This window comes from Dermacentor variabilis, unplaced genomic scaffold, assembly GCF_050947875.1.
Source record: "Dermacentor variabilis isolate Ectoservices unplaced genomic scaffold, ASM5094787v1 scaffold_13, whole genome shotgun sequence".
NCBI lineage: Eukaryota > Metazoa > Arthropoda > Arachnida > Ixodida > Ixodidae > Dermacentor > Dermacentor variabilis.
This window is the reverse complement of record NW_027460291.1, coordinates 31,055,325-31,127,413: the sequence shown is the minus strand read 5'-3', so window position 1 is coordinate 31,127,413 and position 72,089 is coordinate 31,055,325.

The following is a 72,089-nucleotide window of genomic DNA, read 5'->3' as shown; positions in this document are numbered from 1 at the left end:
GAGCTCCGCAATGGACGTCGCACCACCGTCCGCACCATGAATGACGGTGAGCACGCGGGATCAACGTCGTTGCCGCCTCCAACGTCACCATCGCCAGGTACATCGCTTTAACCTTCGGTTGTGGTTGTGCAACCCAAGGATCCTTGAACTTTCTGCGGGACCGATGGCGCCGACGTCGAAAAGTGGGTGGCTATGTACGAACGCGTGAATGGAATCAACAGATGGGACCCAACGCTAATGCTAGCTAACCTGTTGTTCTACCTAAGAGGCACGGCAAAGGTGTGGTACGAATACCACGAAGAGGAGCTAACCAGCTGGGACCAATGCAAAGCAAAGTTTGCAGAGTTGTTTGGCAAACCAGTCGGCCGTAATATTGCCGCAAAGCAGGAACTGGCCTCCCGTGCCCAGTCCGCCACGGAGCCCTATGTCTCGTACATCCAGGACGTGCTGGCACTTTGGCGCAAAGCTGATGACGACATGACAGAAGCTGAGAAGGTCGGGCACGTGCTTAAGGGCATTGCTGACGACGCCTTTAATCTGCTCATGTGCAAGAGCTGCTCTAAAGTTGATGCTATCATTAAAGAGTGCCGACCATTCGAGCAGGCCAAAAGCCGACGCGTCGCCAGAATTCCCAATAGTGCCGCAACGTCGACGTGTGAAGATCAACCCTTACAGCAGCATGCATTGCCATCAGAGGACGTGGTGCGAATCGTTCTACGTGAACTGGATGCGATGGCGCCCGCAGCTTTCTGTGCGCGTAGCCCTGACGCTACCACGTTTTCCGTTCGATCCTCTCGTACAAGCCATCGTTCGCCAGGAAATTGAAAACATTGGTTTACATTCTGTATGTGCTGTCGCCAATCCCAGAGCTAACGAACGCCCTTCTACTATTTTCGCTACACCCCGACGCTTCTCTCCGCGTTATCGCAACCCGATTGAGTGAAGGACTGTGGACGACCAGCCGATATATTTCACCTGTCGCCGCATTGGTCATGTCGCCCGATACTGTCGCAACTCGTGGCGCTGAACACCTCGCACGCCGACCAAGCTAAGCCGTTTTTATGCATATGCCCGCAATGCTTCACCCATCACCGAGTCTAACAGCGCCAACTCTGCTCGGAACACGTGGTACAGCCGCTCACCATCGCCGCGCGGACACCAGTCCCGTTCGCCGCAGCCACGTTGCCTTTCGTCGCCTGTGGCGTTTGACTGCCCCGTTTCGGAAAATTAATAAATGTAGCCCGCGGAGGTGGCGCTGCATTGCCTACTACCGCAGCAAATCCTCTGTGTGTGCCCACAAGAAGTGTATTAGACTTTAAAATGGACGGTGTATTCAAGCACTCGTCGACACTGGAGCCCACTTTTCTGTGATGAGTTCTAGCCTATATGTAAACGTTTAATGAAGGTCCTCATCCCAGCAGTTGCCCGAGTGCTTTGTGTGGCCAGCGACGGCGTGCTAGTTGTTCTTGGAGTGTGTACTGCGTGTCTAATTATAGCCGGTCGCCCTACTTCTGTTCTCTTTGCTGTGATCGACAACTGCCCTCACGACGTTATCCTTGGCTTGGACTTTTTATCCACTCATTCTGCTCTCATCGACTGCGCGGCCGGCGTTCTTCAGTTGGAACTGCCTCAACTCGCCGATGCTCCGAGTACCGCTCCACCGCACTTGTGCTCGCTTCACGATGTGCGTCTGTCACCCGAGGCAGTTACTTAACGTCACTTTGACCGTCCAGCCACAGGTTCCTGACGGTGAATATGTGCTTCGCCTCATCATCGACGTGCTTTTGAACCGGAGCGTTGCTATTCCGCATACGTTGGTCACGGTTACTAATAACGACGTCGTTCTACCGCTTTTCAATTTCAGCCTGTGATTCCGGCCGGCGTGTTCTTGGCCAGCATTTCTATGGTTCTGAATTTGACATTGAGAGTCTGAATGCCGAGAGGGGCTTAATAGCGCCAATTGCAGCTCACAGCTTTGGTTCCTTAACGGATGACTGCGCGAAAATGATTACACCTGACCTCACCTCTGCACAGGCCACGGACATACGTATCCTGCTTGAATCGTACAATGCCATCTTTGATTTCGGCGACAGGCTTTAGGCCAAATATCTGTTGTTCACCACCGTACGAACACTGGAGACACGAATCCTATTCGTCGGCGTCCCTATCAGGTATCGCATGCTGAACGTCGATTCAACCAATCCGAAGTGGACAAAATGATCCGCAAAGGGGTCATCGAGCCACCAGCCAGCCCTGGACTTCGCCTGTCGTCCATGTGAAAAATAAATATGGTACCTGGTGTTTTTGCGCCGATTATCGCCACTTAAACAAGATCATGCCAAAAGACGTCTACCCACTACCACACATCGATGACGCCTTGGACTGCTTGAACGGAGCTAAATACTTCTCATCCATTGATCGCCGATCCGGCTACTGGCAGATTTCAGTTGATGAAATGTACCGCGAGAAGACGGTCTTCATCACGCCGGATGGCTTACATCAGTTCAAAGTCATGCCCTTTGGCCTATGCAATGCTCAGGCGACATTTGAACGTATGATGGACTCTCTTCTGCGAGGCTACAAATGTACCACCTGTCTTTGTTACCTTGACGACGTTATTGTTTTTTCTCCCACGTTCGGCAGCCACCTTACCCAACTCGCTGCAATTCTTGCGGTCTTCTGAAAAGCCGGCATTCAACTGAACTCCACGAAGTGTCAATTCGGGCGCCGTCAGATTACCGTGTTGGGACACCTCGTTGACGCATCCGGTGTCCAACCAGATCCGGAAAAAGTTCGCGCCATACGCAGTTTCCCTGTGCCACGTTCTGCTTCTGACGTGCGCTGCTTCGTCGGCCTGTGTTCTTACTTTCGCCGTTTCGTTAAAAACTTCGCCGACATTGCCCGGCCTTTGACAGATCTTCTAAAGAAGAACACGCCATTATCATGGGGCCCGGAGGAGGCTCACGCGTTCGCCGCTCTCATCGGGTTTCTGACCACCCCTCCGATACTTGCCCACTTTGGTCTATCTACACCGACCGAAGTCCACACTGACGCAAGTGGACATGGCATCGGCGCTGTTCTCGCCCCACAACAGAATGGTACCGAGTGCGTGATAGCTTACTCCAGCCGCCTGCTGTCTCCTGCCGAGAGATAGTACTCCATCACCAAGCGGAAGTGCTTGGCTTTAGTTTGGGCGTTGGTCAAGTTTCGGCCATATTTGTACGATGGCACGTTTTCGGTCGTCGCAGACCATCACGCACTCTGTTGGCTGTCTTCCCTTCGGGACCCGACTGAACGGCTTGGTCGCTGGGCTTTGCGGCTCCAGGAATTTTCATTTAATGTCCACTACAAGACTAGACGCCTCCACAAGGACGCTGACTGCCCTTCGAGTCACTCCGTGGATCCTCCCGATCCTGTTGCGCATGATCCGGTGACCTGCGTGATGGCTTTGACTGACATGACCGACATGCGCGCTGAACAACAACGCGACGCATCCTTACAGTCCATCATCGCCGGAGTGCAATTTCGCCGCGCCGATGGCACGTGCCGCATGTTTGTGCTGCATGACGGCATCCTCTACCGCCGCGATATCAACCCTGACGGCCCTTAGTTGCTCCTTGTCCTTCCTCGTCATCTGCGATTCGTCGTTCTCGAAAAACTTCACGATGCACCGACGGCGGGACAGCTTGGAGTTTTGCGTAAGTACGACTGCGCACGACGCCGGTTCTTCTGGCCGAGTCTCTACCGCTCTGTGCGTCGTTATGTCGCAACTTGCGAATTGTGTCAGTGCCGGAAGACACATCGCCTGGCGCCTGCCGGACGACTCCATCCTATTGACGTTCCCTCTGAACCGTTCTTTCGCGTAGGCCTTGACCTGCTTGGCGCTTTTCCGACGACGATTAGAGGGTATAAGTGGATCACCGTCGCTACTGATTACGCGGCACACTATATACGCGATAACAAAGGCGTTCCCGACTAGTTGCGCAACAAACGTCGCCGATTTTCTCCTCCACGCTGTCATTCTCCACCACGGTGCACCTCGACAGTTACTTACAGACCGCGGCCGCTCGCTCTTATCTCGAGTTGTCGACGACCTCCTCCGCTCTTGTGCCACTGAGTACAAGCTGTCCACCGCCTACCAACCACAAACGAACGGTTTCACGGAACGTCTCAACCGAACAATCAAAGAGATGCTGTCGATGTACGTCTCCAACGATGAGCGCGACTGAGACGCCACGCTAGCTTACGTGAAGTTCGCGTATAACTCGTCCCAACATGACACCGCAGGATATTCGCCATTTTATCTCTTGTATGGTCGCAACCACACCTTGCCGTTTGACACCATCCTCCTCTTTGTGCCGCGTGTTGCAACTGAGTACGCTCGTGAAGTCATCGATCGCGCTCACATGGCACGTCAAGTCGCCCCATCTCGTTCATTAGCCTCACAGCATATACAAAAACAGCGTCACGACCACTGCTATCGCGATGTTAAGTTAGCGCAAAGTGCTTGGGTGCTCCTCTGGTCACCATGTCGTCGGGTTGGCCTCTCCCAGAAGCTTCTCTCTCGCTACAAAGGGCCTTATGAAGTCCTACGCCAAGTTAACGACGTAAATTACGAGATTTCGCCGCTACACTTTGATGCATCCTCAAGTCAGATGCCTGTGGACGTCGTGCATGTTTCGCGGCTGAAGCCATACTTCGCTCGCAATTCTTCACCTACCATGCGCCGATAAGGCGCTTCGCCACCCGGGGGTCCTGTTGCGGAAGGATGACAGAAGAGAGAGAGGAAGAAGACCATCGGAGACGCTGGCTGGCTGTGTGTTGTTGGTCAGCCATGTTAACTACTCTGACTCATCCTGTATATATATTGTAAATGTAATCTTTCTATACTCGCAACATCCCCGTAACAATATATATACGTGACATATACGTGACACTTGTTTACCCATTATCTTGTCACACTGCGGTATCCATCGCACGCTGCAGCTGCCTCCATATGACGGCGCACTTTTGAAGCAACTTTCAGCTGATTAAGACGCCGTGCAACCATGCGCATTTTTTACACCCCATTGGAGGCTGTGTGCGGGTGGCACTTTCGAGATGCAAAAAACCATGTACACCTTAAAAAAAGAATACTGCGCTCTTACGGGCCAACGCCACGATCTAAGTATGAGGCACGCCCTAATGGGGGACTCTGGATAAATTTCGATCACCCGGGATTCATTAACCTGCACCCAATGCACGGTGCACGAGCGTTTCTTTTTTTTTGCATTTTGCCCCCATTCGGAATGTGGCCGCCGGGTTGGGGATCGAAGGCACGGCCTCGTGCTGAGCAGTGCAACACTTTGACCGCGGCTCAGTGAACCTGGCGCTGTGTACCGTGTGCACTATCATAGTTAAACCGGTGCGGCTTGATCGGGTTTCGGCTTATTGTGGTTCAGGTCAGGTTGTGTTCTGTTGGTTGGTTAAACTTGGTGATTACGTGGCAAAGTTACTCAGTGGCTATGGCGCCCCACAAGCTCAGGGGGGTTGCAGACCAGGCCCTCGCACCTATGTTTCCACGGGGGGGGGGGGATGCGAAAGCGCTCGTGTACCGAGATTTGAGTGCACATTACAAATCTCCAGGCAGTCGGAAGTAATCCAGCTCTTCTCACTACAATGTTCATCACATCGCGCCTGCTGCTATATAAGGTTAAACCTCATTTTTAATTAACTTGTGTTTCGGAACTCCGTGTGGATTGCGGTATTTAATTTGCTGCTTCTTTCAATATGAAACGCCCGGACAGAGAAATTACTGGTAACACATTCAGAGGGATCTCGTCTACGATGATTATCCAAGCGTGCGAACAAGCGAAACGCGTCATGTACGAGGCGTGTACTGCAGCCGGACTCCTCCATCGCGCTTCCCTCTGGGCATGCTGCGCCTTCTGGCGGCGCCGCCGTTAACTCCGCGTATACACCAAGTGGCACATACACAGTTACCCGTGTTGGCGTCAAAGATGATCATGGAAGAACGGCACATAACCAGTGGCCGATACCTACGTGAATGACCCACGCTTTACATACTAGATTGCACTACTCTCGGGGATCGGCCCACCTTTTTGGTGGGACAGCTAGATAGCCGGGAAGAAAATATGACTCACGATGCCAAAAAAGTGCTATTCGCATTAACATTCGCAAGGCTAGATCCAACAGTAAACTCCACCACCTGCCCGTCAATCTCTGCGATCGCTGGCAGCTACAGTTCGCCGCAAGTGCTTATAGGTAGGAAATAAGGGGAAAAATACTAAAAAAGAAGAACGCGCGGGTAGCGACAGCGATATGGTGTTTAGATAATATATAAGAGAGAGAGATAGGATGTGACAGCAAGGCACGCGGGTTTATTAACTAATAATAATATACCTCGGTTACCCACTTGAAGGCCCGCAGCCGTTCAAGAAACCAGCTTTTCTCCAATTTGAGCGCGGTGCGTTTGCGGTTACGATGGCAAAATTACGTTAAAATTCGGGCACCTTCACCGTCATAGCACATTCTCCTCACGAAGCCGTTCTTCCTCTCGATTTCTATTCACCCACTCTGCTCTCATCGACTGTTCGGCCGGCTATCCTCTCCTCGCCTTGCCATTTCTGTCTGACCCCAATGACCCGCATTAGGCGTGCGATATCTTACCAATTGAGCTACAGCGGCTCTGTTGTTTTCGCGTACACTTTCTTGGGTGTTATGCGTGTGCTAGATCTAGCCATGGGAGTGCTAGCCAGCGCCACAGCGCACGGCTATGGCTGTGGACGCAGGACATTCTTTCTACTGTGTCAATAGTATGTCAACGTAGGAGTAGGCAACTGGCCGATAAACCCTCGTATGGTACCTCAAGACATCAAAGCTACCGAAGTAGAGACCCTCGCTATGTAATAAACGAGCATAAGGCAAACCGAGGTGCCCAATTTTTTGCTACTCACTATTACATGAAGCCAATAACAGACAATGAAACTAAGGAAAGCATATATGGCATTGTCTGTTGGAGTCCCATGATTGTGACTAGCAAAAATCGGGCTCGTCATTCTGGCTTCTCGTTCGCAACAAAATATTGCACTTTCGAGGGTTTATTTTATTCGACGCACAAAAATCCGACGATGCCTAAGATACTTCTTACGAGTTGTGAATGCGAAATCATTAATCTCCAATTGAACGGCGCTGAGCGGTCCTTCAAGTATTGCGCTGTGAGCAATACACCACAGCGGTACGTGTTGCCCGAGCCAGCAAGCAGCAGAACCTTGCGTTGCCAACGCCGCATGCTACCGACGCATCGACGCCCTCTCCCCTCACGCAACACCTGGCGCTCTATCACGGCAGTATGCGTTCCCTTTCGCGCGCATTGCCAACGCCTCCGAGATAGCACAATGTCTGTACGCTTCGATGCATGACGTCATGCGACCTTGCGCGATTGCCACAGAATCTAATGGCGATGCTCCCGAGTAAGCCGCGGTGATTTTGACGTCACCGCTTCCATCACGCCGGGTCTGAATGGGAGATTTCGGTCCAAGCAGCATGACGTCATAGAGCGCACAGCCCTCTTATCTAGGAGGCGTTGGCTCAGCCCGTCGAGGAGCGCTCGTGCCAAGAGCCGAGAGTGTCCAACACCCTCTAGAGAACTTTGTTGGAGTGTCGCAGCGTCGCGCGACGCCCTCTCCCCTCACGCAACACCTGGAGCCCTACAGCGCCAGTAGGTGTCCCCTTTCGCCCGCTCTGTTCCGTCGAGGCGCAGCTCGTAATGGTGGCGTCGTAGCCAATGGCATGCGAGTTTAGGCGTCGTTTCACTGCTACAGACGACAGGCGCCCGTATTTTCGCTCAATGAGCCATTTGACTCTTTCGCATCAATAAATATAAAACTTAGGAGCCTCTACATCTGAAAGATAAATTACAGGACGGACCTATGATATTATAGAGTTCACTGAAGATGACAGAATAGAAACCTCAAGCATGCTGTAATTAACCCACTAATGGCCACACGCTTGCGGCAGTGCGAAGGTGCGCAGAAGGTGTGCAGCCCTGTTGTGATCGGCCGTTGACCCCGCGACAACCTCCGGTCACGGCTAACGCGATTATGGGGAACGGGCCGGCGGTCTCGTCAAAATGGTTCTCAAAACGGATCACTTATTACCAACACGGGAGTACCTCGGTCAGGAGAGGTTTGGGCAATTAGCAAGGATACGGCCATCACTTGTCAGCCGCACAAATTGGCACGCCCACGCCGGGGTCGGAGTCAGCGTACGATCGCAGACAGGGTACGATCAGAGACAATGGACAAGCGGAGTAGTGGACAAAGCGGAGTAGTGGACAAAGCGGAGTAGTGGGCAAAGCAGAAACAATGGACAAGCGAAGTCACTGTGCGATCCCCTTCCCCGGTTTGTGTCTATAGGGATGTGCATGCGTTTCCCACAAAGCTCCCTTCGGAGGAAAATGGCAACAGACCTCCATTGGTGGGGCCTGATGTCATTGGTCTTCCAACGGCGGATTGGGGGAAATCACAGAACAGTGACCACGCACGGCATAGAAAGAGCAACGGACGGCGGGAGTGATCGGCTGCTACAACTTCATCCTGGACTTTTTCTATATTACTTTGAATTCTCTTTTAAGTATGTAAATACAAACATGTTGAATATAAGCGTCCTGAATATCGGGCCCAGCCTCACGTTCCCTTGCTCCTCCACGAGCAAAGTGAATTCCACATCTTCGGTCCCCCCGTCGCAACAGCCCGTTCTTCTACATCGAGCCTGGAACCTCTCTGATCATAACGAGTCAGTGTGCCCCATTAAGGCCTAGATTTCTTAAGCCAAGCAGGGGAGGCGTTTTGTAAATTCTCTCTTCATTTTCTGTTTTCTTTGTCCTACTTTAATGGATCTTACGAAAACGGGTGCCCGCTGTCGCAGCAACAGAAAAAGCCGAATGGCACCCTGGCAAAGAACGGGCCCGGATTTTTTCGCAGCTCATCTTCGTGCAAAGATCAACGCCCAATTTCTTGTATTAGTGATCTAGGTGCGAGAAAAGGTCAATCCACTGGCGGCCCACTTAGGCGCTCGTAACTCTCCGTGCGTCTAGGTGGTAGCATTTTGCTTGCAACACCCTTCGTCCTTCCTAACTTTAGCCGGAAGCTCTGCCCTTCCAAACTCCAGCACCGGTGTTCTTGCACTACTAGACATTACTTGCAATAGCAGTCATGGCACGGCTTTGCGGCGTACACGCGCGAACACAAACTTCTGTTCAAATACCGGCTGCGATCGCCGTTCGTAACATCGACCGTGCAGTCACCGATGCCTCGAGGGCTTGCTTGAATCGTTGCCCTGGCATATTGCGGTATACGTCACTTGGCTACCTCACGCAACGCGCCGAGGCGCTGGAAATATATATACGTCCTTTGATTTCTGCGAAAAAATAATGCAGTGTGAACAGAGTAGAGGGCGTAGAGCTTGGTGAACACGGATATTGCGCCGACAGGCGAGCTTTGAGTTTGCCGTTAAGCTTTAGTTGATAGTTCAGCGCGTACGTGGCCTGTGGTTCTTCGCTCTCAGTCATTGTGCCAACAATAGGACTAAGTTCACAGAGTCAGAAGGGATTATATGATTGACCATTAGCCTCGAGAATCACCGCGCTACTTGGCCAGTCGCCTGCTCGTACCAGTGTACCTTCACTGTTACGTTGGATCATCATCATCATCATCATCATCATCATCATCATCATCATCATCATTATTATTATTATTATTATTATTATTATTATTATTATTATTATTTAGTGGTGTTTAGTTTCATTTGTGATGAGCAATTCTGTGTTACGGGAGACTTGAATATTGGCATTTTGTGTTGAACTAGTGGCCCAGTATCTGATTACTTATCAAATATCTCGGTGTGCGGCTTGGAAAACACGATAAGCACAGCAGCGCGTGAAGTAATCTTGAATGGTCGTATTACGTGCTCATGTCTAGATCATATAAAGGCACGCGCGCCTTATCACATTTTTAGTTCCTGTGTAATCTTAAAACGTGTAGCAGATCACTATTTCTCCGTATGCCGTCTTTCGCTGCTGAGCTCTTCTTGTGAGCCTGCCTGCTCGAAGCTATGTGCAACAAATAACGAAAAATGCATGGCTATCGCGGATCGAAGCGGACTGAACGGTCTTATATCAAAAATATTTAATTCGTCTTCATTAACAATCTCTGGAACGCTAGATTTAGTGAACGCAAGGTTTCGTGAACAAATAGAAGAGTCTGAAAAGGTGTGTACGCAAGTTATAAATAAAAGGACAAAGCTATACTTATAAGGTTGACACCTGCACTCTTATCTGCAATTGCTTACCGAGAATATTTATGGAAACGCATCAAACGAGCCTCAAAAAAACTCTCAACTTCTTCTACCAAACACAGTTTCAGTTATTTTCAAGAAACCCAGCCAAGACATGGTCTCTGATAAACAAGTTTCGCGGCACGAAGGCCAACGATCCTTCTTAGATAGCCACACCTCACACTCATAATGTTCTTACCGCTGACGTCTTCAATCAGCACTTCGCGCGTGTTTCTAGCGGATCTAAGTCGGCGTACCGTTTTGCATTAAACTGAGTGGTGCCACCTTCAGCTTTTTTGCCGATGTTTATAACTAATGTGCTTCCCAGAATCGTCTTTAGATCTTAAGCGGAGTAAGCCGGCAGGTATAGACAGACTCGCGGTATCTAGATGTTGCAACGAAATTTTGACGTGCTCACTGCAATTCTTTTTTTTCATACGCAATGAATTCTTAGAAAGGGGGTCACTACTACTGGACTTGAAGACCGCAATCATCAAGCCACTACATAAAGGAGCAAAGGAATATAGAGTAGAACATTACAGACCTATATCTATAAAACCAATCGTGTTACATACCCTAGAAAAATTTATGCTGGAATGTACGATCTCATTTTTAAGAAAAACTTTCAATGATTTCCAGTCAACCGTTTGACTTTGTTTCTGGTCGGGGAACCATAGCCCTTCTTGAAGCGTTCTAGCTTTTTTATGCTTTGGAGCATAATACGCTTGCATGTACTGTGTTTCTTGATGTAGCCAAAGCGCTTGACACGGTTAAGACCAATATCCTTCTTCGGAAGTCATATCTACTCGGCTGCGGTGGTCCTGTCTATGAATAGTTAAAAGGCTACCTTTATGGCCGTTTGCGAGTGGTATCGTGAGAAAATAGTTGCCTTTATAAGCCACAGGGTATGGTTAAAAACTGGGGTTCCGCAATGTTCTCTTTTACCCCCTTTACTATTCAACTCATTTGCGAATGATTGGCGACAGTGCGACATTGCGACATTGCGACATTGCGACATTGCGACATTGGTGACATTGCGAATGATAAGGCGACATCACTCCCGGAAACGAAAGTCTACGAAATCCTCTTCCGGTTCAAGGGAAATATCTCGTCCGGCAGCGCCGCCTCCTATTCCATCTGTCCCCAGTAAGAGCACCAATTTCAACGATAAAAGCGGCCATGCTATTCATGCTTCATCAAGTGAGGTGTGGCCAGCACTGTCGAAGACATGCCACGCACCAGAGCCACAGCACATGACCCGCCACTTAACATCAAATGTCACTTCAGTTGACCAAATGCGAAACAAGGATTCACAAGTGATTGCTACGCTCAAATCGCTCACGAATGTGATGCGTCTACTACTGACAAACATGGACACTCCGTCTGCTCGTAGCGCACTGCAAGTACAGGACGCTCTGACTCCAGTACTTGAAAGCATCGCATAGCACCATGGCCCGCCCCTCGCTGCCCTTCCACAAAGAAGTCAAGAAAGCATCTCTATTGCAGTGGAATGCCCATGGTCTGAAATCGAGCATTTCATATTTTAGACACTTTGTCTTCGAAAACCGTTTTCACATCCTAGTAATTTGCGAACCGAACGTGCAGAATGTTATACACATTTTTGGCTATGAGGCATTCATGTCCTCTACCTGTAGTGATTGTATATATTAGATGTGATCTGACATATACGTGATGCACCCCGTCCCACCTCAGGACAACAATCAGTATGTTTGTTTAATTGGGAAAACGAATAAGCTTACGTTCACACTCGTCGCTGGTTACATTGCTGCTTCAAGTGGCTTCGACTCTAAACGACTGCACGACGTGCTATCAGCGACACCCGACCTTACGATTCTCACCGGAGATTTTAATGCTCACCATCCGCTTTGGGGGTTCGAAGATGGACTCCAGGGGAAGGAGACTAGCATCCTTTGGCACACAGCACGACCTTTATTGCCTCAACGATGGTAATCCGACATATTTACGCGGGCTTACATACAACCGCTGCCTAGACTTGACCCTGGTTTATCGGCGTCTTGAAACAAACGTGCAATTGTTTCCAGACATCGAATCACATGGAAGCGACCATATTCTGACGTACCTGAAGATCAAGGGACTATAAATGCTCATCCACGACCCTCCGGCAAATTGACTGGTCGGCGTTTCGGTCGCACATGAAGGAAGTATGTCAGCAAGGGAATCATTCAAGTCTAGAACACGAAATTTAAAAAAAAACATGCAAGAGGCTACGCGTGGTTTTCAACCTTTCATGAAATATGTAGAATTTCAAGCCGAACTGCAGCCACTACGAGCAATTCGCTGGCGGGCTGAAAGAAGATACAGGAGAACTATATCCATCCATGATCTCAGAGGGGCAAGGCGGATGCAAAAGAAGATTCAACGCCGCATTGATGCACTACAATCGCAAAGATGAAAAAGTTTCTGTGAGCCATTCCATCCACGTCAGCGATTATCTTAGATATGGAGAACCGTGCGTGCACTTCACGTACCACCGCAACAGCGTGTTCCTTTCACATCCCTTTGCACCAAGGTCGCTGCGAAATTGGCATTGCTGAAGAATTTTGCTCAAGACTTGCCAGCTTGCAGCTCCAACGCGCATTTACACCATGTGCCACTCCTGTGCCACGGGATTCCCGCATGGATGTAATGTTCTCGGTGGAGGAGTTTAAAGCGGCACTGGCGACTTGCAGGCGCTCTTCGTCACCTGGACCGGACGACGTTACCTATTCGGCGCTCGCCAATCTTGGGCAGAAAGCACGACTCAAGCTGCTAAACCATTACAACGAGTCTTGGCGCAACGGTTTGGTTCCCCGTGAATGGAAATGCAGCCGCTTGGTTCCACTTCTCAAACCTGGTAAATCACCGTTAGATTTGTCATCGTACCTCCCCATCGTTCTGGCCAGTTGCATAGGGAAAATAATTTAAATAATGATTTTGACGTGCCTGGAATGGTACCTGAAAAATTACAACTTGTACCCAGATACTATGGCTGGCTTCCGGTGTGGGCGCTCATCCATAGATAATGTCATCGATTTGGTCACGTTTGTTCAATATCAAAAACATCTGAAACGACTCACTGCGGCATTATTCATTGACATAAAAGGCGCCTATGAAAATATAGCACCTTATGCCATTATAGAGGCTCTGATTGAAGCCGGAATCGGTGGCCGCACTTTTCAGTGACTGTGCAGTTGTGACCGACAGGCATTCCTTCGTGATGACCGAGGATGGCGCCAAGACTCAACACCAACCGTTCCGTGGAGTACCACAAGGCGGAGTATTGGGAGCCCGACGCTATTCAACCTAGTGCTCGTTGGCCTAGTTAGATGCTTGCCTAACACAGTTCCAGTGTCAATCTATGCCGACAACATCGACATTTGGGCGTCTGCTGTAACACGACTGCAGGTACGATCACGGCTACAAAAGGGAGCTACCGTAACATCACTGTACTTTCGAAAACAAAACTTAGAGCTGTCTTCAGAGAAATGCTGTCTTGTTACATTCACTCGGAAGGCAATGAAGCGTTACTCTGTAAGTGTCAATGGACAAGCAGTTGCAAATGCACAGAAAGACCACTTTTTAGGGGTAATTATCGACCGTGACCTATCATGGAGCCCGCACGTTTCATACCTCAAGAAGAGGTTAATGACAATAATACATCACCTCAAATTTCTTGCCGGAAAGTAATGGGGCACATCGGTGCGTTCAATGCTGCAGCTTTATAACGCCTTGTTCCTCGGTTTCTCAAGATACAGGCTCCGTGTGCTTGGTAACACCTGCAAAATAAACCTGCGTGTACTCCAGGGACTACGAGCTTAAGCCCTAAGGACGTGTCTCGGTCTGCCGAGGTGTGCGTCTACAGCGGCAACGATTGTCATAGCTCGAGATCACCCAATATCAGCGTACTTGGCAACCGACGCTCTCAGGGCGCATATTGGGCCCATTGCCCGACTACTTTCTCACCATCTTGCCGCTCTACCCGCAGAAAGGCCACACGCAACTTTCAATCGTATAAATTGTTGCCAATCGTGCCTCATTGCCATCGAACTACATGCCTGCAGTAAGACCATCATCACCTTTATGATGCCTGCACAGACCTGAAATATGCCTCACCCTCCCAGGAATCACGAAAAGGCTAACATTTCGTCATTTGCCCTGAAGCAGGCTACATCAGAACTTATAAATGAGGTGCACAGTGGCCGCGTACACGTTTACATCGATGGCTCAGTCACATCTGCAAGTTCAGCTGCTGCCGTGGTGATACCAACAAGATCCATCAAAATACAACTAAAAACGTCACATGCATCATCAATGACAGCTGCCGAACTGGTAGCCCTGTGTGCGGCTCTTCAGTTCATTCAGGAGGAACCACCCCATGCATGGCCAGTCTTCTGTGATTCCAAGGCAGCCCTACAGAGTGTACTCTCAGCACTGCGCCATGGATCACATGAGCAGCTCGCTGCAGAGATCAGAGAAGTCCACCATCGCGTAGTTGACGAAGAACACGATATAATATAGCAGTGGTTGCCTAGTCACTGTGGCATACATGACAATGATCGAGCAGACGCAGCTGCCCAATCTGCCCATGACGGCATCTACTGCGTTGTCATTCCTCTTTTGAGAGCCGATGCAGCGAAAAAACTTTCCGTACTTGCACATGACCTGACATTGGCTCAATGGAATTCATCGGATTGCACAAGTGCAGGCCTGCAAATCCTGGTCCCTAATTTACAGCTCCGTATTCAGCCCGAGATTCCATGACGTGACTGCACCCGTCTAGTCCGTCTATGGCTTGGAGTAGCATTTTCAAATGCGTACTCTTTTCTTATCGGAATGGACAACAGCCCACTTTGTTACTTCTGCGGGTGCAATGAAACGATCGCGCACCTTCTTTGTCAGTGCTCTCGTTTCAACCCACAAAGTGAAGTCCCCTCAGCCACCCTAGACAAACTGGACAAGCGCCCAATGACAGAAAACGAGATCCTTGGAAACTGGCCTACGTGAACATCAGCGTGATTCGCTATGAAGGCGCTGTTGTGGTACTTAAAAGACACGGGACTTTCTGACAAATTATGACTGTACACTGTGTGACGTAGGATTGTACGGTGACACTGCGTAACACTAGGAACGCCTTTGCGGGCTGCGTGACAGTGCTTACAAAACAGTTTGTGTGTACGTGCGTGTGTGTAGGTTTTTTTAAATTTTTTTTATCCTCTCTCTCACCTATCGCCTCCCCTTGCCCCTCCCCCAGTACAGGGTAGCCAACCGGAGATAATCTCTGGTTAACCTCCCTGTCTTTTCTTCGCCTTTCTCTCTGTCTCTTGCGAATGATTTTTTTTGTCCCGTTCATCATATTGTCCTTTTCATCAATATGCAGATGCAGTAATCTTGACTAAACATTATTGTTGCACTCAAGTTGTCGCTATACTGCAAGATAATGTGGAAGTTGCAATGGGTTGATTTGCAAACAATTGCTTGTACGTAAATAAGCCTAAAACCAAAATGATTTGCTTAAGAAATCCGCTAAAGTGACTCCTATAGTAGCACCCCTGTATTTAAATTCTCGTGACTGTCGCTCCTATCAATGCATGCTGGTGGAATATGCAAACTCTATAAAATACCTTCGTGTTTTTTTATAGTGATCTTGCCTGGGACAATCATTTAGCTTACGTGTGCGGCAAACTTGGAGCAGTTGCGTGGTGGCTCTTTAATACTAAAACTTTTGTTCCGGTTCCTGTAAAAGGAAACAAGAATCATGCACGCCTTTGAATACAGTGTTAAAGACACACTATTACTGTATTTTGATTTCCGCTCGTTGGCAGAGCCGTGCTGAGCGTATCCTGAAGAGTGTGCTGAAGAGTGTCGTTTACGACACAACTGCCTCCAACAGTACGGACTTGTTTGGTCCTTAGGTGTACCCACTTTTAGTGCTTTGCTTTTGGAAACTGTTGTCACACGTCATTCTTCGGAACAGTGATTTCAAACATGATTATGTGGCTCAGCGGTCATTGCGCAAGGTGCCCCGCTTCGTAGCACACCGTAATACGACGAGATTCGGCAGGGCTAGAAGATGTGCTTATGTGCCAAAAATATTCAATGAACTTCCAGAAGAAGTTTACAGTGTATTACATCAAAGCGCAGCTTGAAAAACATTCTGAAATCATTGTAAATCCCAAAATATTTATCTTATTGTGCAGTTCTGTTTCATATTGCTTGAATACAATGCAAAGTGCGTTAACACCATGTAGTACTGGTTGCTAAAAATATTTTTGCCGATATTTTTTGCCATTTTCTGTTTATTTTCTTACCGCTGCGGCCAGGCGTAGTCGCGCAAGCCTCTTAATTGGCTTTGACAGGGCGGAATTGTTATGTAATAGCCTTGAAGATGGCAATAATAATAATAATAATAATAATAATAATAATAATAATAATAATAATAATAATAATAATAATAATAATAATAATAATAATAATAATAATAATAATAATAATAATAATAATAATAATAATAATAATAATAATAATAATAAATTTATTATTATTATTATTATTATTATTATTATTATTATTATTATTATTATTATTATTATTATTATTATTATTATTAGTGCCACTTTGTAGAGGATACAGAGAGGTTCAGGCCCGTCAAAGCCAACAGGAGGCTTGAAGGACTGGGCCCGGCAGTGTACGGCAGAGGTAACAAAATGGCAACAACAAACAGAATATTGATGGGAAGGAACAATGGGTTCAGCTGAAGAAATAGAAAAACCAGGCAATCACAAAATCAGTACCAAGGACATCACTGCTAACTCCAAGGAAACAAAACTTAAAATACCTAATATCATACTTCTAAGCACAACTGTAAAAGAATACAACAGTCAACACAATGTTCTCAAAAGCGTTTTTAGGTTCCGCATAGAGGTTACAGCAAGAAGTTCTTTATTAATCCTTTAAAAATGTCCGGCAAATAAGCACACCGCCTTGCCTTTCCATACCTTGTTACGCTCTGTGGTACATAACATCGAATGGTTTTTCGCAACTTCTGTTTAGGATCATATTTAATTAAAAGTCTGAATTCCAAAAGTGGCGATGAACAACAGTTTGTACGAAAAGAGAATGGAATGAAGGAAGACGTAAGAAGCAGAAAATGTCCGCCCCAGATGGGATATGACAATTATACGCAATGCTCTTTAACATGTTTTCAAAGATGCTATCAATTCGGCAATGCCAACGGGAAGGACATGACACAAATAAGGTGATACCGTATCTAAGAACACAATACGCAAGTGCATAAATTATAGTTTTCTTCATATACGTTGGAGCCAAAGACCTGATATTAAAGAGTAAGCATGAAACCTTCCGTAGCCTGGTACAAACGTAAGCCAAGTGATCATGCCATGATAAACTGCTATCGAAAACCACCCCGAGATATTTATACGAATTTACATATTCAACGGGGTTCGCAACGACAAGAGAGAGAATCATGATCATGTAAAAATACTTCTTTGTCTATAAGGGCTGTCTTTAGCGGATTTCTAAAACCTATTTTGGTTTTCTGTGTGTTCACTGAAATTCCGTTCTCAGCGAACCATGTCATTACATGATTCACATTTTCCTGCAGCATATTAACTGCCGTCTTGTAGTTTATATTTCTTGTGAGCAAGACACTGTCGTCCGCTTACTGAAATATTAAACACTTGGAAGTTATTAAGCTCAAGTCATTTGTAAATATATTAAAGAGTAGTGAGGATAGAATGGACCCCTGTGGTACACCAGCCTTCACAGGCAGCTTGCTACTATATTCTGATTGGTTGTTTAAACTAACAATTTGAGAAGGACCACTAAAAAAATTATTGAGAATGGCATAAAAGGGACCTCGAAAGCCTAGTAAGTACAGTTTTTTTAAAAGAATACTATGGTTAACCGTATCAAAAGCTTTCTTAACGTCTAGAAAGAGAGTGCAGCTAAACGAGTTTTCCTGAAATGCTGCGTAAAACTGGTCTGCAAATTCCTCCAGAAGATGTATGGTGCCCCTTCCTGGAATAAAACCATATTGACGGTTTGAAAGGACAGCAAATTTGTTTAAGAAGGACATCAAGCATTCAGATAGAAATTTCTCCAGTATTTGGGAAAAGATCGGCAAAACAGAGTTCGGTCGATAGTTTTCAACAGCGTTCTTCTGAGCTCCCTTGAACAGTGGTCTTACATAGCGGTCTTCAACTTTTCTGGCAAGACGGCATGTTCTAAGAAATCGTTAATCAGAAAGAGCATAATGTCTGAAAGAGCGTCAAAATTCCGTTGCAACAGTGCCGCCGATAAGCCATCTATTCCAGCGGCCTTACTACGCTTGAAGCTAAACACTAGTCTGGCAAGACCTTCCTTTGATAAATTAGGAAGATATGCGGAAGCTGACAAAGATTCTTTTGAGGTGCATTTTACGCCTTGTCGAGCTGCTGCCATTTCTGATGCGAGCGTGAACTGCTTATTGAAACTATCAGCTTTTGAAACTGGCTCTTCTAGTAAAACATCACAACTAGGCACATTGCCGTCTTGTCCACAAAGATGGTTAGTCAGTGACCACATCATTGCAGGATTTTTAAACGCTCGTTTGAACTCCTCCTGAAAGTACAGCCGTCGAGCTGATTGAATAAGTGCTACAACTTTGTTTCTGGCGGCTGTGTAATCTGAGCGAAGGTCTGCGTTTTTAGGAGCATGCTTGGAACGTCTTTAAAGCCAGTCTCTGTTCGCGATTGCCCATAATATTTCAAGACTAAGCCAGTCATGATTCCGCCTTTTTTTACGCGTAATTTTTCGCGTACAAGTTTTTTTGAGCTCGTAAAGTTTACGGCACATCTTTGAGTAAACTACCTCTGCTGGATCGTCCGCAATTAAACTTGCCCAGTGAAAAGATGCCACTAATGCATCCAACTTTCTTTCATCTGTTATTGGCACGGGTATCTTATTAACATCACTGAAACTTGATGAACCAGTTCCAGACTAAGGAGAAAAACGACAGGCGGTTAAATAATCATCAGCTTGCCGCTGAGAAATGATACATGAAGTCAAAGTGTGATTCGGCGCACGAACAGCGATGTGGTCAAGACATGACTTAACTTGTCGACCGTTCAAAAAATCTTCACGTGTGGGGGCAGTGCTCGTGTTTTCAATTCCATAAACTGAAAGCGAGGATAGGTAATCTGAAATAGAAATTTTGTTTGTGCTGAAGATATCAATGTCCAAAATCACCTGTTAGGCAGAACAACTCAGCATCTTTTTATCTGAGAAGTATTTCCTCCAGTTCAATTACAAAGCTTGTCATGCTACCAGATGGTGGTCTGTATACCGGGACTAGTGTAAAAGCCGCGTGTAATAAATTCACGTTTAGAGGCAAACATTCCGCATGCATAAATGTAATGTCAACAGCTGAAACATCGTATTTTTCACTCACAAAGACAGCGATCCCTCCTCCACCGCGTACCGAGGGTACAATAAAACTGGCACGATAACCGTTCACTGTGAACGTATCTGAACAGGACTCTGGTGCATGTATCTCGGTGAGAACAAATATATCCACAAAACCTATAGATTCTTCTGCAAAAATCTTGAATTGTTCCCAATATTTATGGAGACTACGAACATTCAAGTTTATCAACGTGAATTCATGATCTTCGTTTCGACCAAAGTTTGCCTTAAACGTGGCAAAGTCTGGAAATTATACCTCTTACCCATATTAATTTGTAGCCTGCTTTTTTTCCTGTGGGCCTTGCTAACTAAAATAACCTCCTGTTGAAGTGCGACAGGTTTTCATTGAAATACAGCTGGTCCAATGATTCTGATTCACAAAGGCTCTGCAGCTTGCCTCGCGCTGCGTACCAGCGTTCCCGAACAGCAATTGAAGCGAATCGTACCAATATCGGCGGAGATGGTTTCTTGCTTGGAAGACGGTGTATAGCCACCACTTCCCCATTACGAGGCTTCTCTAGCTTGAGTTTCTCGGCCGGCTCATCAAGGAACTCAGTCAGGTTTTCATCTGTTCTCGATTTCAAGCCACGAATTTCCATGTTGGCGTTCCTGCTATGTTGTTCGGAATCATTTAGGCCTTGCTGCAATTGATGAATCAATGATTATTGGGCAGCACCTTTTATTGTAGTTGCTGCACTTCTTTCCTGCAAGCCGAGACTTCCTCTTTATCAGCTTTAAGTTGTTCGACCGCATCATCGTATTGTGCAGATAGGAACTTCACGCATTCCTCTACGTCATTAACCACTGTACGAAGCCTTGTGAATTCTGCCTTTAACAGAAGCAGGGAATCCACCTTCGCGTGGAGCTCTGGCAGAGATTCTACATTTCGCTTGATGTCCTTTACCTCCGCTAAAAGTGCTGCTAGCGTGTCAGAGCTGTCCGTAGGTTGTGGCACCTGTTGTGAACTGGAGCCAGTACCTTTTTTGTTAGTACTGCAGGTTTTGCACACCCAGACTTCTCGTTTTTGGGGTCCCATCGTATTGAAGGTGTTTGGAGCAATGCCAGAGCAGTTCTGCCCAAAGTGACACGGCTCTTTGTAATCCGTACATCTAGTATAACGGCCATCATCGGGCAACGCCTTCTGACACACAATAAATTCATCACAGTCACCCATAACAGCGCAACAATACACACTAACACTCGTCAGTCAGCAATCGGCGGCAAAAAAAAAACAACAACAACTAGGAAACTAAAAACAAAGTACAGTAAAGAACTCTACCTGTGCAGAGAATAAACATCAGGCTATGGCAAAAATCTGCCGCCGACTGCAGAAGGCCGGGAATTAGTCCAGGCTTTCCAGCACTTGAGCACCAAGATAAAGCGCCAAGACAAAGTTTCAATGACGATACGCGCACCCCGATGGACATCGCACGGCGGTGAATTACAGAAACGGTCGTGGAACCTCGACAGGCCAACCATATCACTGAGCCATTTCAATAGCACGCTTGTATGACCAAGAATAAATGTACAGAGAGGCCAACGTCAGTCACACGCATTTGATGTTCTATGCGTGTATACAGCGGCTCCTCTATCGACTCTGGTGTTTCGCGAAACATCTGGGTTGCCGATCAAGGACCTATATATGGGACCCAGTGTGAGGCTTTATCCCACCAAGAGGCTAATGAGCCATGACAACGGAATGGTCTGGCGCGCGGTTTTTCAGGGTCCCTCATCACGTGAAGCGGCCGGGTAGATGATGTCCCTTGCAGCGGAGCCCAAACACACGGATGAAGGCGGGAGCCGACCAACGTTTACACAACGTGGATCTCGGCCGGCTGTTTCTTAAGGCGAAAGCCTTTCTGGGCTTATGGTGAAGTTTGTCGACAGACCTGACCGGCGGAGTGTCCGTCGAAGCGTCATCACGCCATATGAAGACATTAAAGAAGGAAAAAAAGATTTATAGTGACAGTTGGTGAATGATAACGTTATAATAGAGATTGGTAGAGGTTAATAATGACTACTAATGACTAATAATCACTACTAATGACTTGTAATGGCTACTAATGACTACGAAAGGACCAATATGTCTAACCACGGCTCGTAATGACCACAATTGATTAGAAATGGCTAGAAATGTCTCGTAATGAGTAGTAATGACTTGTACTGACTACTACTGACTTGTAATGACGACTAATGACTAAGAAATGACCAATATCTCAAACGACGGATTGCAGTGACCACAATTGATTACAAAGCACTAAAAATACTTACTAGTGAGCAGTAATGACTGAAATGACTTGTAATGATTAGTAATGGCTATGAAATGACCCATATGTCTAAGGACAACTTGTAAAGACTAAAATTGATTAGAAATGACTAAAGATGCTTAGTAATGACCAGTAATGACTAATACTGACTGAAATGACTTGTAATGACTACTAATGACTACGATATTACCAATATGTCTAACGATAAATTGTAACGATCACAATTGATTAGAAATGTCTAAAGATGCTTAGTAATGACCAGTAATGACTAATAATGACTGAAATGACTTGTAATTACTAGTGATGACTATGATATTGACACGCGTACTTATCATTATCGGGTGACCACATTTCGCCGCCCAACAAATGTAATCGCACAGCGCGGGACGCGCCTGCATGTATCCGAAGTTTCTGGAAAGTTATCGATGCTTCTACTCGGCTGTCTGTTGTCGCCGAACCTTGTGTTATCTGATTTCATCGCGTGACGCGAATGGTGTAGAACTTTGTGGAAGACACGCGGGTCCGAACGATTAGTCTGGAACATTCGACGACTGATGTATAAAAGCCGACGCGCTTGACCCGCTGATCAGATTTTCGACGATCGCCGTCTGTGTTCGCCGCTCTCGTTGCGCTTTAAGTGTAGCCTGTTTTGTGGGCACAGGTTCACCCAATAAAAGCTAGTTTTTGCCTTTCACAGTATTGCTACTGTGTTATTCAACGTCACCACCACGTCACAATATGACAACCATGTCTAACGACGGCTTGTAATGACTACGTCATTATTATCATCATCATCATCATCATCATCATCAGCCTGGTTATGCCCGCTGCAGGGCAAAGGCCTCTCCCATACTTCTCCAACTACCCCGATCATGTACTAATTGTGGCCATGTTGTCCCTGCCAACTTCTTAATCTCTTCCGCCCACCTAACTTTCTGCCGACCCCTGCTACGCTTCCCTTCCCATGGAATCCAGTCAGTAACCCTTATTGACCATCGGTTATCTTCCCTCCTCATTACACGTCCTGCCCATGCCCATTTCTTTTCTTGATTTCAACTAAGATGTCATTAACTCGCGTTTATATCCTCACCCAATCTGCTCTTTTCTTATCCCTTAACGTTACACCCACCATTCTTCTTTCCATAGCTCGTTGCGTCGTCCTCAATTTAAGTAGAACCCTTTTAGTAGGCCTCCAGGTTTCTGCCCCGCAGGTGAGTACTGGTAAGACACAGCTGTTATACAGTTTTCTCTTGAGGGATAGTGGCAGCCTGCTGTTCATGATCTCAGAATGCCTGCCAAATACCCCAGCCCCCATTCTTATTCTTCTGATTATTTCAGTCTCATGATCCGGATCCGCGGTCACTACCTGCCCTAAGTAGATGTATTCCCATAACACTTCCAGTGCCTCGCTACCTATTGTAAACTGCTGTTCTCTTCCGAGACTGTTAAACATTACTTTAGTTTTCTGCAGATTAATTTTTACGCCCACCCTTCTGCTTTGTCTGTCCAGGTCAGTGAGCATGCATTGAAATTGGTCCTCTGAGTTACTAAGCAAGGCAATATCATCAACGAATCCCAAGTTACTAAGGAATTTTTCATTAACTCTTATCCACAATTGTTCCCAATCCAGGTCTCTGAATACCTCCTGTAAACACGCTGTGAATAGCATTGAAGAGATCGTATCTCCCTGCCTGACGCCCTTCTTTATTGGGATTTTGTTGCTTCATTTATGGAGGACTACGGTGGCTGTGGAGCCGCTATAGACATCTTTCAATATTTTTACATGCGGCTCGCCTACACCCTGATTCCGTATTGCCTCCATGACTGCTGAGGTTTGGACTGAATCAAACGCTTTCTCGTAATCAATGAAAGCTATATATAAGGATTGGTTATATTGCGCACATTTCTCTATCACCTGATTGATAGTGTGAATATGGTCTATTGTTTAGTAGCCTTTACGAAATCCTGCATGGTCCTTTGTTTGACAGAAGTCTAAGGTGTTTCTGATTCTATTTGCGATTACCTTAGTAAATATTTTGTAGGCAACGGACAGTAAGCTGACCGGTCTATAATTTTTCAAGTCTTTGGCGTCCCTTTTCTTATGGATTAGGATTATGTTGGCGTTCTTCCAGGATTCCAGTACGCTCGAGTTCATGAGGCATTGCGTATAAGGGTGGCCAGTTTTTCTAGAACAATCTGCCCACCATCCTTCAGCAAATCTGCTCTTACCTGATCCTCCCCAACCTTCCCCCTTTGCATAGCTCCCAAGGCTTTCTTTACTTCTTTCGGCGTTACTTGTGGGATGTCGAATTCCTATAGACTATTCTTTCATCCATTATCGTCGTGGGTGCCACTGGTATTGTATAAATTTCTATAGAACTCTTCAGGCACTTGAACTATCTCATCCATGTTAGTAATGATATCGCGGGCTTTGTCGCTTAACGCATACATCTGATTCTTGCCTATTCCTAGTTTCTTCTTCACTGCTTTTAGGTTTCCTACATTCCTGAGAGCATATATATATATATATATATATATATATATATATATAGTGAGAGTGAGAGAGAGAGCAATAATTATTGCACTTCTGCTTTATCTGTAGATTCCCACAGTGAAAACGCTTCGTCCGTAGGACATCCAAATCACGCCCCAATGTATGTGCCCCATTTCGGAAAGAAACTGGACATCGAGTTTCGCATATCCTACCACGGAGATCCCAAGGATATCGCATATGGAAGTTTATCGGCTTACAAGGGAATATTTGTCCTCCAAGAGGGTTTGTCTTTGTGTTTACTCGAAAGAAAATTATGTTTTCTCTCAGATTGGAATTACAATCCGATGCTATCATGTCGGCAGCTCGTGTGTAGTCGTACTTTGCGAATTTTTTGATATAGTTTACATTGAAAACTTCTAAAAGAACACAGAAAGTGCGGCCAAGCAATCTTGTGAGGGACGCCCGCAGGACGTATGTGACATATCCCTAAATTATCCATATCCTTTCAGTGGATGTCCATTCAATATCCCTAGGATCTCACTGCTGTCCCTTGGAAGGCATCAGCTGTATGTCTTTCCTTGTAATCAGCTGTATGTGTGACCAGCATCATCGTGGGTTACTCGATGTCTTCGCCGAGCGTCTCGGTCCGAATTGAGGGCTGTACGAACTACTGCTCCGATATACAAATACTGAAGTAGGACTAGCTATATGGGGTTAATTAACGTGAAAGCATCGACTAGTTGGTTATTTATATTAACGTGGAAACAGCGCTCAATACATGAACACAGGTGCAGGCACATGAAAAACGACGCGTTGCGCTATCAACTAATTTATTATTGCAACAGACAAACATCTAAATACGCTAGAACGCATCGTTAAAGGCATAAAAACATAATATTAAAAAATGGTAAGTGACCATAATCTTTGATTTAGGTGTCTCTCAGCGGCACTCGCACCTCGGCGTTGGTGTTGTTTAGGCTAACTTTATAGGCGAACGCAACGCACGACCCGAACTCGGAAGCCACTGTTTTCCATTAATAAGCAGGTTAAATGCCATGTCACCTTCTTGTGTGTGACGTAGTTACTCCCGCTTTCCACTGTCGGGTTTCCAGGAATTTTGCCAAAATCGGGCTCACGTGGCGGGTCTCTAGAATTTACGATTCTATGCTTTGGTGTGCGGTAATCAGTCATTTATAATTAATTCTAATTATTCTAGACACTTCAATAGCTCAACTCGTAACTGAACTTATGCTCTGATATCATATCTATAATAAAATTTATGAATTTGGTACTGCACTATTTTTCTATTTTTTCTGATTTATTTTGAATTTCCTCCCCGGTCGTCTCAGTGATTTCTAATTAATTCTAGTTATTCCAGACACTTAAGTAACTCAACTCCTAACTAAAACTATGCTCTGATATTATATCTATAATGAAATTCATAAATTTTGTACTGCACTATTGTTTTTCTGTTTTTTTCTGATTTATTTTGAATTTCTCCCCGGTCATCTCAGCAGGGGAGCCGGAAGTGCTGCTGAAGAATCAAGTGTGTCACTCAATGCTCGTGCCACTAAAAGTCGCAGTTTCTCCCGAATGGCGAAGCATCGATTGCGACAGCAAATTAGTAGGTAGCCATACGAAGTAAGGATAGCTTTATCGGCAGTATAAACATTCGCTTACTAACTAAATTAACAAGCATGGTGTCACGCGCGCACAAGAAAATGCGTCGGCATATTCATGAAGTCCGACTTACACATAAAACCTACAGACACCATAGCGTCGGATTGTAATTTGAATATACGAGAAATTAATTTGAACATATAAGAAAAACATGATTTTATTACTCGGAAACTCAAGCAGAAATTCATTTTTCCTTGCTTACAGGGGTATAAATCATTGATGAGTCACTGCTTGTAGCCTCTGCCTGAGTGGGTTTGAGCCCTTGCTCTGCCCTGAACAGCCGCCCAGATCGGCCCACCATTGTTCTTCTATCGGGCCCCGTGTCGCAGAATATCCGGTGTCGGCGTCAGCGGGGCCCAATAACGCTATCACGTTCCTCTCTTAAAGGCGAAGCTTAAGCGTCCTTGAAGTTTGTTTTCTGAGCTCAGCTCTTAACGGCCCGCTCCTGCGGCGAGCGTCGGCGTCGGCAGCGTAACTGAGCGAACGAGCACAACGGCGAAATATGAAAGAGCGAACACGCAGCGCCCGATGAAAGACGCGAGCCGCGAACGGCGGATACCAATGAGAGCGGCCACTTCAGAGACGCGCCCGCGGAAAAGTGGTTTCATGCGGACACGCCCGACCGCACGATGCGCACTCGTATCTCGCCTCAGCCGCACCGCTAGTTTCGTACTATCGTGCGCTCGCCTCAGCTCTCGTTCGCGCTTGTTTGGTTTGCTTGGTTTGGTCTCGTTCGCGCTTGTTTCGATTCTCGTGGTTCGCGATTTTTTTTAAATCTGATTGTATGCTTGACGCGAATTGTGTAATACTTCTGGAAGCCGAGCGACACCAGCGATTACACTGGAACCTTCGACGAGTCATGTATAAAAAACCGGCGCTCATGACCCGCAGATTAGAATTTCTCTCTCAAATTATTTGCTTCAATATATCGCGAAATGAAAACATGTATAGAACTGCGTTCAAATTTCTTATTAGGTATAGTATCGTAATCGTCAGAGAATTTTTTGTCCTTATGTATGTCCCCAAATTCTCCGCATTTGGGCAATATCTCTTGCACAAGAGAAAGCAAGGGGGTATTTAGGGATTTTCTTTCGGAGGGTTCCTGCTGGGGGGTGTTAGGGGGGGGGGCTGCATAAACCACTGAATGCGAAGGTCAGCGACGACGGTGGTTGGGCGACTGCCGGGAGCAGAATAAGTGCAATAAAACTTCGTCCTTGTGTTTGTCACCTGCTCTTGGGGATTTGAATTCCACTGCGGAGCGTCTATAGCGGTTCATAGCGCTGACTGGAGCCGCATTCGTGTGACGGCGCTCTGCTGCTGCACGTTAGCAGCGTGCACGCTCTCGGTGACCACGAGAGCAACTCCTTACTGCGTTCAACGCTTGTGTGACCACTTGTTGACTAATGCAGCTTAGTTGGCTAAACATAGATGTCCCCTTCCTTGCTATTTAAAGCAACCACTGTGCTATATCCAGTAGTAACTTTGCCTACTGTACATCATGTAACGAGCACAAGCCACGCATTGGCCGTCGTGTAGCGCCCGCACAAGCTTTGGTGCTGAAATATTTGAGACTAAAGTGTCGTCCTGCTTGAGTCGTACGATGGCGGTGGGAACACGATTCGTAGCCATGCATTTATTGACTTCATTGCGTGCGTGCTTTAGTCACAGTGCAACTGCCTCGCCTAAGCACGCATATTAATCCGAAAGCATAATATGGCTCATGAGACGCAAAATCCGGCGTAGTTGTCGGCGTTAGCGTGACCAAAGTTATCGAACCCTTGACCATTGGTGGGAGTCGAACCCACGACTATTGATGGGAGTTAAAGCCACGAACTTTGGTGTTAATTGAGGTTAAGGTAATTAAGGCACAGTTAATTAAGACATCGTTGATTAGGGTACATCGTTGATTAGGGCACTCGAACTCACGACTTTTGGTGTTCATTAAGGGAAGTTACTCAATGTAGAGTTAATTGAGATAGAGTTTAATGAATGTTTGATGTTTAATGGCACAAGGGCCAAGTATGACCAAAGAGCGCCATGTCTGTGGTAATGAGTTTGCCGTGTAATTATGATTTCTATGAAGTTGGTGTGACGTGGCTGTAAAGGGGCGTTAAAAACAGTCGCTCTAAAGTGCGTAAAATCAGTATAAGAATATGGCGATGACGTATGGCGTGTACTATGAACATTAAGATCCACTTCGGAAGAATGATGCGATGTGTAAAATATATCAGGTTGTAAGAAATGCTAGAGCACTACTGCCTCCTTAGAACCCTTAAAACACAAGGGCCCGGAGGCACGTGCTATGCAAAACATTTATCGCAGTGGCATCCTCTGGAGTGAGGATGCTTTACGAATTTAATGGGCTTATAACATGTAGAACGACATCATTTAGGAAGTTGAGGACTGCCTTGGTGTTAAAAAGCGGTTCCTTACCAAGAAACATAGCCGGGTGTAGAGGGATGTAATAATGGTATCCAGGCGGAAAATGTTTCTTTCTCTCCGTTTCGGTTTCCCGATACTCCAGTAGCACATGGAGGATGGTCAGCTTCTCACCGCATCTACTACAGGTTGGAGGTTCACTTCCAGTAAGTAGGAAGTGATGGGTCCCTAATGTGTGTCCTATTCTGAGACGACAGAATAGGACATCTGTTCGCCGAGATTTTGTTGGGGAGGGCCAAGTACCTAACTGCGGCTTCATCACATGCAATTTGTTATTTGTTTCTGCGTTCGACATGCGTTTTCAGTGTTGTCGCAGTTTTTTTCTTAAGAAAGGCTTGATATCTGTGACAGGGACAGCAGCCGTAGAAAAAGTGGTTACTGATGTGAGTGATGTGGCCATTTTGTCAGCTAGTGCATTACCGTCGATGACTCTATGGCCAGGTACCTAGCATATTACAACATGTCTATATGATAAATAAATACCGCATAAGAATGAGTAAAGTTCAATTAAAACAGGATTTGTGAACTTTTGCAAAGAATTCAGCGCCTTTACAAGACCTAACGAGTCTGTGAATATTATTGCTCTGTCAAGTTTTAATTTCTTTATATGTTTTACTGCAGACAGTACAGCATAGGCTTCTGCAGTGAAGATACTCGTTAAGGGGTTCAATACATCAGATTTAGAAAAAGAGGGACCAACAGCAGCATAAGATACACTAGAATGTGATTTTGACGCGTCTGTGTAGAATTCGGAACAGCAGTACTTCGATTGAAGTTCACGGAAATGCATAGGAATTTAGAGGTCAGGAGCGTGCTTTGTGACCTCTACAAAGGATAGATCACAGTCTATCACCTGCCACTCCCAGGGCGGTGGTAGCTTAGCTGGAGGCATTAAGCGATGTTTGAGAATTGGGACATCCATTTCTTCGCTAAGATCTCTTGCACGCAGTGACAAAGGAAGTCTCATAGAGGGTCTATTATGAAAAGGTGTTTCACATGTCAAGTCGTTAACGGTTGTGAAATACGGATGTTCTTTATTAGAGCGCACTTTGAGAAAATAGGTGAAGCTGATGTATGTTATCTGAAGATGGAGTGACCACTCATCTGTCTCTACATATAGACTTTCGACAGGGCTTGTTCTAAATGCGCCAGTGGCCAGACGGATACAAAGATGATGAACGGGGTCTAACATCTTAAGCGCGCTCGGTGCGGCAGAGTGATAGACTACGGTACCATAATCTAACCGTGATCGGACTAGGCTCCTGTAAAGATTCAGTAAACACTTCCTATCACTACCCCATGTTGTGTGGCATAGGATTTTAAGTAAATCCATAGTTTTTAGACATTTTGCTTTAAGGCATTTTATGTGTGAAATGACAGTGAGGCTGGAGTCAAGAATAACATCTATAAATTTGTGCTCTTTGTTGAAGGGAATTTGTTGCCCACCCAGTTCTACACAAGAATCAGGGACCAGGCATCTCTTTCTTGTAAAGAGAACGCAAGAGCTTTTTTGGGGGTTGATTTTAAATCCATTTTGGTCTGCCCACTTGGACCCCTTGCTTAAGCCTTGCTGTACCTGTTTTTCGCACACTGTAAGGTTGCAAGATTTGTAACCTATTTGTATATCGTCCACGTAGACGGAATAAAAAATGGCCGGTGGTAGAGAAGCACGAAGTGTGTTCATCTTAACGATAAAGAGTGTGCAACTGAGTACGCCTCCCTGGGGTACACCAGTTTCTTGTATAAAAGGTCGCGATAATACGCTGCCGATTTTAACGCGGAAGATACGATTCGACAAATAGCTTTGAAATATTTTCAACATATTTCCACAGATGCCCATTCCCGACAAGTCTCGCAAGATACCGTATCGCCATGTTGTGTCATATGCCTTCTCCATATCGAAGAATATCGAGAGGAAATACTGTTTGTGTACAAATGCATCGCGGATATATCCTTCAATGCGCACAAGATGATCGGTTGTCGACCGCCCTTGTCTGAAGCTGCACTGATAGGGATCGAGCATATTCTTGAGTTCAAGGAAATGTATGAGTCTGCGATTAATCATTTTTTCAAAAACCTTACACAGACAATTTGTAAGAGCTATCGCACGATAACTTGCTGCCAAGGAAGGGTCTTTTGCCGGCTTCAGAACAGGAACCACAATCGCTTCTTTCCATGTGGATGCGAGGTATCCCGCAGCCCAAATAGTGTTCAATAGTGTAAGTAGTGTAACTTGTGTGTCAGCATGTAGGTTTCTGATCATGTCATGGGATAGAGTTAATTAAGGCACTCGAACCCATGACCTTTGGTGGGAGTGGAACCCTCGACGTTTCGTGAGAGTCGGACCCACGACCTTTTTTGGGAGTCGAATCCTCGACCATTGGTGGGAGTCCAATCCACGAACTTGCGTTGTGCGCACCTTGTGACGAACACCGTTGGTCACGTGACGTAGCGACGCTTCTGCTGACGTAGCGCTCGAGTCACGTGGTCGCGATGCATTCACATTCATCCACATAGAGATAACTGAGTGCCCCCCCCCCCTCTTTCTCTCCCTTGAATTTTATAATTCGTTCAAGAAACGCACAGGGCAAAGTTCAATGTCGTGAGAATGTGATTCACTTGCTCTGTTGGTTATTAAGATGTGAGATCAACAATTAGCAACATCGTCGTCAAAGAAATTTTCCGCATGTTTTTCGTTTTCCAGAGGTCATTGTGCTCAAACATAAATTATATATTTTGTAAATGCTAAGCCACATTTATTGAAATACAAGCCTATAACTTTTGCGGCTTTTAAAGTGTGCAGACATTGTTGTAAACGTCAATTCAATGCACGAATGTGGTGGCTAGGCAACCATGGCAGTAAAGTAAGTGACCATGCAAGATTAGCCTATTTTCTACTTCATGCATCGCGTTGTTACATTCGCCCACCGCGGCAGCTCAGTGGCTAGTGTGTTGCGCTCTAGGAGTGTGCGAATGCTCCCAACTTTCGAACAACGAATCCAACAGTGTTCTGCTCGAATAGGACAATATTCGATTTTTTGTTCGAAATATTTGCATCGATTGATGCGAATATTTTTCGTATACTTCTCAAGTATTTCAAAACGTCATATGCACCCACATAAACATAAAATTGGAGCAAACGTACACTAAAAACCACCCCCGCAGGCATAGTATGGACATAAAACAAGATAATTTGCGTAGGTCGGCAGGCTATGCCATTTAGGTAGCCACACTCTGCAGGCTGTACACCGATCATTCGCACCCTCTGAAGAGCCCTGTGGATGCGAAGAAGCTACTTGCTTGCTTCTAATGCTCCACCTGTGCTTTTAATAAACAACACTTCATAACGTACTAGGTATTGTCAAATGAACTGGCGCTCGCCTAAGGTTCAAAAGGAAATAAGACATAAAATGGCGTTTCGAGATCGCTACGGGTGCCTTGTTCACAATGAAGATGAGCGCAAGAGGGGGGCGACAATGTACGTGTTAGGGTGGCGCAGAGCGCGCAAGTGTATCTCATGCGAAGCCACCTGGTATTCAACAACCGCTGCAAATCTTCTGGCCTCATCCCAAAGTCTCTGCGAGGGCCGCTCCTTGTACGTACGGTCATGGGTAGGATGAAAATCGCCCAAGCAGAACACCGTCTGCTATAAGCCCGGATTTCGGAAACGAAATACACGATTAAGCGACTGGAAAATGGCATTTTCTTTGCCTAACGACGGCCTGAATATCGCCACGGAGATGTACTTGCGCACTCTGCGGCACCTAACACGTAAATAATCCCCCCCCCCCCTCTTGCGCTCCTCTTCATTGTCAATAAGGGACCCTTAGCGATCTCGAGACGTCCTTATATGCTTTATTTCCCTTTGAACCTTAGACGAGTGCCAGATTATTTGACAATGTGTCACCCTCGCCTGACGAGTTTCCGTCGAACTTTGGACTAGGCACTGTGTAATGAGAGCAACTTGCTAACACCAATGATTCTGGGTTGTGAACGTCGTTTTATATTAGGTTTTATATTAATTCTGATAATGGCTGTTTATTATTCGAAAACTATTCGAAAAGTATTCTATATTCGATACGATCTCAAAATAAAGGGGAAAAAAAGAACACTCGTGGACACTGCGTTCAGTGCCGGTTAGGGAATACCAGGTGGTCAAAATTATTTCGTAGCTCATCCCTCCCCCTGCGGCGTGCCTCCTAAGCAGATTTCAGTATTGGCACAAAAAGGCCCCAGCATTTGTTAAATTTTTTTGTACCTGTACAACCTTATTCTTACACTTTAATTGTCATTGGCTCTCGTTACGTAGTGATGCTGCTTTCTCCGCCTTAATTCTGCTGCATGCCCCTAGTAATGAGTGCTAAATAATATGTGGCAGCAAATAAAAAAACATATTACATTAATTTTAGCTTTCTTAATCGGAACCGCTTGGTATGTCCTACATGCTGCCTGTCTGCAACAAAGATTGGTAGAAACCTGTCTCCGACATCCGTTGCGCTCTTCCTGGCCGCAGCAACCGCATTTCGATTAGGGCGAAATGCAAGAACGCCCATGTAGTTAGATTCAGGCGCACGTTAACGAAACTCGGGCAGTTAATATTATTCCGGGGCCCTCCACTGCTTTGTTACCCCATGTTGCTTTGGGACTTTAGACCCCAAGACTATATTTATAAATAAATAAATAAATAAATAAATAAATAAATAAATAAATAAATAAATAAACTGCTGGTTCTTCGCCTACAGGGCTTGACGCCCTCTGCACAAAAAAATAAAGAAAAGTGACGGAGACCAATAGCCAACTATTGGCGCCGCGCACGGATCCAAGCTGCTCTACTCTTATCTGGGTTTTTCGATCCTGGGCTGACAAGCTCGCATATCGCCTTGTGTCGACAGGACAGGCAGCATTTCAAAGCCACTCTAGATAATCTTCAGAGCCGGTTTCGCTATGTGGATTCATTCATGATCAGCGGGTAAACAAGTGCGCAGTCGTGAGCTCCACCAACAACTATTGGAAGCGTGAAAAATGGGAAGACGAAACGTGCGGGCTTCAACGACCAGCTCCGGAGGGTGTTAGGTTGCGGCTACCTTACTAATGCTATCTTCGGCTGGTCGTTTCTGAGCACTCTGGAGCGCTCTCGCGAGCGGCGTTGTCTTCGGCTGGTTGAAAGAGGGTGCGCGCCCTGCGTTAGGCTGGTTCTTCTCGATTGCTCTCCTCTATCTTGGAGCGCTCTGAGGCGCTCCGAGCCCTGTCGTCGGAGCAGTCATCGAGATTGAAACGTCATCGCAGCGCCGCGTCGCTGCTGTTGGCGACGGCCCACCGTAACCTTGGCAACCTAGGCCACTGCATGCTGGCGTCTCGACGAACGTTCGTCCCGCCGGCACGTCCGCCGGTTCTTCCGGCAGCGCCGGCAGCTTTGGATAGGCGAAACATCGGACGTTATAAGTAGTCACGTGGCTTCGCATCAGCAATTTCCTCCTCCGAGAGCGAGTCGCACGTTCGGCTTGCGCGCTTGTCCCGTACCTTTGAGCTCGGGAAACGACCGATCTACCCGACTCTGCTTCGGGGCATACAGGCGACCAGTCGAAGATACCATAAGAAGATTAGCGGTGTCTTTGAATCGCTAGTACGAACAGAAAAGGATTCATGCCGACAGACAGTGCGACGCGAAATTACGTGGGCTATTCGCGCACAGTGATGTCTGGGGAAGCGCTCGCAATTCTTTTTCTTATTTTCTTTAAACGAAGCTTTCTTTGCCTATACGATTCCATCGTTTCGCCTGGGTCGGTCGGTAGGTCAGTCGGTCGCCGGTCGGGTTCTCCCCCAGTCGTTCCTGCTCCCCATGATTCGCCGTTGCCCCTACGTCATCCCTATGTTCGCACCCTCAACGCGGCATAACGGAAGGCTCAGTTCACTGTCCTCTCCTCTTCAACTTCGCCATGTGCATCATTCACCGCGCCCTCGAACCGTTAACCACCATCCGCTATATTATATATTGCAGATGATATAACCATATCGTCTTATCTAGGTTCATCGGGGTATAGTATACAAGACTGCCTACAGGACGCCCTTGCTACCACTTCGGCTGCCGCCAAAACAATCGGGCTTTCTTGCGCACCTGCTAAATCTGCTCTCCTCCATGTCCAGAATCCTCGATGGCAACCCCCTCCCTTAGCACTACTGCTGGATCGTCATGCCATTCCACTAGTAAAATCCCTAAAAATTCTCGGCCTCCTCTTACAATCTTATGTCGGAGGTGCTTCCGTGGTCCGGCACAGCAAGGAGAACAAATTTTACACCTAATGCGTTGCGTCACTACCCGGGTTAGGAGCCTAAGGGAGTCTGAACTTATTCGTCTTCGCGACGCACTCCTACACTTACCAGCTCCCATATTTATCTCTTCGCCAACAGGAGCTTAATACTGTTGACACACTCGTACGCAAAGCAACCAAAATTGCTTTGGGACTCTCAATCAGTACAGCAACGACCGCCTAGCTCAGCTGGCCGTCCACAACACTACAGAGTAGGTCATCCTGACTCACAGTCGCAACCAGGAACTTCGCCTGAGCACCACCACTCAGGGCGCTACATCCTGGCCAATGTCGGCTAATCTGTCTCCACGTCCCCTTCCGCCGCATCTACCGCAGTTTCGCCATCCTGCGCGACACTTCTAAGAATCGCGCCATTCCCTCGCAACATGAACCCTTGTGTCCACATACGCAGCCCGGCTAGAATACGCTATATTCAGCACTTCATCCACATGCATCCAAACCGTCATTTCTATTACATGGACGCTAGCGTCTTCCCACTCCGCTCTGCCATAGTGGCTCTTTCAAGCGGCTATGCTATACTTCGCAGAGATGTCCTCTCGGTTACAGATCTCACACTTGCTGAACTGCATGCCATAGTAGCAGCTTGCCGCTATCTTCCATGCGTCACCCCTCACCTGCTTATCATTTTCACAGACTCCATGGCCGCCTGTCTTCTTCTCTTACGCGAGGAACTTCCTACCCCTCTCACACACATTCTCCAAAGTAGTCTTTGCACCTGTTGAGATGTGTGGGCACCTGGGGCCCTATAACGTAAAACTATTCCAATATGTTTTTACTCTAATCTCCTAACGTCAAAGCATCGGGTGGTCATTCTCAACAGACCAATGAAACGCTCTCCTCTTTCATAGGAGGTCACTTTTTTTTTTGCCTGAAAAACGAATAACATTGCCTACATTGAGCGGCTTGTCTCATCTAATTGGCTCACGACAGGCGAGGAGCATACTCAAGTGGAGAGGGATTCGATGCGGCCGAGACAATGCACTGAAAATCGATAACTGGATGAAGAGGGTGGTGCCGGCGTCTGCAATTGGTCCGCTTTCCTTTACTTAGCTTGCGGTGGCCCGTCGACAATCGCGGCAGCATGCAACGCAAGCTTAAGAATGATGCTAAAACGGATCTTCAGCAAAGAAGAGTTGGCAGAACGAAGTCGAAAAAGTGCCGAAAGTGCTCGAAAACGTTACACGGCCAAGCAGAAAGTTTTATTACACGCAAATAAACCCATGCTCACCGGCAGATGCGAGTAGCCATTGCCTGAGCAATCGGCGGCAGCCATATTTTATTCCTTTCGGAACGGGGCAGCCTGCGGCTATTCAGAAGAAAATTCAGTTTTGTTCGGCATATTAATGCGTCTTCAACGCGTACACATCACTTTGACGCGGTGAGTTCTTGCGGTTTTGTGACGTCGAGTGACAGGCAGGTGAAGTGGGTTCAGCCCAGAAACTCTTGACCAATAGCCGAGGGCTAATGGCGGAAAGGTGTCGAATCAGAAATAACTATGTTTCTTTTGTTCGGTCAATTCATGCATAATCAGTGCGTACACGTCATATCAGATGGAGAGCTATCGCGGTTTTCGTGACGTCGCTTGACAGACAGGTAAAGTGGGGGTAGTACAAAAAAGTTTTTGACCAATCGCGGAGGGCTGATTGCAGAATTGGAATAGTTTTACGTTATAGCGCCCCTGGCCACACGGTATTGTCGGGGAACGAACGGGCTAATCGGTTGGCCGGTGACTCTCTTCGCTGCAGGCTCATGTGATTTCCGACCTCCTCCCATTTCTCTATAGTCATATCGACTTGCCCGCCGCGCGTTCCCGGATTTACAACTCGCACTAACTCTTGCACAACGGCGTCCTGATCCGTTAAGCCCAGCTCTTCTTATTCCCACACCTCTACACCTCGTTCGCGCATTCGCCGTATAACTGCCTCCGCGATGTCACAGGTGTGGCGGGCATCCCAACGGCGCTCACATACTGTGCTCCTGCGCTGGGATTCCGAGCCTCGGAGCTCCAGCGCAGCGCCCCAGTGCTCTGACCATTAATACACAATAGCTTTTCTTTTCTTACGTGATACTTATTGCATCAGGTACAATACTATATGTAAAAGAGGAGCAAGTACTAGCCAATACATCACATATTGATGAGTTAAAAGGACCTGTTTCGTCAAAATTTTATCATCATCATCATCATCATCATCATCAGCCTGGCTACGCCCACTGCAGGGCAAAAGCCTCTTCAATACTTATCCAACTACCCCGGTCATGTACTAATTGTGGCCATGTTGTCCCTGCAAACTTCTTAATCTCACCCGCCCACCTAACTTTCTGCCGCCCTCTGCTACGCTTCCCTTCCCTTGGGATCCATTCCGTAACTCTTAATGACCATCGGTTATCTTCCCTCCTCCTTACGTGTCCTGCCCATGCCCCATTTCTTTTTCTTGATTTCAACTAAGATGTCATTAACTCGCGTTTGTTCCCTCACTCAATCAGCTCTCTTCTTATTAACATTACACTCACCATTCTTCTTTCTGTAGTCGTGGCGTGGTCCTCAATTTAAGTAGAACCCTTTTCGTAAGCCTCCAGGTTTCTGCCCCGTAGGTGAGTACTGGTAAGACACAGCTGTTATACAGTTTTCTCTTGAGGGATAATGCAACCTGCCATTCATGATCTGAGAAAGCCTGCCAACCGCCCCCCTTCCCATTCTTATTCTTCTGATTATTTCACTCTCATGATCCGGATACGCGGTCACTACCTGTCCTAAGCAGATCTATTCCCTTACCACTTCCAGTGCCTCGCTACCTATCGTGAACTGCTGTTCCCTTCCGAGACTGTCAAACATTACTTTAATTTCGTGCAGATTAATTTTTAGACCCACCCCTCTGCTTTGCCTGTCCAGGTCAGTGAGCATGCATTGCCATTGGTTCCCTGAGTTACTAAGCAACGCAAAATCACCAGCGAATCGCAAGCTACTAAGATGTTCTCCATTAACTCTTATTCCTAATTCTTCCCAGTCCAGGTCTCTGAATACCTCCTGTAAACACGCTGTGAATAGTATTGGAGAGGTCGTATCTCCCTGCCTGACGCCTTTCTTTATTGGGATTTTGTTGCTTTCTTTATGCAGGACTACGGTGGCTGTGGAGCCGCTATAGATATCTTTCAGTATTTTTACATACGGTTCGTCTACACCCTGAGTCCGTAATGCCTGCATGACTGCTGAAGTTTTGAGTGAATGAAACGCTTTCTCGTAATAAATGAAAGCTATATATAATGGTTGATTATATTCCGCATATTTCTTTATCACATGATTGATAGTGTGAATATGGTCTATTGTTAAGTAGCCTTTACGAAATCCTGCCTGGTCCTTTGGTTGACAGAAGTCTACGGTACTCCTGATTCTATTTGCGATTACCTTGGTAAATACTTTGTAGGCAACGGACAGTAAGCTGATCGGTCTATAATTTTTCAAGTCTTTGGCGTCCCCTTTCTTGTGGATTAAGATTATGTTGGCGTGCTTCCAAGATTCCGGTACGCTCGAGGTCATGAGGGATTGTGTATGCAGGGTGGCCAGTTTTTCTAGAACAATCCGCCCACCATCCTTCAGCAAGTCTGGTCTTACCGGACCCTCTCCAGCTGCTTTCTCCCTTTGCATATCTTGCATTTGAGTGTGATAAAATGATTGGTCCCTCAAAGTGTCACCTAACAGACTTTGAATCGAACTGGTACCAGCTATTTATATGTTGCCTGTCGTTGCCATTCTTTTACGTGTAAATCTTCTTGTAATTTATCGGTGGTGCCTGGTACGCGAATCGTGATTTATTAGGCCACAATTGCATGATTGAAGGAAATAGGTTTGGGCATGTTGGTTATTCATCGTGATACAAGCGACATAGCCCAGTAAGGACGAGGGACAAGTCGAGACAGGACAAGCGCTAACTTTCAACAAAGATCTTATTGCGGATCCCAAGAATGTGCGTCTGCATGAGCACTACAAAAGAGAAAGTCAGCAATATTGCTACAGACGGCCAACTGGCAGCTCATTGTAAAAAAATGCCACCTTGCCGTCCTGTTTTTCGATCAGACTGTTGTCGTTTATCGCCGTCGTAACAGCTTAACTAGGGAAATCAAAGACGGTTCCGAGATCGCACGGGCGGGAGCTGACTGCGTCGGTGGGCCGTCGGTGGCTTTATCAAAGGAAGAGCTTGAATTTTTGGTTGACATAGTCTGCACGTGGCAGTGTACCTCCGTCCTTCTCGGACATGATTATGAGGCACGCCGTAGTGGGGGACTCTGGAGTAATTTGAACCACCTGAGGTTCTTCAACGTGCCCCTAAATCTAAGTACACGGGTGCTTTCGCATTTCGCCCCCATGGAAATGCGTCCGCCGTGGCCGGGATTCGATCCTTTGACCTCGTGCTTAGCAGCCCAACACCATAGCCGCTAAGCAACCGCGGCGGGTAATAAAATCTTTGTTGAAAGTTAGCGCTTGTGTTGTCTGGACGTGTCCCTTGTCCTTACTGCGCTATGTTAGTTGTATCATCCCAATTGTACGTAGGCTTCTCTCGTGCCAACCCCAGCTAGCTCTTTTAGATGATCGCCGCGTGCTGATGATAATTACGATTTCCATACTATGACACATACCTACACTTGGGAGCTGGTCAGGAAGCGGCCGCTACGTTTAAGTTAAATGCAAAAAAACAAGAAATACAATCCTATGTAATATTTACCACATTGCGTAGATCGGTACGCGAGAGCGCATGTGCTCGCCAGTTTTCTTTACGCCAAGGACGCAGGAATCGAATGAACAAATTTATAGCATTTCATTAACAAATTCACGAAACCTTCGCTTCACAACGTGTGCGCTGAACTCGCATAATTCTTCTCTTTCTTTCTCTTTTTATACTTTTAGCGCAGATTTACAGAGTCGCGCTTTACAAATGCCAGCGCAGGTCGTCACGTGTCCTATAGAGATACGCTTCAGCGTCATTCGTTTAGACGTCAAATGAAATCCAAGTCCTACACTGGGACAGCTTTGGCGTCCCTAACAAGAGTCCATGCGAAGGCGCGGATTGTGGTCGCGCCGTACTGCTGTCGCATACTGTGAAGAACACTCACACCCATTTTTAGCCGCGCATTCTAATGCCTACTCCCGAAGCTTTCATTTATAAATATTGCAATTCTTTCCGCAGAGGCCGAGGGGTGGGGCGGAGCAAAGGGTATGAACTTTGTGAACGTGTAGTCAACTTACTTAGGCATGAAAATCTCTATCGCTTTCATTAAATGACTCTCATTCTGACCTAATGAGCTAGTCAGGAAAAGCGTTGACGCATTACTGAAGCTTGTGGAACGCGAATAATTACCAAGCCTACACTCCGCTCGCAAGCATACATGCCAAATGTAGCGATTACTCCTGGAGGAGAGCACACGTCTGGAAACGCCATATCGAAATGTACACGTGCATGCGGAATCCGCATTTTTTATTACGTCGCGGAAAGGCAAACGTCGCTTTCCAGCAGTCTGCGCATTTATTTATATTTAATGGTAAACAACCGGCGTGGACGCTCATTCTGGAAAGTTTGCCTAGCAGAGCGAATGCCCTAGTGAGCGACAGCGTTTGCAAGACCTATCTCGCCAGAGGTCGCGATACATAGTTTAATAAACACTTTCAACAACACAACGAACACGCTTAAAACACGCAGACACACGCACGCCGTTGTGCACCTCGTGGAAGGGCTTTTCTCGCACAGCCAAGTGCCGCTGCTGCAGGCCGCACATTCCTGCTTTAAGCCGAGCATGGAGGTGGAACCCGGCCAGACGCTAGGTGGCGCCACTTTCCCATTATGGCGGCGCTCGAGTTGACAAAAAAGAAAGAAACTGTAGGAACGGGTCTACAGAAACGGTTCCGAACAATAGCGTAAACATTGCAGGCACTCGCTCAGCGTCCTGTGACACTGCGAAAACATGTGCCGCGTCGGCGACTTGTCCGCGTGTGGCGCGCAAACAAAGTGGTGTCACCTGCTGAGCTGTGAATACCGTGGCGAGGAGGAACGTAGCCTCGAACCAGCACGTCGCTCCGCTCTCCTCCTCGCACTGGTATGTGCGGATTCAATTTTCTCCCAGCGGCAGCTTGGCAAGGTAGCGGTTTAATTGCGAATTAGTGCGATTCTAACGTGTTCTCTCTGGGATTTCTGCGATGTCAGATGACTCAAGGTCGACGGGCTATATCACTGTGCTGTATTCGGTTGCAAAATAACTTTCGGAAGCAAGCGTGAAGTGCATCTTCAGCCGCGGTGACTTCGCAGACACCGCCGCTGCGATAGCAGAGAAGCGCCCGCTTGGTATTGCCAGCATAAACAAAAGGGACCTGATGCCATCGTGTGTATGTTCCGAAGGTTTTGTTCCCAATGAGCGCTTGGTGACGAATTCGGAAGTGGGCACCCATGTTCAAACTGGGATATGAAAGACAGGTGCGTATTCGAGACGGTCAACTATCGCGAATGGATGAAGCTATTACTTCGTGCACGCACATTAAACTTATTCTGTTTCAACGTGTTCGAAGATTAGGATGCTTGACAACCAAGTTCTGGCGGAAGTTGACCGAGGACGTATTATGAAAACAGCACGTGCCGACTAAGAAATGAAGGTGTGTTCTTTTCCTGTCTGTAACTAATGCCATGCCTACCGTGTGCCGGCCGGCCCTAGTTCATATGGGCTCTCCCGTGCTTCCGAATATCACTGGCAAGCTGTCGACGCCGCTCATCGCGCGCTGTATTACTGCGGAAAATAAAGTTGCTGTTGCAAAGAGAAGTTCGTTTTTCAGCTCTCTCGAGTAGGCGAGGTACCCTTCAAAGCACAGGCACCATTCGATACCTAAGAGTGTGCATAATTTTCAACGCGTCGCGTGCGTCTTGTTGTTCGTGCCATATTCGCAGCCACCATCATCAGCTCGTTTATTCATGTTAGCAGCCCTTTCGATCGAGTTATTTTACAGTTCTTTATTTTGTAAAGCTTGATGCCGGCTGCCAGATAAACAGTGTTTCGAAAATCGTAGAGCGAAATTTTTAGGACCACGAAAGCTGGCCAAACGTGCTTCCTCAGCGTTTCGCAGTTACCTGGGGCACGATCGGAGATATTTTGTTCGATACGCGTTCTGTTCAGTTGCTACGACGTCACAAAGTTGCAGTATGCAAAATTTGTGACAGCGGGGCGGAGAGAGCAGCCAATCAGGAAGCGGTGACCTCCCCGGAAGTTTGCTTCCGTCGCTTGTCGTCTGCTTGCAAACAGTATACTACAAAACCAAATGTTTCTCGTCTTCCAAATGAATTAAATCTTTATTTAAAAAATGTATTTTTTCTTCTCAAGCCCAAACGCGCTTTCAAATAACGTGTGACTACTGCAATTTATAACTGTTAGGTTCTTTGCGTCGTCCCTAGGTGGTGTCGCGCACAGCGAGAAGAAAAAAGAAAAAAAAAACGACGGGAAGAGTGGCGCACTTTTCAAGAGGCAGCGACAACATTCCAGTGGCTCGCTGGCACCGATGATGTTGTCGATTTCTCTGTACAACCAACGAATTATTTGTTTCAAGAAACAAAAACGACGCCTGAATTCACTTTCTGCCATTTCTTCAAACGCGTTTCGCACCGCCACCCGCTCTCCTCCTTCCTCTAGAAACGCCAGCACAACAACCTAAGTTCCCAACGGAAGCGCCATTTTCTCGAATTATGGATTGGATTCAAACATGCCATTCCGCAGCCGGAAAGGCCGCCTTTTGGATCCAATCCAATCCACCAGACGCGCCATGCGAAGCCGTATGATCGCTCCAATCTTCCCAGCTCCTGTCGGGTTCGGCGCCTAGCAGACGAAATGCTCGGTGGGAGGATGATTGACAGGACCGCGTCGTCATTTTGACGTCACCAAAAACGTGGCCGCGCCCCGCGGCTGGCGACGTCGGTGCGGAGTAGGCCAATCGCGCACGCCGGTAACCGAACGAACGCGCCGAAGAACCATCTCCGATCGCACCCCTGGATTAGGGTATACGCTGGTGCGGCGCACAGCATGACACACGGAGATGCCGCTGATTGTTGCCCCCTGAGCGATACCTTAAAGGGAAGCTGAAGAGTCTGTCGAATTCAATAAGACGCTCATATACGAATGCGGGAACCTTATAAACCATGAAGGTAAAATTTTGGGGGGGATTTTTCACTTCGGAGCGACGCAATCGTCGGTTAAAATTGCGCTGTAGCTCCGCCCCTCGTCAAGGGCCGCGCGCTGCTGCTGACGCTGACGATGCGAGCGAAGACCGGAAACCGCGGCGTAGTGACGTCAACACTGGTGTTCCGCTCCTTCGCAGTGTCCGCGACCGTGCCTGACCGGGCTTATTTCTGCGTGCGTGCCGTCTTAATCTGCTTCGCTCGACCCTACATTCCTTTGTTTGTGTGTATATAGGAGTGGTAGTTGACGTGCGCAGCATCAATTGAACTTGTAGGCCGATCATGCCGGTGTTCTGTGCAGCCTACGCTTGCACGAACACCAGTGGCCGCGACGATGCTTCGATGTTCCATTAGTTCCTGCAATACAAGAAGCTTTCAGCTAAGTGGGAGGCTGCTGTGAAGCGAAACAACTTCAAGCGCTCAAGAACAACAGTGTTGTGCTCTAACCACTTCCGTGACGATTACTACCGGAGTTTATCAATAATGCGTGCTTTGGTTTCTTATAAAAAAATAATTAGCACGCTGAACGGAAGATGCATGTTTATCTCCCACCCTTGACGCAGGTTTCATCGCCAAGCGCCGCGAATTTTCTATTCGCACGTGTGTTGTGAAACAGCCTGCATGCAGCTACCATAACGCAGTGCAAGCGTAAAGTTTGCATGTGTTGGAAAGCCTGCTCACGCCAGGACGCTGCGCTCCCCCTTCTCTCTCACACATAGAGAAACCGACCATCTGACATAGCCGACGGAAATCGCCGGTTACGAGTAGCGTGCGGATGGCGCGCTGATGAAGGTTCTATACTACACGTGCTACAACAGCCGGTAAACTTTTCCCGCGTTTAAACCGTCTGTGTAGATTGCCGACAGCTTTGGGGCAGCGCACAAATGCCGAAGATCGCATCACCGCATACGTTCTGAGAGGAGGCATGCAGGAACATAACACTACAATTGTTTGCCCGGAAACGTACTCACTGGAACGCTGAATGCAGCTTAGCAAAAAACATACTCGCCAAAGAACATTTGCAACACAAGGAGATGCTAACACTTCGCCTTCGTTCGCGTGGAAAGCAGCGCTTGCACCAGGTTTTTTTTGCTTCCTGGAGAGGCCGGCTCTTCGCAATCGGCTCGTACATGTAGGGAGTAAAGTATAAACCCCTTACAAGTGATCTTTCACGCGACAGCGCGACAAGCGAGGCGATGGCTGTCGCGTTCACTCGTCGCCTGCAAGCCGAACTCCGCGCGAGCGACGGCTTTGAGCGACGACTTCCCGGTATGAGGGCCGCAATATACGCGCCCAAACTAGCGTGACGCATGCTTTATCAATTTAAGTTGATGTATTTTACTGAAGAAGGAGCATAAAATATTTCTGAAGGTCTTGCACTAGGTTCCTATTCTCACACGTGTAAAATTCAATAGTTTGCGCGTTTCGTGCGAGAAACCCTAGTATTTGAGTTATGTACATCCAGTTTCGGCTTCGCACTATTGGCTAGTCGCTCATAGCATTTCCGGGCGACGAACGACGAGTTCTAGATTTCTAGAAACGAGCGATCGAGCGACAACACCGAGCGATTTGTTCAAGCGACGGCCCGTTTTGTCGCTCGAAGCCGTCGCCCGTCACCGTCGCGCGCAAAATCGCTCTCGTGGAGTTTGGACTTAACGCCGAACTCCTTAGAGAAACGCAAGCTCTCGAAATTTTCCATGACCGTCTCAGCAAAACACCACCAAACTACCTTGAACCGTGCTTCGTGTGTAGCAGCAGCAGTCGGTCCGGACGAACACCATTGTTGACGTCACGAGGCGCCCGACCAATCACAGGCGAAAACGACGCGCGCGAGCTGGGTGTGTCTGTTGCTGCACTTTTCGTCGAAATAAAATATGTTTGCGCTTTCTTTCGCTCAATTTCGATGCGATATTCGAATTCAGAGAGGTGAAAACCACTACGTACTGCTCTTCACTCATTTTTTCTGGAAAAGCTTTCAGCTTCCCTTTAATAGAGTTCAAGGCTAGACATACAATAATAACACGTTACATGTATACGTTACGTATCGACAATGTTCAGACTTGACTCGCCCCCTATTTCGATCGTGGGAGAACTGCGGGAGCGCCTTCTAGGCCCGTTCGATATTGCGGCTATATCGAAGCTAAAAGCTTATGCCCCTGTCAAGCGGGCAAGTTAAGTGCCTTTACGGAGAGTGCACTCAGTTTTAAGTGCACTTTCACAAATCTAAGCCCCGCAAGCGCAGTGTACTTGCAGAAGGGTGCACTCCGGTCGGAGTACGCGTTCACAGAACGCACTTTCCTGATCGAGTGCGTAGCCTCGCCGCCAGCGGTTTCAACGGTACAAATGTAATGCATAGAAAAAGGACACAGAAGTTCATTCTAGTTGCTGAACAGCTTTTAACAAAATAATCAGAACAAAAATCGCTCATATTCTGTTCTACCAGGATCAAACGCCACCTCGTCGCACGCACGAGACCATCTTGTTCTGGATTAGCTAGGCATTCGTCTTGGCCGGCCTTGACTCGTAACACTCTTATGATCAAAATGTTTTCGTTTTTGTAGAGTAAATATAGGTTAAGATTGTTTATTATTTACAATACAAGTAAAACAGTCGGTTCTTAGAAGGTTTTTCTTTATTCGAATGTACATCTTCAAAAAACATGATTTTAGCCTGTCGCCATTATTTTAGTGCGAGTGCGCTCTGTTTTCCCATTTAGCACCGCGTAGCCAAAAGTGCCACTTAAGGTCCCGACTTGCCCGCTTGACAGGGGTATTAGTGACGACAAACTAAGAAGTTTTCCAATCCAAACAACTTGCTGTCGCCTCTCGGGAAAGCGCGAAAACTTGCCACTCGTCGTCAGCAGCACGTTTGCCGTGCACCCTCCAGCGCGATCGCACAGAGCATGGCGCCGCACGAACACGGCGCTGCAATCGCAATATGGCGGCGCCCTCAATAAAACGGTTTATACAGTGCGTCCCTTATCCTCAGGGATTCGGAGCGCTCTGGGCTCCGCAGGCGCCGAAGCAGCAAATCGTGTACTAGCCGCGGCCTCGACGACGCGGTCGAGGCTGCAGTCGGCTTTCTTGGCCGTGTAACTCTTTTGACCGTCGCATGATCATGCTCATCGACGATGTGCGAACGCCATTAGAGGCTTTATATAATATATATATATATATATATATATATATATATATATATAGTGAACAAGCGCTTCTCCGCAACAACTGTTTCTCCACAATAATTTTGAACAAAGCTGACAGAACATGGAGAGAGAGAGAGAACGTGGTGGGTTGTTTAATTTAACCGGCGGTTACGGGTCCTCAAGCCGAGCGTTTCAAAGAATTCTACACGTGCGCCTTCTACTGCGATCAACCGTTATAAGCTGAGCAGATTCCGCGGGCTGTGCTTGAACGGTGCGTCGTATCATAAGGAAAGGGCTTCGGCACGGTGAGTGCGGGGCCATGAAACGCACTCCAGTCAGACGGGCAACTCACTTTGAGCGGCTTGCACTTCGCTATACAGAGTATCGTTCACAGGCTGTCACAACGAAAGGCTCAGTGACGCTCACTGTAGAACGGATTTGCCTATATGAGCGCGATCGTCGAACTCCGCTGAGTCGAAGTCCGCAGCCTCGGTGGCAGTGCTTCAAGTACAAATAAAATACTGTGGGAACGAGAGACTAATTCATAAATCCCCCCTTCTTTTCCCGTAATTTACGCGGTTACCAGACCGATCGCTTTCTGGATGAAACAAATCCACCGTGTTTAATGTCACACGGCAACTCAGTCGATGCGATGATTTGCGACTGAGATATTGTCTCTCCCTGGCCACAACCATTGCACCATTACGGAGGACAAATAAGCAAAAAAGAAAGGCAGAGTGTATTTGTTGACTGGAAACCATTCAATTGCATTAAATCAGTGTGTGAAGAAATGAGCTGTACTATCACAGTATATCGTGCAGCGCATATACCGACACAGGCAGAGAAGAAATACGAACGCAGTGCGTTTCTGCCCGGACTTCAGCAGACGACAAATATGAGTATCTCGGAGACGTCACGCGACTGGAGTTCGCAGCGCTGCCACCGGTGGCGTTCGATGCTAATAACAAGTAAAAAGAAATGAAAAAAAAGGGCAAATAATAGCCTACACCTTTCGGAAGGAGGAAGATAGCGGCAGAAACACGAGAGTGTACGGAGGGGCGTGTAGAAAATACCGCATAAGTTATGAGCCCCACACAGTGCACTACTATGCGTATACACGTGCGACTTTCGTCAAACAAAGGCATGCGTACACGCGCATATGATTTCCCCTCGTGCATAAACATCCGCGGGCCCTGTATTCGTATGCGCAAACTCAAGCCCGAATATTTCCACTTCGTATACATTCTAACCACGAATGAACGCTTGCAGTCGATAAGGATGGGTCCTGCATGCCCCGCAGCGCCACACACCATCAAACACAGCACCAGTCCTACATTCAGGATCACCACGCCCGAGCAGCGGTAGGCCATGCTGCTCTCGGAGAACCAACTATGGGCAGTCCGGCTGGCCGACGACGCCGCCAAGACTCAAGGTCTGGCCGCCGCCTGGAAAGGATGCTCCGGTGGGGCTCCCGGCCCCCCGCCTCCCTTGACCCCAGCAAGGAATAAAGTTTTCTCTCTTTCACTATATACACCGTGGTCCACCCATGTGCATATTAGCATAATGCGCACGGTAAATAGGAGCGATTGATATTTACGTAAACGCACAAAGCACACATGCAGTCGCGGGCATTTGTATGCTTACAGGGTGTGACACACAATATAAAGTTGTTTGGGTAGGGTTGCGCGTTCCTTGTTTTCTTTTGTTTCGAATATCAGATGTACTCTAGTATTTACCCGGAGGGAGCGTTTATGGCCCTCTCCAAATAAAAGGCTACCGTTTTCTTTATTACTTGTTTTTGTACACGAGAGTGCACCTGTTTTCTTCGCCGATTATTTTTACGATGGATTAGCCGTTCTTATAGAAATTTATGGGACATTTCCTTTTAAGGTAACGTGTAGTGGTGTTGAGCAAAACGTGAACAAGGTGAATGCAGGAGCCAACGTTTCGACAAGTGGACTTGTCGTCTTCAGGGCGACGTATGCTTTCCTCGCTACAGCATATATAGGTGGGGTTCTTCTAAAGGGGAGAGGGTGTGAGGCGGGAGGATGCGGAAACGAGGGAAAATGTGTTAGCGTGTCGAAGTGAGAGTAAAGGACCGCTGAGTACTGTGTAAGTGCCCATAAAAAATGGCATGACCAGTCTGAGCTGACCCACGTGCCTTTCTACCTCGCCGACGTAGCCAAACTTTGGTTCTTCAACCACCAATCCGACTTTACAAGTTGGTCCGCGTTTACAACTCTTTTTGTCGAAGTCTGTGACCGCCCAACTGTGCCTAAGCTACGGGCTGAACAGCACCTGCCCCAGCGCGCACAGCAGCCTGGAGAGACAGCTACATCGAGGATGTTCTCGATTTGTGCAAGCGAGTAAATCCCAGCGTGTCAGAAAATGACAAGATCAAACATATCCTCAAGGGCATCGAGGACGGCGCATTCCAGATGTTGCTGGCCAAAAGCCCAACTAGCATGTCCGTCCTGATTAACCTCTGCCAGAGCATTGACGAGCTGCGCCGCCAACGTTCCATCGCCCGCCAGAACATTCAGCACGCCGATTCCCGTCTCGAGCATCGCGGTTTCTGCCGAAATAACCAACTCGACCCTCTCGCAGCATATCAAAGACTTTATTCGTGAAGAGGTGGTCAGGCAGCCCTCGCTGCTGCCTCATAGCGACGCACCTACGGCAGCTTTGCCTCAAATGCTGCAGCAAGCCATCCGGACTCAGATATCCGAAGAGCTTCCTGTAGCTCCTACGACCCCCCCACCCAATCCTATGAGTGTGCCGCTGTCCCATACCGATTTTGCCACTCATCCTACGTCGCTCCCGCTCAATTATGCAGCCGTGGTTGTACGGCCATCTGCGCCGACAGCTTCTTTTTCATCGCCCGTGCATCCGGCTTCATTTGCAGTTGCCCGACCCTCACCACAGTTTTTTCGCCCCACCGAGACGTGGCGCACTCAAGACAACTGGCCTATCTACTTCGTCTGCGGCATTGCTGGTCATGTGGCGCATTTTTGTCGCCGCCGCGCCTAAACTAGGCGTACCACCTTTTACACGCCGAGCTACGTGATGCAATACGCCGCCATGCCTCCATTTTCACCGCGACGTCTTGACACTGATCGCCGGTCGAAAACTCGGCGTTCCCCTTCCCCTCGTCGGCGTTCGATTTCGCCACTGCGTCGTCGAGCTCCCACTGAAGAGGGAAACTGACTGGCGCAGTTTCCAAAGCAATAACTGCAAATGAATCGACGTTTTCAAGACCTCATTCTTCACCGCAAAATGTTATTACCGTTTTTGTAGAGGGAGTACCCGCAGTGGCACTAGTCGATACCGGAGCAGCCATTTCCGTCCTTCACGAGAACTTTTGTCGCAAATTACGAAAAGTGACTACAGCTCGCTCTGGCCTGGTGCTCGCCACTGCCAGCCCGCGCGAATTCACCCTTCAGCTGTATGCACGGCCCGTGTCGTCATCAACGACGTTCTCTACATAATCGAGTGTTTCGTGCTACCATCGTGCTGTCGCGACCTCATCCTTGGTTGTGATTTCCTGTCACGTCATCATGCTGTCATTGACAGTTCGCGTGCACAAGTGTCGCTTTTACCCCTATCTGAATCACTGTTGACCAGCTCTCATCACTTTGCCGACAAACGCGCTGTTGATGCCGACACAACCATACCCCCTGAGTCGTCGATGGCTGTTGTCCTGTCGTCTGATGCCGCATCTGACTTGGATTTTACAGGCGCCTTTGACAGTGTATGGCATGATGGCGTATTGTTTTTTCTTCGTAATCGCTGCCCAACGAACCTATATTGCCTCCTCCAGTCCTTTCTTACAGATCGGACGGTCGTCCTCCGCTGTAAGACTGGGGACATAACGGCTCGCCCTTCCATCGGCAGTCCCCAGGGTTCGCCACTTAGCCCTCTACTCTGGAATTTAATAATTCATTCATTACTCAGTCTCCCGTTACCACCGGGCGTCCATATACAGGCTTACGCTGATGACACAGTTGTATTGCTCTCTGGCTCGTCGCGCTTGCAATTGCAGGCTTTAGCGGAATCTGTCTTAACCTTGATTTACGATTGGGCCCGGCAAAACAAGGTCAAAATTAGCGAGTCAAAATCTTTCTTTGTCTTCTTCAACAACGGGCACATTGGTACATCTAAGCGCCGTCCGTCTATTCGATTGGATGGCGCTTTTCTAAAACATCAGGACCACATTAAACTCCTCGGCGTGGTCTTTGATAACAAACTAAACTTTCACGCCCACGTTGATTTTCTTAAAACAAAAGCCGAGATATTGGTTACTCGATTACTAACTTTTGTTCGCATGCATTTTATGCTGCGCCCAGTACTTTTGCATCGTTTATATAGACAGGTTCTACTGCCTGCGATTGCATACGCGTCCCCTGTATGGTGGCCGCCTTTCCCGACCACACATCTGCAGGCGCGTGTCCTGTCGGTGCAACGATCGTTGTTAATCGCATTAACCGGCGCCTACCATACCACCCGGACTTCCGCCCTCCAGATCTTAGCCCGCTGTCCGCCTCTTACGATTGACCTGGAACGCCTCCATGCGGAGTTCTCTTTATTCACGCTCCGCCAGGTCACGCACTTTGGGTGCGACACGTTTCACCCTACCGAGGTTGCCTCTTCCTTTACTCGTTGGACCCATCACCCACGCGAAACCTGCCGGTTTATGTTCACGCGGCTCTCCCCCGCAGGAGCTGCTCGCATCGCCACCCGCTCCGCTTTCCACGTCTATACTGATGGCGCGTACACGAGTACTTCGGCGGGGGCGGCATTTGTTGCATTTAACCCGGCTGGTCGCCTGTCCGCCGTCCGTAAATTCCGGGTCATCAACGCAACATGTGCGTACAGCGTCGAGGCTGTTGCCTTCGCCGAGGCGCTCGCGCACATAGTCTCGTTACCGGCCAGCGCTCCCGTCCATCTTTACACTGACTGCCTTTCCTTATTGTCCACCCTGTCGCATCTTCGAGACACTGACTCCCGGATATGGGCATTTAAGCGGACCCTCACCTTGCTTGCTAGTCAGGGCCGGCGGATTTACCTGCACCACGTCCCTGGACACCGGGGCGTCGTGGGCAACGAGTTGGCAGACACTGCTGCAACGTCTGCGGCTCGCACGGGACTCCTCCGCGTTGCGGCGGCGTCAGTTAATACGGTGCGCGCATGTTTCCGTCGCATTGCGTGGTTACAATGGAGTGGTTACTGGCAGTGCGAGGGTTCTTCCACTCACCTATACCCCTGGGTTCCGAGTGTCGACGACATCGCACGCTGGTTTCCACCTACTAAACTTCTTAGCCACTTGTTTACCGGCCATGGTCATTTTGTTTCCTATCTTTACAGATTCAACCTCCACACGTCCAACGTGTGTACGTGTGGCGCTGTGTGCGCGGACGTATCACATTACTTTACCACCTGCCCGAACACTGTGCACGTCATTCGGGCGTTGTGTGACGACGCTCACGTGCAGTCGTTGACTCCAGCCAATTACGCGAGTCTATTGCGGTCTCGCCGCTCACGAGCTTTACTTCTGCGTCTCGCGCGCCTGGCCGTCCTTTCTGTTTCCCCTTCATCTCCTCCTCCTTCTCGTACTCCTGACGGATCATAACTCGACCATATCATTTCTACGCTATCTTCATTCTTTTCACCCATGTTGCTTTTGCATGTTTGCTTCTGTCAAATGCACTGTTTCAGCCTACAATTGGCGGGGCTTCCCCGTGTCAGCTGGCTCTGGCTACATGCCTCATCATTCATTTTGCTAGTTTTTCTATCCTTCGTGGCTCCGCCTTCTCCCTTCCTACATGATGATCTCTGGCTCTTTGTGTGTACTCCGGCCTTTCTTACTCTCTTGTTAGCCACATGTGCAGGCATTGTCATCGGCTCCACGTGCCTGGCCTTCATTCCTGGCCGTCTGGGAGATGCCTCCTCTGCTGCCGGCACCTCCGATCCTCAGCCTACTCGTGCCCCGGGCGTCGGTCTTTGCACTTTTAGGCGCTTGCTGCTCCCGTCCTGCTGTATTCACCACCGACCTCCAGACGTCATCGCCGTCACCATCACATGCCCTCCCGTCTCAACCCGCGCTCCTTGGACGTACCTGGACTGCGTAGCAGCTCAAGCCGTTGGCTTCATTCCTCCCGCCCCATCGTGTGACCATCTTGCCGTGTCCTGCTGCTCACCTGCTTGCCTCTGGCCTACCCTGGACAGTGACCGGTCCGACCTGCAGGCTCACTGACCTGCCGTACCGGCCTCCCGTGTGGCAGGCTTGCGCAAGCTCATTTGCTGTCCTCAATAAAACTCGTCCGTGCTGCGGATGGCAGCCGGAGCGGTGAGTGGGTGGTTGGGGGGGGGTTTTGTTGGTTCTTGTTAGGAGCATGATTTTCATTCTGCGTTTAGCTACTTCTCTTCTTCTTCATCCTTGACAATTCTTCTCAACATCTACAGGCTTGCCTCCGTTTTTTCTTTTCCTAATTGGCTTTTCTACAACTTTTCTTTGGGATGGCATTCGCCTCCCCTATTCATTTATTTTGATTGGCTTACGCCTGCCATACCTAGCTGGTGTTGCGGGCTTCCCCACTTTATTTTTCTTTCTTTTTCTTTCTGGGGACACACAAAGCCACTGTACTATTCACGCCGTCCGATTTGTTTGCTCAGCGCAAATGCATTGTTCTTCCGTTTGCCGTGCTTACTATATCATCTGGGTCAACTGTGATTCTGGTCACCAACTACTACCAGTACCCGATCAGCCTACTGCGTGGAGAGACCGTAGGATACTTCCAGGTGGTCGACTATGTTGACGATCTCGATGTTCCTACCGACTCCCTCCGTCACGTTGACGCCATCGCTTCGGTCTCAGACTCATCACCTTCAGTGGGTTTTGACAACGCCATCGACCCTGCTCTTTCCCCTTCTCATCGCTGCCAACTTCTCGCTTTCCTTCACAAGTTTATCTCTTCTTTCGACTGTCATCAGACGTCATTGGGCCGTGCCACCGGTGTTTCTCACACCATCTACACAGGCTCCCACTCCCCCTTGCGACAGCGCCCGTATCGTGCCTCCGCTGAAGAGCGCCGAATCATCACAGAGCGAGTGGACAATATGCTCAAACGTAGAGTCATCCGTCCCTCTCAAAATCCTTGATCTTAACCTAGCTGTCCTATTGGTAAGAAAAAAAGATGGCGCCATTCGCTTCTGTGTCGACTAGAGACGCCTAAACAAGATAACAAGAAAAGACGTTTATCCACTGCCTCGGATCGATGATGATCTCGACTGTTTACGAGGCGCAGAATATTTCAATTCCTTGGATCTGCGCTCCGGGTACTGGCAAGTTCCAATGACCGAAACTGACCGTCCAAAAACCGCATTCGTTACACCCGAAGACCTCTAAGAGTTTAACGTAATGCCCTTCAGGCTGTGCAACGCGCCTGCTACTTTTGAGCGTATGATCGACACCATCCTTCGCGGCCACAAATGGAAGACCTGTTTGTTACCTCGACGACATCGCAGTCTTGTCAACCGATTTTCCGACACACCTCGCTCGCCTGCATGAGATTCTGACCTGTCTCGCATCTGCCGGCCTACAGCTTAACCTCAAAAGTGCCGTTTTGCTGCGAGCAAGCTAACCATCTTGGGTCACGTTATCTCAAAAGACGGCGTCCTCCCGGACCCAGACAAGCTCCGCGCCGTTGCAGACTTCCCAAAGCCCCCGTCAATCAAAACGCTGAGAAGTTTTATTGGCTTATGTTCCTATTTTCATCGCTTTGTACGCAATTTCGCATCCATCATGGCACTCTTGACAAGTTTACTTTCCGCCAGTAACGGCATAGCAGCGTGGTCACCTGAATGTGACGCAGCATTTCAGCAGTTGCGCCACTTGTTGACCTCACCACCGATTCTTCGCCACTATGATCCTGATGCTCCCACGGAACTTCATACTGACGCCATCGGAGTTGGCCTTGGCGCGGTTTTAGCGCAACGGAAAGCTGGCTACGATGAATACATCGTCGCTTATGCGAGCAGTACTCTAAAGAAAGCAGAGTAAATTACTCCGTCACAGAAAAGGAGTGCCTAGCGATCATCTGGGCACTAAGCAAGTTTCGCCCATACCTTTATGGCCGTTCTTTCGGCGCAGTTACTGACCACCATGCCCTTTGTTGGCTTTCTTCCTTGAAAGACCCGTCGGGACGCTTGGGACGTTGGGCGCTTCGCTTGCAAGAGCACGACATCCGCGTCATGTACCGCTCCTGTCGCAAGCACTCCGACGCTGATGCGCTCTCTCGCTCCCCACTGACGCCTGGTTTGGCTTCTTTGTCACCTTCCTCGTCCACACTGTCACCGTTGACCATCACTGACATGCTCACAGAGCAGCGCAAAGACCCAACACTTGTACTGTTACTTGAATACCTTGCCGCTCCGTCTGATGTCCCTTCGACACGAGCACTGCGAGGCCAAGCAACCCACTTTTCCGTGCGGGACAACACTCTATATCGCCGCAACTACATGCCCGACGGTCGGAAATGGCTCCTTGTTATACCTCGTCATATGCGCTCTTACATCTGCGCGTCTTTTCACGCTGATCCCCTAAGCGCTCATGCCGGCGTCCTCAAAACTTACACAAGCTTGCGTCAGTGCTGTGATTGGCGAGGCATGTACAACTTTGTGCAAAAGTACATTCAGTCTTGTACTACATGCCAACAAGGCAAGACACCTGCCCAGCGTTTAACAGGATCGTTGCAGCCGCTACCGTGCCCGTCTCATCCGTTCGACAACGTCGGCATCGACCTCTAAGGCCCGCTTCCAGGTAGCGGGTGTGGAAATCGGTGTATTATTGTCGGCGTAGATCATCTTACTCGCTACACTGAGACTGCAGCTCTGCCAGCCCCTATGAAAATGGTCATTGCCTTTATGTTTCCTTTATGTTTCCTTCTTGTGCCCTATGTGACGTTTATGATTCCTTGTCCTTTGTGTGACCTCCGGGACGCCAACTTTGTGTGTACCACATGTTTACTCATCCTAACATATACCTCGAGGAAGTGACCTTTATTATGCCTCTAGGATGTGTCCTTTATGTTTACGGCAGGATGTTAACTGGGTGTGTACTATGTGTTACCTGAGTGTACACTTGAGTGCACATGTAGGTGACATAGAGTGCACATAACAACTGTCTGTACATATAATACAGGCAGATATATCTGTACTGTGTGACAGCCATTGATACACTATGCAGAGTCATTGTAAGTACTAAATCTTGACTTATCCTTTCCTTTGCCCCAAGAAAACAACCCTTATTATAATTATTGTAGGATGTGCCCTTTGTGTTTACGGCGGGATGTTACCTAGGTGTGCACTACAGTGCACACCTAGGTAACATAGAGCAATAATCTATATATGGTGCATGCACTCTTTATATGTTACCTACATGTGCGCTTGAATGCACATGTAGGTAACAGAATGTGTGCAGTGAGCATCTTTTGCAAATAGTACAGTTAGAGCTATCTGTACTGTATGTTAGTCACTGGCAGATTCAGGGAAAAGGCACTGCTTGCACTCCTCACACTAGACATACCGACCGGCACTAATTGTGGCTATATTGTGCGGAAAATTGAGCATGCCATGAAATAGAGGATGGTGTACACAAATGATTTATGCTATGCATTCTCTTAATATATAAAGTATTTCTTACTTTTTCAACCTGCTATTCTCCAGTAGCAAGTCAGATGCAGAAATCTGCAGTATTTAACCTAATATGCAAGACTTTCATTAAAGTTTTGTGCCAGCTAGGCTATCAAATATTGTTGATTGAATGTTTTAGACGGTTCTCATAGCAGGCGTCTTGCAGATGCTCCGCTTCGCCTCCAGTTTGGGAAATAATCAACTTAATTTACATATCTGGCTTATATATATATATATATATATATATATATATATATATATATATATATATATATATATATATATATATATATATATATATATATATATCACTGGGCGCACTCTATGTTACCTGGATGTGCACTCGAGGGAGTACACAGCCAGGTAACATAGAGTGCCCACACAGGTAACATAGTGCTCATATATATATATATATATATATATATATATATATATGTTACCTGTGTGGGCACTCTATGTTACCTGGCTGTGTACTCCCTCGAGTGCACATCCAGGTAACATAGAGTGCGCCCAGTGATTATCTTTTTACACATGCTACAGATAGGTCGTCTACCTGAAAGATGTGTTAACTTTACCTACTGGCGTATCAAAGTAAAAAAAAAACAGGGGGGTGCGCCTGCCTCCCCCTCCCTATATATCATAGCCGTATTGGCCACCACGCGCCATCAACAGTACATACGTACATCAAAGCCTCATGCAGCGAATAATCCCTCACGAGAAGTAACAATTGCGCGGCGGCTAGAGACGCGGTGGCCCGACGCGCAGTGTTCGATGGGTTACTCCACATGAACCGCAAAAGAGGCGGCATGCCTCCGCGGCCAATCCGCCGCTATGCTGTGAGCGTATATGATTATACAACCATTTAAGTAGCTGTTCGCGGTGTTATATTGGTTTCATGATAGCCTCATTACACATAAATATCTAATACGTACATTACGATTGTCTCTATATTACGCTCTAAGATTTCTTTGCAGCCATGCATCAGCGGGAAATGCAAGCGCTGCCACCTCCAAAGCTCAACTGGAGCTGCCGCTAACTTTCAGAACGCCTAGTTCGAAAGAATGTAGTGAAATTGAATATCTATAACGTTTCTGATGCTCTAAGCTGAAAAAAAAAGCTCGAACATTGGGAGATACTGCCGCTGCTCCACCTCAAAACCGTGGTCTTCGAATCACTTTTTGACATGTTGCTTTTTCTACGCTATTTTTTTTCAGGCCTCGGCCTTGTCATGATACCTTTTTTCTACTACTCACGCAGATTATACACAAAAGTTTGGTCACTAACCAATGCAGAACCGGCGGTTGATGCTAAAAGTGCCTTTCTTTTCAAAACTGGGTGTGGTTGCTGTAGCGAGATAGCAAAGTGGGCGAGTTGGTTACGATTCATCGTACCTTTAGCAACAGCGCAAAAGCAACGCGGAAACAAGGAACAAACACTCCGAAGAAACAGCGCCGTGTAGTTGTGTTTCTTCCTTTTGTCCGTGTCGCTTTCGCGCTGACCACAAGTACGAGTAACTGCTGTGTCGATATTAGCACGCGTAGAAGTAGGGCAGCACGGATCCCGTAAATGCTTGCTTTGGCGTACAACTGAACAATTTATAATTGTGAGTTGGCTGAGTATGAAAGTTGTGTACGGAGTATGGCCGTATTTGATTACGCGAGCATGCAAGCAGTACGCCTGTTTCACTTTGGCCGAAGTTCTGCTGCCGCTGCAAGCCAGCCATCGCCACATTTTGTCGCCTTTATTCCTTACGCTACGAGCAAATATGGTTCCACCTATTCAAGATAAGGCCTGACATTCTCAAAAACACGCCACTGGGCGCCATAAGAAGCGTGTATATGTGTGGCGATTCCGAATTTCTGATCGGTGGGTGTCACAGCTATCGCGGCTGCCCGTACACCGTGCGCCATGGCAAGTAGACGGAGCTGCACATGATGCGCGCTGATTGGCTCGTGTCCGCCGGCAAAAGTTCGCGCATAGTTCGTCTAAAATCTCTGCATATACTTTAAAGAAACAAAGTAGCGCAGCAAGACACTTTAAAGTCAATAATTTGTGTTTAAATACCAGCCTTCCTTCCAGCAACGACTTTTTTTAAATCTCGAAGGCCGTGCTTTTCCAAAATGCACGCCCTAAAAGGAAATGTAGATCTCGGAGGCTAAATTCACTTTTTAACCGCAGTGCGGCGCTGCTGCAGTGTGACGGTTGACGGTGAGCTGGGCCACGTTGTGTTGCTGAGAGCGGTGAGAGTGCTCGTTGCAGTTACACAGTAATTTAATCATATTTTCGAAGTGCCTAAACAAACTGTGATCCGTACCGTGTGCATTAACCATCAGGAAACCTCTGGACTCGTGTGACGCCATTAGTTCGCCTTAAATTTCCTGTGATACGCCAGTGTCTTGTGTACTACAACGCCCGTCCGAGCTGCCTTTGTTCTCGCCTGTCCGCGTTCGCTCGTGGAATATCTGATACTGTGGCTTCGAATTATGGTGCGTGGAAGAATTTGTTGAAAGTTGTGCTTTCGTGCGCTGGTGTTCATCGGCAATTCGACATTGTTCGCGCCGGAAAGAGCGTCGTCGCGTGGTGCCTGCGAGACGAAGAAGCCATTTGCTGACCACATTGAAGGTAAGCAGGTCTGACGCTTGCGCGCATTCTCGCAGCTTTTGGTTCATGTAGTAAGCTTTGTGGAACGACAACAGAACTCTTTCTGAGCGTACGTTGACCATGTTGCTGTGCACATTTAGCAAAGCGTGAATTCAGTTTCCGTGAAATGTATTATTTCTTACCGCTTACTTGCTTTATGGAGTGATGTGCTACCACCGCTGATTGTTGGGACTTAATGGGCAAATATTTACGTAAACGCTGAAAGTTACTGTTTTCTCGGTAGTTTCCCGGCAAGAAATTCTTCCGTAGATATGAATTTCCGCAAGTTACGTGTGTAATGCGTGTCGATGTGTCACGGGCATCGCGAGTTGGCACGCGACTGCGATGTTTGACACTTGAACAGATATTAACTTGTGTGAAGATTACTTTATTGATAGTGTTCAGATTGAAGTCCAGGTTCGCGAGAACTCGTCTGCGTTGTTTGTGTTCTTCGACGTGCTCGTGTATTTGTCTTTTATATTGTAGGGCAAATATAGACCGACATTACAACAGCGAAATTTCTTTTTAATCGAGGCATGTCAATCAGACGCTCGTTTTCATTAATATTTTCATCCGAAGAACAGGATGTGAGTTCCTGCGATTGTTAAAGACAGTGGCTTGTAGCACTGCCTAGTAAGAGATGCGATTTTCTTGCGATGCTTTGCGCTCGATGTTTGCCACTCTTATAACCCACCTTCCACGGCTGGCTGTTCTAGTTAATAACGATAGCGGAATGTCGGTCAGATCAATGAGCAAAAGGAGTAGCATCGAAAAAGGGATCGCTACAAAATCGCGGTCTAGGTTTTAGACCCTTCGTAATCGATTGTTCATTTGACTTACTAGATATTTAAGTTTTGGTGATAATTTCCCAGGTAGTCTGATGTTTGCGGCTGGTTTTATTCCCTCCTGAATTTTACCATATAACAGTGTAACCACTTGAGATATAACTACGAGACATCTGTACAAGCAGGCACACAGATTTGTTGGCCAGTTAATTGCCTACTCCTATAGGTCATGTACTACTTAGCAGCTGCTGCAGAAATGTTTAAAAGAATTTGTGAGCAATACCTGAGTGGACTGGCAGCTCAGTCTCTTTCAAACAACAATTAGTTAAAAGCTTCTGTGTTGCCCTGTTGTTTTTATGATCTGTTTTTGACTGCTCCACGTTTCTTAGCTGTGTGCATAAACGCCAGGCTGTTCTTGCTTATATGAATATTTTTGAATAAGTGAGAAAGGTTGGCTTTTGTTTTGTTTTTCAGGTGCCTTGTGAGCTCTCACCCAAGCACCACATTCCAGAGGTCTGCTGTGAGCAGACCTGGCAAATTGAAGTAACATCCAGATAGTCCAATAAACTGTTCGTAGTTTCACACAAACCTTTGCAAAGTATAGTCAAAACTTTCTTTTAAAAGTGCAAGCACTGATCCAACCTGATCTTTCCATCCAAACATTACATTTTATATTAGTCACAAAAACATAACTAGAACAGCAGCACTGCAGTGAGGAACGTACAGTGGTACTCCAAGTGTTATACTGAAATAATCTATGAAGTCTACTTAGTTTGTAATTTTAGAACAAATTGGCGTGAATTTCTGTGCCATAGCAGAGTTTCAATCTGTGTGCTGCATCATGTAGGGAACAGTAACCTTACAATGAAAACCAATGCAAAACTTTTTAACTCAGGAAAAATTTACAAATATAAAATGTGTACACGGAACTCTTCATCTATGCATGTCTACGTAAAATACAGGATTTAGTCACTGCGGCCACATAAAGGATGCATAAAGGTAGGACACACGAAGGAAACATAAAAGCAGTGGCCAAATTTCAACATGGAGGAAACATAACGTACGTTAACATAAGGGATGCATAAAGGTAGGACACACGAAGGAAACATAAAAGCAGTGGCCAAATTTCAACATGGAGGAAACATAAAGTACGGTAATATAAGGGATACATAAAGGGAGGACACACGAAGGAAACATAAAAGCAGTGGCCAAATTTCAACATGGAGGAAACATAAAGGACATTTCCTCATGTGAACTGCGGGAAACATACAGTAAACATAAAGGACATAACCATTTTCATAAGGGAGCAGCGACCGCCCGTGACGTTGGTTTCTTCATCCTTCGCAATTTCGTTCTTCGCCACAGTGCTCCCCGAGAACTACTGAGTGGTAGAGGCCCTGTCTTCCTGTCGGAGGGCGTCCAAGCCCTCCTCGCTGAGTGCAAGATAATTCACTGCTAATTGACCGCGTGCCATCCCCAAACCAATGGTCTGACCGAGCGGTTCAATCGCACACCTGGCGACATGTTGCGGATGTACATTTCATCCGATCACTCCAACTGGGGCACCATACTCCCTTTTGTTACGTTCGCCTACAACACCGTGACGAAAGCGACCACCGGCTTTCCCCCCTTTTTTCTTGTGTATGGCAGTGAGCCTTCATGCCCATTGGATACCATACTGCCGTACCAACATGACGCTACAGAGTATACTCCGATTGCCGAAGCCGCCAAATATGCTGAAGATTGCCGTCAGCTGGCACGTGCCCTGACTAGTGAGACGCAGGAACGTCAAAAGACAAGACATGACCGTACTCATCAACCAATGCAGAACTTTGCTCCTGGTTAGCTTGTGTGGCTTTGGATACCAGCCCACGTTCCTGGCCTTTCTTCTAAACTCCTGGCGCGTTATCACGGTCGGTACCGTATCATCGAGGCCACTTCAACGGTCAACTACATCGTCGAGCCGCTCACAGTGTCACCAGACATACGTCGTCGTGGACAAGAAACAGTACATGTCAACCGCCTGAAACCCTATTAATACCCACTCATCTCCGCGCCCTGAGTCGCCAGGATGGCTACGCTTCGATCCCGGGGCATTGTAATGAAGCAGACGCGGCCCTGTGTATGTGCTGACTGACGAGGAAGACGAAGGACCGTGCCGTGATCGCGAGCAAGCCCCGTGCTATGGACAGCCCTTGCAGTGCCTGTACCTAGCGTTCCACAACGTTGTGAACGACAATACACCTCGTCGTAATCTATATATATATATATATATATATATATATATATATACATAACCTTTAATAACAGTTGCACTTGAAGGAATTTCGTGCCATCTCGAAGAGTTGTTCACTGAAGTGACGGCCTTATGTGAGTATTTACAAGACCAATTGTAGGAGGCAGTTCACATTCACAACCTGAATCCTCTTCCACCCCCATGAAACTGGCGTCTCTCGGTGGCGTAATCCTCCTTCGCGTAATCGTCTTATACTTCCCTATCACTACTACTGCTTCGCCTTTCTAGCAAATCTGCAGCTTTTCTTTTTTTTAAACTGCGAGTACGACTATAAGCGCTGCTGCGCATGCCTGTTAGTGATTGGGATTTCGAGTGAATCCGGCTTCACCTCATTGCGGTTACTGAGGGAATTATATATATATGTATCCCCTCTGCATGCAAGCGGCGATGTTTCCATCCAGAATAAATGTTGTAAATTATTGTTTTTCTTAGCCTTTTCTTTTACAGCGAAAGCTGTATATGACTAACGTTCCGTAGCTTTTTCGGCGTCCGGCAACAGAAATGGACTTGGCGATTTCAAACCAACCCATACGGCTGCAGTGCGGCGGCGCAGACGTCAAAATGCGGAACAGATTAGAACGCTCGCCGTGAACAATAGCGTGACGTCAAGGTTATCGCAGTATATTGACACGTGTACTTAGCTTTACCGGGCGACCACGTTTCGCCGCCTAACAAATTTTATCGCACAGCGCAGGACGCGCCTGCATGTAAAAGAAGTTTCTGGAATGTTATCGATGGTTCCGTTCACTGTCTTTCACCGCAACTTGTGTAATTTGATTCCATATATGCGCGACGCGAATAGTGTAGAACTTTGTGGAAGACACGCGGGTTCCAGTGGTTAATCTGGAACATTCGACGACTGATCTGTAAAAGCCGACGCGCTTGACCCGCTGATCAGATTTTCGACGATCGCCGACCGTGTTCGCTGCTATCGTTGTGCTATCGTTGTGCTATAAGTGTAGCCTGTTTTTGTGGGCACAGGTTCTCCCAATAAAAGTTACTTTTGTCTTTCACAGTATTGCTGCTGTGTTCTTCAACGTCACCACCACGTGGCAATATAAGCAGGAGAGGTGTCGGCGGTAAAGACAGCTGCGTTATCGATGGGGCGGACACGTATAGTTCGTACACCCGATGAACAACACGCGTACGAGTTGCACTGGAGGGAAGAGCAACGAGAATGTAAACGGCGCCGGCGCGAAACGACCGCCGACGAAGAACGTTCCCGCGATGCTGAACGAACATAAGACAATCGCGAGCCCGGGCACCTCCGAACGAGCAACGACGCCCGACTCGCAACGCAAAAAAAAAAAAAAATGCAAGAAATATGCTGTGCAAATGAAAGTGTACCCGTTTACAGCATTGCTGCACGGTGTCTGCCTGGCCAAAAGAAATATTGTGGAAGACTTGGCTAACGAGCACAATACCGAGGTTTTGTGGCCTAAGTTTGTACTTTCTGTCACTCAATATCAGCCTATATGCAGAAAACGAGCGCTCAACTTCCACAGATGCAAGTGGCCCGTACTTGTGCAACGGAACGTTAAGTGGTTTCACATCCTTTGGTATAACATAACGTTGGGCACTGAGAACTTCTGGCACTTCCTCGAGCATTAAGCAACCGGTGCTGTATTCCAAGACTGACTGAAGCATTCTGCGAACTCATTTGGCATGGCGGCAAACCACTCTTGAGATGCCACAACAAGACCAACGTTCCGAGTCAGGGTTTCTGCAGAAGCGTCGAGCTTCTCAGTCGTATCAGCCGGAAATGCGAAGTGGGCACGCAGAGCCGCCTAGTTTACCTCGAGGGCCTCCTCACCAGTTTGAGCCTTGCTCGCCGCTGCGCTCTCGTCTGCTGCAACACCATTGACTTTTCACACCCCCAAATTCCTGCGGTAATATTTTACTGTTGTTGAACTTCAGCGTGTGACTTCTGGCTCAGGTGGAAGAAGCAGTTCACGAAACTGTTCCTTGTAAATTTGCAAGGAACAGTTGCGTCTTTAGAAACACAGCTATTCCCGCAGTGATCGTTTACATCATTGTACGCCTTTCGGACTTCCTCGCAAAGACGATGCAGCTCATGAGCCAGGCACGTGACGTGTAGCATTTGTGGGTAGAGAACTTTCAGAAGTGAGGCCGCCTTCTGCATATAATGTGCTGCAATGGTGAAGAGTAACAAAACCTTGATGACGTCTATTCTAGATGAATAAAGCGACTAAATCGAAGAGTTGGCAAAGTATGCCATCGTCTCCCTATTTGTGTTCTCGTGAGCCTTTGAGCTTAGCAAAAAAGATTTCGTTTTCTTCTAATTTCCCACCTATCAAATGCGCTAGCGACCTTCTCTTGGCGTCCGTGGTTTCATCCATAGCGCGGTGGTCTACAAATAACCAAAATCATATGAGTCTGCAATTTTTTTCTTTGATGATTTTAATTGTGTCCTCATACATGGGGTGAAGGTAGTTCTTACGCAGATTTCTCTGTCATGGCGCGCTTTGTTTGCAGTATTTTTTAACATCTTTCGAACCTTTGGATTCGACATTCGCCCGAAGAATGTTAGCAGGAACAAGATCTGCGAACAAATCTGTGTAAAAAGCGTTCTCTTTTCTCGTCTACGAAGCCAGATGTCGATGAATTAGATGTCGATGGTCCGGCGCGGCGAGTATTTTCGTGGTGCCACGCCGTTTTCTCATGCGGCGCCAGGTGGTTCTTTTTTGCATGGAAGCTGCGCAAAAAACATTTAGGCCGCTCACGGATTATGCTTAGGCTCTTGAATATTGTACCTCACGTTCACAAACCTGACAACTTTGGGGGAATTGCGTTGACTCATCCTTCAGTCAACAAGCACAAGTTGCAGCACGCTATTCACGAAGGACGCTATTCGGGAGGCTTGGCCAACGGAAGAGCGCATGTGTTTATGAAGCGACCCTAGCTCCTTGGCCACTACAGTAGTCGAATTCGCTAGATCTTATTTTCCGAGCACCCTTCCTAGGTTGAGGACATAAATATTGAAACTTATCTGACTTAAAGTGCATGAAAAGGGTTTTCAGGTAACACCTCACTTGAACGTTAACGCACCGCACTGCGAGCTTACTTCAAGTACAAAAGAAGGGCATTTTTTTAACGCTAGAAACAAATTATGAGGCACAAAAACGTGCTCAAGAAGTCGGCTTAAAACCAGTGCGATGTCAAATTATAGTGAGCGAATGTACGCATGTATCTGCGCATACATACATAATACATACATACATACATACATACATACATACATACATACATACATACATACATACATACATACATACATACATACATACATACATACTGTGTGTGACCTGTAATGTGTTTGAGATTTGTCATCTTGCTCTTTCTTTCCTCTCTTCTCCCCTTCTTCTTATCTTCCATTTCTGTTTCTATCTCCTCCTTTATGAAGAGCAGGCAGGCATTGAACCCCCTCTGGTGGCATTTGCCAGCCCGCTACTCGCTTTCCCTGTCCTGTCAAGTGTATATAATAATAATAATAATAATAATAATAATAATAATAATAATAATAATAATAATAATAATAATCTAGTTCTGGCCTCAAGAAATACAGACAGGGGACCTGCAGAAAAAGCGGTCATAAACAGCTTGACTCGGCCGCAACCCCAAAATACAAAGCAGCAGCGACAGGCAATCTCATCGCAGACATGACGGTTTCGTATTAAAAAAATAATAAATAAATATGACAATATAGCAAGAACGTAAGAAGTCCAAAGAAAATCTTATCTGCACTTACATGTTCAGAAACCAAATTACTTCGTCACAAGCGTGATGACACTTCTTTAAGATAAGCATCAAATAAACATGCATCAAATAACAGCACAAATGACAAATAATAATGGACACAATAAAAATAGAACAAAGAAAACATCTTATATTAAGCTTAACTATACCTAAAGATTACTCAGTGGTACAATCTTTTGCATATGAATCGCATATGGCACGTATTTCTCGTTGGGCACAGGTAAACAAGTTGATGTTAGCAGATTCGTACGCGTTGAGTAGGGAAGGAAGTGTGTGTTGAAGGCGCTCTTTCCCCGTATTTATGCGTGCTGTTGGCACCAACCACTTTTCGGGGTGTCTGAAAGGGTAAGATGCTAGATGCCGACGGTCACTTATATTATTTCTTGTTTCTATTTTAAAACGAACGCTGAGCCGATACTGATACAAATGAAAGATTTGGATTATGCCAGTTTCAAGAAAAAAGCGTTTGGTGGTTGTTCCATAATTTGCATTAAAGACCATTGCGAAGAAACTTTTTTTGCAAAATATAAATTTTCTGTAGATAGGACGGTGTCACAGCGCCCCATACCAGCTCGCAATAGTTAATGTGAGAATAAAATAATGAGTTGTAAAGAAGCAGTTTAATTGGCCTAGGAAGAAGAATTGGCTTAGAAGGCGGTAACAGACAGTAAAGAAATTTACCCAAACACAATGAGATTATCTCATAATCCGGTGTAATTGTACTCCATCGGGTCGGAATTTCACCATTTTCATTCGCATCCAGCAGTAGTGCGACTCCACGACCAACAGGTCTGTTAAGGTAGTATGTTCTATAATTTGCCATTTTATAGACATTATCTGCGCTAGTGCTCCATGTTTCACTCAACATTATCACGGGGAACTTAAATTGAAGTTCACTAAAGAATTATTCTAGCAATTCTGCCTTATTTTTCACTGATTGTGCATTGATATGTGCCGCTTTAATGGATGCGGATGAAAAAGACGAAGCAATGCGGTTCAGGTCAGTTGGAAGGTGATACGGACACCGTATCATTTTTTTTCTTTACATACTGTGCTTACGCAGTACTTATTTAAGATTATCCAGGCCGTTTCGTTCTTCGATATGAATGACATTCATTCATTCATCTTTGCGGACGGGGATTTTCCCATTCGTATGGCAGAGAAAACGATAACCACTATCTTTTGCCCTTTCTTTCGCAGTTCGAAACAAGTCTCTGTTATATCGAGTCTTGTTTTGCTGGATAATGATGCGCGGTTCACCATTTTTGGCTTTGTTCTTAGCTTTCAGCCATGAGTCTCTTGTTGTCTGTCTGGTGAAACGTGCGATTATTCCCGGCGTCCTACCCTGTCGAGCAGTCAATCTGTGTATTGTTTGAATGTCTTCTGCCGTTAAGAGCGGGACTTCGTTTCCGGGCAATTGCATTTAATAAGGAAAGTAGATTTTCGTTGGGTGCCACCGCAATGCCGTGTATCATCAAGATAAGTTTCCTGCTTCGGTACTCAAGGTCATTAACGTATTGTTGTAGCTGTGTTTGAACTACTTGGGACATGTCGTCGTTTGTTTCGAGTTCCGCTACTTTCTTCTTCAGCGCCTTGATCTCAGTGTCCTGGCGGGAAACATGTCTTTCAAATTCATCAAACTTCTTAGACATATGTTGGACAGATTCTTCCATTTCTGCCACTTTTTTTTTTTTTGCTAATTCTGGCAAATTATCAAGTTTCTAGAGGATAGAAGCAAGAGCATGCCTGAGATCGAGATCAGAATGGTTGCCTTCTTTGCTACTTGTGCGAGAAACATTTTCCCTGCTCGTGAGACAGCGCCACGATTGCTTTGCAGCACTGTTTATTGCTTTAAATAATTTCCCTGTCACGCCCGCCCATTTACCGAAATGATATGCGCATTGACACTCCGTGCATGTCACTCTCGGCCCATCGTCACAAATAGGTGACTTACAGGACGAACACACACTAGACACTTGGTTTTCGTGATCGCATATTTCAGCAAAATGGCACGAAGTGTGTTTAGACAAGCAATCAATAAGAGCAGAGGAGGCAGCAGGGGCAGTGGTATTTGGCACAATCCTTTTCAACTTTAAGTAATATTGCGCTAATCTGCAACAGGAGCAGTTTCGCCGTTAACGATGTACACACGTTGCTGCCGCCGCTGCCAAGTAGCCGAACGATCCAAGCGCTCACATTTTATCTTGTACGGGCTCCCAGTCGGCGACTGCGCACATTGTCTCAGGGCTGACGGTAGCGCGCTGACGGTAGATTGCGCAGACGGTAGCACGCCTGGCATTCGATGACCAAATTCGGTAGTGATGGCTTCAGAAATGGCGTAGGTTCCCAGCAGCAGAACTGTCGTTTTTCCAGGTTCCCGGCCGCGGGAGCGCTCAGGCAGGTGAAGTACGACCTGCAACAGGAGCAGTTTTGCCGTTAACGATGTACACACGTTGCTGCCGCCGCTGCCAATATATGTTTTCAAATCAAATATCCCATACATACATACATACATACATACATACATACATACATACATACATACATACATACATACATACATACATACATACATACATACATACATACATACATGCTGCGTGTGACCCGTAATGTGTTTGAGATTTGTCATCTTGCTCTTTCTTTCCACTTTTCTCCCCTTCTTCTTATCTTCCATTTCTATGTTTCTGTCTCCTCCTTTATGAAGAGCAGGTAGGCGTTGAGCCCCTTCTGGAGGCAGTTGCCAGCCCGATACTCGCTTTCCCTTTCCTGTCAAATGTACATCATCATCATCATCATCATCATCATCATCTGCAGCAGAAGCAGTAGCAGCAGCAGTGGAATCCTATTTATGTCCACTACAGGACGAAGGCCTCTTCCTTCGATCTCCAATTACCCCTCTCTTGCGCCAACAATTCTGACTAGCACCCGCAAATTTCCGAATTTGGTCGCACCACCTAGCCTTCTTCCGTCCTCTACTGCGCTTTCCTTCTCTTGGTCATCAATCTTGCTGTACAGGTGCGTGGAGGCCACTCTGCAAGCTTAGTGACCCTATCGCCGAATAAACCCGACTTATCAGCCAGAGAAGACCGACACACCGTACAGGCCGTACCAAGCCAGGCGCCGAGAGCCCAGAAGGACGGAAGTACAAGTCGAAGGAGGACTACAGCCCAGCAGACTGGACCACTATCATCGAAACCTATCAAGGCAAGTCCCAATCAAAATCCCCAAGGGAGGATATGATCGGCGTACGCGGAATACAGAACGCATGTGAGGAACGCACCGAAACGCCCCCCGCGTCAACGTGGCGTCCGAGCTACCGCCCGGACCCGCCGCAGATGCGTGTAACGCAGCAAGTCACGCGCAGAAGTCGCCTAATGGCTCCATCGCCGCAACATGCGATAAAGGTAGTTTTCCGCTCGTAGGGAGGCCTCTTCTTACCCAAGATACAACCGCAGCTGCTGCTCCGCTGCCTCTGCAAAGCGGCGAAGGTACCGATAGGAGCAGAAGTGCAACTACGCGTGCACCCAACGAACAACACGTGCACAGTGGCCGCCACTAACCAGGAAATAGCCCTTAACCTGGTTAAAATCAGAAACATTACTCTAAACGCAAAAGCATATGGGGTTGCAGCGTACATAGTCCCTGCGGCGGACACAGTACGAGGCGTGATTGCTAATGCTTTTTGGGATGAAACGGAAGAAGATCTTCTACAAGATCTACAAGCGAGAAATCCAGAAGCAAACATCCTACTAGCAAGACGCATGGGCAAGTCTAAGTCCATCCTTATAACCTTTGCCCAGGGACCGATCCCCCGTAGAATTATTTACTTTGGGGGAGTGCACCTGTGCACGCCATATAGGGCGCGACCAGAGGCCTGCACGAACTGTCGCGCCCCAGGACACAGACATGATGTGTGCCCACAAGAGAAAATACCGAGATGTCCAAGATGCGGCGAAGATCACGGCGAAGACAGAAGTCGTCAGTGCGTGCCCCGATGCATCCTGTGCGGCGGCGAGCACCTTACAGGAACAGGATGGTGCAAAGCAACACAGCGACAACAAACAACGAAGCCTTCAGTTAACAAGCGCACAACCGGCAGACGGCAGCTACATCCCGAAGATTTCCCAGAGTGGAATCCATCAGCACCCACGAAGGCCCCCTAGGAGCTCACATGGGTAGAACGAATCGCCCGCAATTCAGAACCCCGGGACGAGGAGTTGGCCCGCGTTCGAGAGGAGGTAAGAGGCTTACGACAGGCCATCACCCAACCCAACCCCTCACCCAGTACCCAAACCATCACCCAGCCCTAGCACCCACTTCCTGGTCACCCTTTATCCCTAGACTCTCAGAGTTTATGTCCCGCAGAAAGCTCAACCTCCACACCACCTACAAAAAAGAAAAGGAAAGAAGTTCTTCCGTTGTCAGACGAAACAGCTGAGATGGAGGCTCAGTTCGAAGCCAAACTTGAGGCAAAATTAACAGCGAAACTACTTCAGCGAGACTTCCAACAGCAGATGCGCGATCAATTTCAGCAATTCCTAGAAAATCGCCTACAAACACTCGAGGCTCGATTTCCAACACTCGAAACTTGCATGGACTGCCTCATTGACGAACGCGTCAAAATTTTAGAGAACAAACTAGATACCTTCTGTACCCAGCTCAGCACACAAATGAGCCTAATGGTGGCGGAGGTAACCAACCAAATGCAGGCGGCGTCCCTATCCCAAATCACCCGCCCTCCTTCCACGTCCAGAACTTCTGGCCAGCAAAATGGCAGGTGATTCACCTAAATTGAAGACCACTCCTCCTTTTTTAAAACTCTGGCATTGGGACTGTCGTAGCATACGTGGTAAACCAAAAGCGCTAATCCAACTCATACTAAATGAGGAACACCCGCCAGAGGTAATTCTGCTACAGGACCCTAAAATTAGTGTTTCGCTCCCGGGATATACCGCTTATCACTCACCAAATGATAGTGCTCCAGTTGTGTCCACCTTTATCAAGCGATTCATAAGGCACACACAACTTACATTCCCACACAGTCCAAAACGTAGTCCTTGAAGTAATCCCAGTCGACATTAAACATGATTCGTTGCTCATCGCCAATATCTATAATCCACCGAGCATGCCAGCAAGGCGCTGCGCTAACCTAATAGCGCAAATAACCACAGCGGCAAACAAAACACCAATCATAGTGGCCGGAGACTTTAACTGTGCACACATCGACTGGAGATACCAGAAAACTTGCGGCAGAGGGGAGGTTCTTATGACACAAACTCAACAATCTCAGCACACGGTATACAATAATTTCGATTGCCCCACCAGACAAGGTACAACAGGAATGATGGACACTTGTCCGGACCTCACGATGGGCAGATGCATCAACAATTTAGAATGGAATAGAACAACACATACTTTAGGCAGTGACCACTATATTATCGAAGTTCAAGTCTCAGTTCTCCAAGCGTCTCGTACAAGAATAAAGCATAAGCTAATCAATTGGGATAAATTCAGAAAACAACGGGAAACAAACCAAGAAACTGGGCCGGTGGACGCGCGAACCTGGACAGCACAGGTCCTCGAGGACCAAGCGGCGTGTACCAAGGAATATAGCCCAGAACAACAAGTCCCCGTTATGGACTCAAAATTGGCCCATATTATAGAAGCACATGAAAGTCTCATGAAACGATATGTTCAGCAAAAATGCAATAAGAAGCTCCAAAACAATATATCTGAGCTTGCAAAACAAATTCAAGATTATAGCCAACAACTTTGTAGGCAGAATTGGCAGCAGATATGCGAAGGTCTCAGATGCAATCTCAGTACCACTCGAGCATGGCATCTTTTAAAACATCTATTTGATCCCATGAAAAGTCAACAACATGCTAGAAATATCGTCGCCCGACTAACACACAACCATAAATACGACACGCAGGCGCTACTATAGACACTGAGGAGCCTACACACCACGCCGGGCCCTTCGAATCCCTTACCGGAGTTCGCCGGCCCACCAAATACTGAACTGGACAGGGACATAAGTATACAAGTCCGAGCAGCACTTCATAGACTCCTCAACACCACGCCAGGCGAAGATCGCATAAAAAACGCCACTCTTAGGAACCTCAATGACAACTCCCTGCGAGAACTTACCAGTATTATAGTGACTAGAATGTACTGGCTAGTGTACCGTCCATGGCCTCCCGGGTGCCACCGGATGCAATGAATGCCGGCGGCTGCCCCTAGGAGCGCTGCAGTGCAGGTGGGTGCCGCGGCACCATCCGGTCTTCGTAGCCCGCCGTGTTTCCACGGCATTGGCAAGCGGGCTGCTGCGCTTTTTGTTTTTATTAAGCCGTAGCAGCAGCACAGTTCAAATGTGGGCAGTTGATTTATAAATCAGGGTTTGCTTTGATTACAACAGGCTTCTCTAGCGCTTGTCGCTTGCGTGAAAAGCGTGTGCTATCTCAGCTCGGCTTCGAGCGGGGAACCTGATGTGTTTCTATGCTGGCGAAGAGAAAACGAAATTTTTAA